The sequence below is a fragment of the Cyprinodon tularosa genome, unplaced genomic scaffold (genome assembly GCF_016077235.1).
Source record: "Cyprinodon tularosa strain WSP-4 unplaced genomic scaffold, ASM1607723v1 ctg203, whole genome shotgun sequence".
Taxonomy (NCBI): Eukaryota; Metazoa; Chordata; class Actinopteri; order Cyprinodontiformes; family Cyprinodontidae; genus Cyprinodon; species Cyprinodon tularosa.
In genome coordinates, this window is record NW_024038748.1 from 560,691 (window position 1) to 632,779 (window position 72,089).

General features: G+C 39.3%; 2 protein-coding genes and 1 long non-coding RNA gene across 4 annotated transcripts; 2 read left to right on the forward strand and 1 right to left on the reverse strand.

Annotated features, from left to right (window-relative positions):
- Positions 1–2,421: 2,421 nt before the first annotated feature.
- LOC119783346 lies at positions 2,422–3,019 on the reverse strand. The gene is made up of 2 exons (XR_005280780.1): positions 2,899–3,019; positions 2,422–2,541 (listed from the first exon to the last, which is right to left on the reverse strand). It is a non-coding gene; the product is annotated as an uncharacterized LOC119783346 (long non-coding RNA).
- Positions 3,020–13,221: 10,202 nt separating this feature from the next.
- On the forward strand, positions 13,222–38,704 carry LOC119783381 (flotillin-2-like). Its single transcript, XM_038284878.1, has 11 exons — positions 13,222–13,405; positions 16,264–16,345; positions 24,603–24,693; positions 26,522–26,645; positions 27,731–27,849; positions 30,463–30,576; positions 30,659–30,778; positions 32,702–32,916; positions 32,989–33,172; positions 33,247–33,396; positions 37,481–38,704. The coding sequence occupies exons 1-11, from the start codon at positions 13,357–13,359 to the stop codon at positions 37,517–37,519; spliced, it is 1,287 nt and encodes a 428-aa protein (XP_038140806.1). The 5' UTR covers positions 13,222–13,356; the 3' UTR covers positions 37,520–38,704.
- Positions 38,705–43,838: 5,134 nt separating this feature from the next.
- On the forward strand, positions 43,839–52,298 carry LOC119783378 (protein FAM222B-like). Of its 2 annotated transcripts, none has more exons than XM_038284873.1 (3): positions 43,839–43,993; positions 47,448–47,575; positions 50,309–52,298. In XM_038284873.1, the coding sequence occupies exons 2-3, from the start codon at positions 47,494–47,496 to the stop codon at positions 52,153–52,155; spliced, it is 1,929 nt and encodes a 642-aa protein (XP_038140801.1). In that variant the 5' UTR covers positions 43,839–43,993; positions 47,448–47,493; the 3' UTR covers positions 52,156–52,298. The 2 variants fall into 2 exon arrangements, with proteins under 2 accessions (XP_038140801.1, XP_038140802.1); XM_038284874.1 differs by having other exon boundaries at positions 43,839–43,982.
- The last annotated feature ends 19,791 nt before the right edge of the window (positions 52,299–72,089 follow it).

A 72,089-nucleotide genomic window follows, 5' to 3' on the forward strand; every position in this document is an offset into this window, starting at 1 on the left:
AGCATCAGAGATTGGATATCTTTCAGAAGGCTTGGAGAAAGGGGACACTTCAAATGAGACGGTCAGTCCCTCCAGCTGATGGACATCCTGATGAACTGTCTGCAATGGCAGTGTCTCATGTTGCCCTGCAATCTTAAGGTGTTTAATGACAGGTGAGAGAACAATTGTTCGTTCTGATCCATCGTCTAGGACTGCATAAGCCTCCATAGATCGGTCCCCATTATGAATCAGAATCTTCACCACCTTTAGCATAACCCGCTGTGAGCGGTTAGGGCGGTCGATGTAAACCTTAGTGGGTGCTGAGCTCACCATCAGGACTGTACTGGATGAGTCACTTATTGCATCGTGAAGAACTGTAAGGTGAAGCTCCCTGCAGGCTTTGCATGGACGTTTAAGGTTGCAGTCCTCCACTCTGTGGTTGCGACCACATTTCTGGCATCGGCCTCCCTCTTTTATCCAAGTGATGATCTGATGGGTGCTAAGCCTTTTGAAGCTTTCACAAGAGTTTAGAAAATGTTCTTTGTTATCACAATAGGGGCAATATGGCTTCGGTTTTGGGTTTCGCTTTGAGAACCAGGACTCAGCCTTCGACATTTCGCTTTTTACTGTGTGGAGAACAGGTACTGACCTTTCCGTTGAGTAAAGGGGTTTATGCTCCCTCCGGGTCGGTTTTGGCGGCTCAGTCTGGAATAGGGCAGCAGCACGACTAGAAATACGTTTCGCCTGCGACTTAACCTGTAACCAGACGGCCAAGTCAGGGAGCGTATAGGTTCTGTCTGTACCCGATTGTAGTATGCCCCGGCTGAGACAATACTCTACAAAGCTGTCTCTGTAGGAGGCTGGCATTTTGCTTAGCAGCCGGTCAACGTGGGACCCACACATAAGTTCGTAGCCATTTTGTCCCTCAAGAGTTTGTAGCATGCCAACTAAAGACTGAACTGAAAGAGCGAATGAGTCGAAGGCCTGAGCTTCACCCATCTTAAGTGATGGGGTATTGAGGATTGCACCTAGCTCTGATTGGACTAGCTGTCTGGGCTGACCGTATTTCTCCTGCAGTGCCTGCAGAGCTGCAGTGTACGGCTGTGAGTGATGCATGTAAGCCTTTGCTAGCTGGAGAGCACTAGGAAGTTTTAATTGACCAATCAGCACCTGAAATTTATATTGCTCACTTAGATGGATGTGGTTATTCAGCAAATTGTCTAGTGCCATTTTGAGTAGGGCAAAATCACTCTCACGACCACTGTCAAACACTGGCAGTGTGGGCCTTGGAATCCCATAAGCAGATGCAATGAGCAGGTCAGTTCCGGATTGTGGTGCTAAACCAGGGAGGGGAACTGCTGCTGGGATTGTCTGGCTGTTACTGGGAATGGCCGTTGCCGTCCTAGGGTCTGACTGTGTAGTTAGTGAAGGCAGTGAATGTGTGAAGTGAGTGAGCCGTGGTTCTGACTGTAGCCCTCTGGTCACTGAGTTGGGGACTGGATTTGATGGCATGAGGTTAGACTTCTGATCTTGATTCATAGTCTGAGTGACAGGACTAGCTGCTGACGCACAAGCACGAGACGGCAGAGGTTGGTCAGGGTTCTGAAACATGAGGGGAATGCTAGCAGGCTGAGTGCTGGGGCGTCTGACCATATGTGCTCCTGAAGGTGGTGAAACAGACTCCCCTGGATGCAGTGGTTGGTCAGCGGAGTTGGTTGCTACTAGCTGAGCTGATGGTTGATGGAAACTCGCTTGTGGAGAAGCAGATTCAGAGGGAACTATGTTTTCGTCGGATACAACCATGGACATAACCAATCTCGCCAGTTCTAGGTCAGACTCTGCCTGCTTCAGGCGTCGGTTCCTGTCTAGCCTTTTAATTAAAGCCTCTTTTGCTCGGAGGGCCTCCTCTTGGGCGTGCTGTGCTGCTCTCATCCTAGCCTGTATCTGTTGGTCTTCTACATCGGCCTGTAAATCCTCTTCAATTTCCTGACGGAGGCAATCAAGCTGGCGCCGCTTAATGTTTTCCTCCAGAAATGCAGCTTGAGCAGGTGAGAGATCGTGCTGTGGGTAAAACCCGGTGGAGAAGCTGCTGTGTCTTCCAGACCGAGAGGTAGAGCTGGTTATGGTGCTAATTGTTTTCCTTGTGCTGCTCCTGTGCTTGCTTCTTACAGTGTGAGAAGGTGTTGCAGGATGAGCATGAGGGGCATGGTAACCAACTACATAGTCCTCTAGGTGAGATGGGAGACGGCTTTCTCTATGGGGTCTGCCTTTGGACTGTCCTGCTTCTGAAGCTGCATCATCCATGGTGTTATATTGTTACTTCAATCCGGCTCGAAGGACCAATTTTAATGTAGAAAACCCTTCTACATTTAAGTTAAGGAAGGCTGATTGAAGTGGCACCATGGATGGGAGATTCCGGTTAGAGAATCAGGAGACTGGAGATAATGTTCGGCAGCTTTAATATGGCTCCAAAGACAGAACATGGTCCATAACAGGCTGAGATGCATAAGTACATGTGAAACACATGTTACATGCTGAGCTCATGGAGCATATGAGTATGGTCTGTAAAAAGGAACAAACATAAAAGTGCTTATGAGCCAAATTAGGATTTCACTAAACATTTCAGCAAACAGCTACAGAAATAAACAAACAATTAACCAAAATCCCAGCAATCCTCATACAAACACTGCTGGATCAGTAGCAATAACACAAGCCATGCAACTTCAAATACAGCAACTCTAGGCAGCAGCAGCATTAACTGAACTACTATTAGCAACAAATGCTAACCAGCGCTAGCAATCACAGTAGCTTACCAGAACAGCAAGAAACACAGAAATACGGTGCAAATTACTGATTCACACTACAATTAGATTGAAGCAGAACATGTAAAGAGTAAAGTTATATCTAAAAGGCACTTACTTTATTTATTACGCACACAAATATCCACCATGAAGAAATAAAGATTCGGCGCGCGTCACACTAATAGCGGTCCGGGCGGAAACAAGAAACTAAATTAGGTTCTCCCTCAGTCTTTCTAACAGTGCTTAATACTGCTTTTTAAACGCAAAAATGCAATACTCTCAAGTACATTCAGAACAAAAAGCCTCTGAGGCTTTAACACAATTCGTGGATTTATCAACAGTTCAACTGTTTACAAAAAATAAGTCAGAAATAAAATGAAATTCAGTCCAACTCTTTGTAACATTGGCCATTCAGACAGTTCAGTTCAACATAAAGTGACAGTGATTGACCTCCATTTTTTCCCATTTGAAACACAACTGGCCAACTGGCCTCAGGATACACACTTAACTTATTACTTCCTCTCTTTCAGCCAGTTGCTGAGACATACTAGCCTGTTCACATTTTCGGAGGTCAGGGCTGCCCTCTTCTTTTGAACTACAGGTGCTGGTCATAAAATTAGAATATCATGAAAAAGTAGATTGATTTCAGTAATTCCATTTAAAAAGTGAAACTTGTATATTATATTCATACATTACATACAAACTCATATATTTCAGATGTTTATTTTGTTTAATTTTGATGATTACAAATGACAACAAATGAAAATCTCAAATTCATCATATCAGAAAATTAGAATATTGTGAAAAGGTTCAAAATTGATGGCCCCTGGTGCCACACTCTAATCAGCTAATTAACTCAAACCACCTGCAAAAGCCTTTAAATGGTCTTTCAGTCTAGTTCTATAGGCTACACAATCATGGGGAAGACTGCTGACTTGACAGTTGTCCAAAAGACGACCATCGACACCTTGCACAAGGAGGGCAAGACACAAAAGGTCATCGCTAAAGAGGCTGGCTGTTCACAGAGCTCAGTGTCCAAGCACATTAATAGAGAGGCGAAGGGAAGGAAAAGATGTGGTCGAAAAAAGTGTACAAGCAAGAGAGATAACCGCACCCTGGAGAGGATTGTGAAACAAAACCCATTCAAAAATGTGGGGGAGATTCACAAAGAGTGGACTGGAGCTGGAGTGAGTGCTTCAAGAACCACCACACACAGACGTATGAAAGACATGGGTTTCTGCTGTCGCATTCCTTGTGTCAAGCCACTCTTGAACCACAGACAGCGTCAGAAGCGTCTTGCCTGGGCTAAAGAGAAACAGGACTGGACTGCTGGTGAGTGGTCCAAAGTCATGTTCTCTGATGAAAGTAAATTTTGCATTTCCTTTGGAAATCAAGGTCCCAGAGTCTGGAGGAAAAGAAGAGAGGCACTTCATCCACGTTGCTTGAAGTCCAGTGTAAAGTTTCCACAGTCAGTGATGGTTTGGGGTGCCATGTCATCTGCTGGTGTTGGTCCATTGTGTTTTCTGAGGTCCAGGGTCAACGCAGCCACATACCAGGAAGTTTTAGAGCACTTCATGCTTCCTGCAGCTGACCAACTTTTTGGAGATGCAGATTTCATTTTCCAACAGGACTTGGCACCTGCACACAGTGCCAAAGCTACCAGTACCTGGTTGAAGGACCATGGTATCCCTGTTCTTAATTGGCCAGCAAACTCTCCTGACCTTAACCCCATAGAAAATCTATGGGGTATTGTGAAGAAGAAGATGCAATACACCAGACCCAACAATTCAGAAGAGCTAAAAGCCACTATTAGAGCAACCTGGGCTATCATAACACCTGAGCAGTGCCACAGACTGATCGACTCCATGCCACGCCGCATTGCTGCAGTAATACAGGCCAAAGGAGGCCCAACTAAATACTGAGTGCTGTACATGCTCATACTTTTCATGTTCATACTTTTCAGTTGGCCAACATTTCTATAAATCCTTTGTTTTTATTGGTCTTCAGTAATATTCTAATTTTCTGATATGATGAATTTGAGATTTTCATTTGTTGTCATTTGTAATCATCAAAATTAAACAAAATAAACATCTGAAATATATGAGTTTGTATGTAATGTATGAATATAATATACAAGTTTCACTTTTTAAATGGAATTACTGAAATCAATCTACTTTTTCATGATATTCTAATTTTATGACCAGCACCTGTATATTACCTGCCAGGGAGAATAATCTTTCGCATGGTACCGAAGTGGCAGGGCTGCCTAGATACTTGCGGGCCAGGACAGAGAGCTGTGGATGGGCTCTCTCATGAGTGGACCACCACTGCAGTGGGCAGTCTCTCTCACTGATGGTAGGCTCTGCCTTGTAGCGGGCCACGGCTCCTTTGGGCCCATCTTCCTCCTCTGATTCAGAGTCGGAATTATACAGCAGGAGGCTCCTCTTCCTTGCTGGATCCTCTGTGCATTCCGGAGTGGCTCTGCCTGGTTGTTGTTGCACCAGTGCCTCAATGCTGGTCCACACCTCTCCTCGCTCTCCTCTTGGTAGACACTTTAGGTCCTTAAGATCAGAATAAGAATCAGAATCAGGTTTGTGGTCACATTAATCAGAGATTTACAGAGTACAAGCTGGATGAAATTCATTAGTATACATGGTTTCCATCATCCAGAATCTCCTCTACTGGTTGTGCCTATGGTCAAGTCTAAACTGTCCAAATTAGAACTGCCCCAACAGCATCTTGTTTTAAAAAGAAATTAAAAATAGCATTATTCTCATCTGCCTTTGGTAATAGTTGGTTAATTATCTTCAATCCATAAAACAACATGGATTATTTTTTTCTGTTTTCATTTTTTTTACTCTTTAGCACATTGAATGACAATTATGTATGATAATGTGCTATACAAGTCATGTTGATATTGTTATTCCATAAGAGAGGGGAGGGGGCCGAGGAAATAAAAGAGTCATAAGCAATAAAAGAGAAAAATAAAGAAGACCATTACACACCTTAAAGCGAGGGTCGAGTGCTGTAGCCACTTGTAGAAATCTGTGATTTAGGGCATCCTCACGCTGAGACAGGTCCTTTTCAAAAGCAGCCTTGAACTTCACCACATAGGCTGGGTCATCATCTGAGGCCTTCATGGTGCGGGTCAGGTGGCGGAGAGCAGGCAACACAATTGAGCATGACACATAATTCTCTACCCCAAGGAGCTCTGTCACTTCTCTGCAGAGGATAGTTAATCACGCAATCAATATCATTTATATAGCAAATTTTACACTACTGTCATTCAATGTGCTAAAGAGCAGAGAAAGACAAGAAAGAATGGTATTGCAATTGTCAACTCTACAGGTAAATAAAGCATGGATTAATTTCTGCAAACTCTGTTTACATACAGCATTTTTAATTTATGCAACGTTCCTAGGTGCCAAAACGTTGATTACAGTGACACATTATTTTGCCATTTAATATTGGATTAAAAACTGTATACTGTAGTCATAGTGATATTAATATTATTCAGTACAATACATTTTGGAAAGGCAATTTAAATTATACAGGACTCTCATAGTCAAGTCATAACGTTTTTAATCCAATTAATGAACGTTGATGAGTATTTACCTGCATGGGGAAAGTAGGGTTTCGAGCCTCTGCAGTCTGTCCCATTCTGCTGCATTCAACATGGTGAGCTTGTGCTTCTGTTTGGCGAGCGTAGCCTTAACAGCATCTTGGTTTTTCAGCAGACGAGAGACCATCAACAGGGTGGAATTCCACCTAGTGGGAACGTCCTGTATCAGTGGCTCGTTGTCTTGGCCCAGTTGTGTTTGTTCGTTGTGCAGTTCCTCTGTGTTTGAGGGGCTGTGTTTAAAATGCCCAACTATCTTACGACATCTCGCCAGTGTGGCTGTGAACCCGCTGTCACTAAGACAAACTGTGATCGTCCTCTGTACCATGTGAGCAATACACGGCATGTGCTGAAATGTGAGCTGTGTCATTGCAGCGATCATGGTACGGGCACTATCTGTTCCGATTGTTTTGACTTTCTGTGTGATTTCCCAGGCCTCCGTCACAGACTCAAAATTTTCTGCCACGTTTTCAGCAAAGTGCCTCGTGGTTATCTTCTTGATGGTTAAGGCAAACGAGTGAAGGCGCCACTTGTTGTCAATAAAGTGTGCGGTCACGCCGAGGTAATTTGCGTTGCTGACTGAGGTCCAGTGATCTCCAGTAATAGCGACGCATTCGGCTTTCTTCAACAAATTCTCCTTCTCCCCCTTTTCACTGTCGTAGAGCTGCTGCACCCTCTTTGTCACCGTTTTTCTACATGGCAGCTCATACGTGGGGTCAGACAGGGCAATCTAAAGAATCTTTTCCAGCCCCTTATCTTCTACCACAGCAATGGGTCTGCAGTCGAGAGCCGCCCAGTAAGCCAGCGCGTTGGTCATTTTATCGGCCTTGGTCTTGCTCACCCTGCCCTTGAAGCCAGTCAGCTGGTGTAGTGTGGGTTGTTTCGTCTTCCTCCCAGTTGGACTAGCTTCCACGCTAGTATCTGCCAAGCTAGCTGCTACATGCTTTGCGTTCAGGTGATATTTGAGGCTTGATACGCTGCAGTGATAGGCGAATTCCTTGTTGCATAATTTACATATGACCGCGCTCTTATCGACTCTTCCCTCCTGTATTTTAAAACAAAATTTCCCCTGCAAAGGACCAACTAAAATGTTTTCATCTGCTTCGTCTAATTCTTCCATGGTTGTCTCTCCTAGTTTAAAGCAACTTTCTTCTCTGTTCTTCTTCTTCAGTTTCCGTCCGACGGTATTCTGGCCATAGTTCTAATGCTGCCCCCACAGGTGAAATAATTACTTGGGTGAAATCCCAAACGACTTCCAGGAGACTGTGGTGTGCGATTAAAATGCGTTAATTTTTTTAACGCGTTAATATTTGTGTGATTAATTAATCGAAATTAACGCGTTAATGTCACAGCCTTAATATATATATAAACTGCCTGGCCAAAAAAAAAGTCGGCACCAAAAAAAAAAGGTCACTCACTCTAATACTTTGTTGGACCACCTTTAGCTTTGATTACGGCACGTGTTCGCTGTGGCATTGTTTCGATAAGCTTCTGCAATGTCAAAAGATTTATTTCCATCCAGTGTTGCATTAATTTTTCACCAAGATCCTGCATTGATAATGGTAGAGTCTGACCGCTGCGCAAAGCCCTCTCTAGCACATCCCAAAGATTCTCAATGGGGTTGAGATGTGGACTCTGTGGTGGCCAATCCATGTGTGAAAATGATGTGTAATGCTCCCTGAACCAGTCTTTCACAATTTGAGCCCGATGAATCCTGGCATTGTCATCTTGGAATATGCCTGTGCCATCAGGGAAGAAAAAGTTCATATATTGAATAATCTGGCCATTCAGTATATTCAGGTAGTCAGTTGACCAAATTCTTTGAGCACACCCAATTTTAGTAGTTTCTGCAATCTCTTTAGATGTTTTCTCTGCTTGATGCATGCCAATGATTTGACCCTTCTCAAACATACTAACATCTTTTCCACGACCACGGGATGTGTCTTTCAACATGGTTGTTTAGGAAATGAGAAGCAAGTCATTGCACCAGTTGGGGTTAAATAACTTGTTGCCAGCTGAAAGATAATCGCCCAATCCTGGTGTTTTCTCGCAAAAGCCTAGCGTCCTGTGAGATGTTGGGCTGTGACCACAACCCCCATTAGTGGATGTCAATCGCCCAGTAATTATCCAATAGGAGGCTCGTACCTATTTGCTTAGTTGAATCCAGGTGGCGACTTTTTTTTTGGCCAGGCAGTGTATATATATATATATATATATATAATATATTATTATATATATATATATTAGGGATGGGACGATTTATGAAAACCGTCAGAACCGTTCGGTTCGACTGTCTCGGTTCGGTTCGCGTGTGTTTCGTTCGGTTCATGCGCAGCTCCTTTTTCTCATAGGCGAAGCGATTACACTCCAGAGCAGAAGGTGGCGCTACTGCGACCAAAGCCAACCACCAGTAGTAAACAAAAAGAAGAAGAAGCGAAGCAGCTTAGCCGGGTGTAGCAGGGGAAAAAATCAGTTGTTGTGGAGAATTGTGTCGGAATGGCGAGTGGGAAAGAACAGGCGTTGGAAGACATGCCAGCAGCACTTTATAGGTCTGCTCAACCCAGTCTCATGGGAAAATGTACCTCCACTACGTTGGTCCACACTGCAAAACGTAGTGGAGGTACATTAATGGCCATTTTTTTGTGGCACTGTTACATTTCTTCTGCCTATACGCTTTCTGTTGTTTTACGTCCTAGTCACGTGACTTTCAAGATTCCAGCTGGGAGACGGAAAAAAAATATATATAGATGGCCGACATTCGCTCATTTTTTTGTGGAAAGATTAATAACTTGAGTTTGTTTTTGCATTAAAATGAGTTTTGATTACATTTCTAGTGAGAAATGTATAGTTTGTTGTCAGAATATTTACTCAGGGAATGTACATATTCACTTGCTTGTTCGTTTCTTGCAAAGATTTTTCAAGATAATGTGAAACTGTAACGTTTTGGTATAAACATGGCCGAGATTTCTCTAACTTTTAGTGGGAAAAGGACGTAAAACAATAGAAAGCGTATAGGCAGAAGAAATGTAACAGTGCCACAAAAAAATGGCCATTAATGTACCTCCACTACGTTTTGCAGTGTGGACCAACGTAGTGGGGGTACATTTTCCCATGAGACTGGGTTGGTCTGCTGTATGGGAGCACTTTGCATTTAGAGTGACCTACAATGACGCCGGAAAGAAGTTGTGGATAAAAGTGCAACAGTGTGCGAGCATTGTGCAACACGTTTTGTTTATGCTAACAGCAACATCACCAACATGTCATGCTAACCCCGAAATCCCTCATACTCCATCAGCAACCCCCGCTGCGCTCCAGACCGGCTGCTCAAAGCAAAGCCTACAGCCTCCACTGTGGCTCCCGTCCGCTCCCCTCTGAGTTCCTTGGAGATGGTAGAGAGCATGCGCGAGATGATTAAATTCAAAGCAGCAAAACATACGGAAATGATCCAGGGTTTCCGCGGATCATTTAAAATAATTACAATCCATTTTTTTGGGGGGGATTTTTTCATTTATTCCATAAATTTTTATTGGATTTCGGTGTAACAATCAACATGTATCGATCCGAACCAACCACACAAGATAATAAAGATAAAAAATATATACACATATAGCTCTTCTGTATGTATGTATATATATATATATATATATATATATATATATATATATATATATATATATATATATATATATATATATATATATATATATATATATATATAGATATAGATATATATATATATATCTATATCTATATATATATATATATATAGATATATATATATATAAAAAACTGTGAGTGGAGCGTGTAACAAAAGTAATTTCCCTCTGGGAATATTAAAGTATTTCTGTCTCTGATTCTGATATCTAAAATAACATTCTTCCTATCTAAAATAACATTCTTCCTATCTAAAATAAATATTCTTCCTATCTAAAAATGAATTCTGACTAGGATGAATTCTAATTTCAGATCTCACTCTTTCAGATCATAATATATTTGCTGCTAGTCATAATTACTATTTCTGATTTAAAAAATTAATATAACATTACAGATGTCCAGAAATAAAATTCTTGACATCGAAAATATATTTCTACTAGTAGAAATATAATGACAGATATCAACTATTGATATATGACTAGTTAAATTGGAATTTCAGACATCTAAATTTTAATTATGCTTATCTAAAATGCGGTTTTAGAAACTTAAAAACATTTTGACTAATGTTCAAAAAAGAAATGGGGCGCAGTTAAAGGAAAATTCCGGTTTTTAACACTTTTAGCCCATTTTCTGTAGTGTCCAGGATGAAATCGAATGATCGACACCAAAATTTTGACAATTGGTCCTGTCTCTGCTATTTGGCTCATGCAGAATCCCCCCCTGGCTGCTTCAGAATGGCTTCCATTGTGCATCTCCGATAATGTCCTTAAAACAACCTTAAACGTTCTTTTTTTTAAATATGCTACTCACCGGGTCGTCAGCGCTGTTCAATGACGTTCCAAAAAAAGTTTCGTAAAGAAAAAACGTTCCTGTAGTGTTTTATTTAGCATTTTGTAAATCCCATTGAGTTCTGTTGGAATAGTCAATATCCCTCCGCCACCGGAAACGGAAATGGGGCCTGTTTACACTTAGTTGTAGTCTTTTCGCAAGGCCCAAGTGTTTCTGCTTCACTCTGTGTACTCCGACGTCGAGGTGCTAACGTCTCTGTTAAACACTTGGAATACGAAAGGTGGATTCTTGAGGAGGACATATTGGACTTTGAGTTTGACGGTAGAGGATACCGTCGCCAACTAGTGGTCTGGAGTGTGCAACGCTTCAGATTCGAACGGGAAGCGGAAGTTTATAAGCGGTTGTGATGTATCGGAAAAAATAGTTCTGGAATTTACAAAATGCTAAATAAAACAAGACAGGAACGGTTTTTCTTCACGAAACTTTTTTTGGAACGTCATTGAACAGCGCTGACGACCCGGTGAGTAGCATATTTTAAAAAAAGAACGTTTAAGGTTGTTTTAAGGACATTATCGGACATGCACTATGGAAGCCATTCTGAAGCAGCCAGGGGGGGATTCTGCATGAGCCAAATAGCAGAGACAGGACCAATCATCAAAATTTTGGTGTCGATCATTCGATTTCATCCTGGACACTACAGAAAATGGGCTAAAAGTGTTAAAAACCGGAATTTTCCTTTAAAACATAAAATAGGCAGGCTGACTAGTCACATTTCTATGATAGATAGCACGAAAGAATTCTACCTAGACACAATTACAATACTCCTAGTCAAAATTGAATTTAAGAAAATACTAATTACATTTCTACCCGTAGAAATTTAATTTTAAGTACTCTAGAATCAAATTTGTAATAGTAAGAACTACATTTCAGATATCTGTACATTTTTAATTATTTTAGGTGGCTGTTTTAACATATATTTATTTTTATTTGAGAAATCTTTAACAGTATTCCTCCAATCTAAAATGAACATCTCAGAAAGCTGAAATGTTATTCCTAGTAGGACAAATGATATCACTCATCCCCATTCATGTGTATTGGGCCGTTACTTTCAGATATCCGAAATGACATCACTCCTATCTAAAATAAACATTCTGGATGTCTAAATATTAATTTCAGATATCCGTTATAAAGTTGCTACCGGTCATAATTTTCATTTCATATCAAGAATGAAGAAAACTGCAGATATCTAAAATATCATTTCTGACATTTAAAATATATTTAAGATATTCTTGATATCTTAAATAAAAATTATTATCAGTAATAATCGGATTATTACAAATTTGATTCGAGAGTACATAGAATTTACTGCAATTAGGGATATCTAAAATACAATTCTGACTAGGTGTATTGTAATTGTGACTAGGTAAAATGCTTTAGTGCAATCTATAATAGAAATCTGACTACCGGTAGTCAGCCTGCCTATTTTATGTTAAAACTGTGCCCCATTTCTTTTTTGAATGTTAGTCAAAATATGTTTTTAAGTATTTAAAACTGTATTTTGGATAGGCATTATTGATTCAACTAGTCATATATCAATAGTTGATATCTGTAATTATATTTCTACTAGTAGAAATATATTTTTAGATGTCAAGAATTGGATTTCTGGATACCTGTAATGTTACATTCTTGGACTTAGACTTTAGACTTGGACAGAATTTATTTGCCATTTTGCTTACACAAGTGTAAAACAAAAAGAAAATTAGTTTGGAACAGCTCTCATGACAATTTCATCTTTTTAAAAATACAGCCTTGAAAAATAGTAAAAAGAACAAAAAAAAATCTCTCTCTCTCTCTCTCTCTCTCTCTCTCTCTATATATATATATATATATATATATATATATATATATATATATATATATATAAACATAAACATACATTCATTTATATCTATCTATCTATCTATCTATCTATCTATCTATCTATCTATCTATCTATCTATCTATCTATCTATCTATCTATCTATCTATCTATCTATCTATCTATCTATCTATCTATCTATCTATCTATCTATCTATCTATCTATCTATCTATCTATCTATCTATCTATATATATATATACATTCCTACATGAATTTTTTGATATCTGAAATAGTAATTATGGCTAGTTGTAACTCTATTATAGAGATCTGAAATTACAATTTATCCTAGTCAGAATTCATTTTTAGATACGAAGAATATGTATTTTATATAGGAAAGATGTTATTTTATATTTCTGTAACAATAGAGAGGACCGCGCTTCTATTAAATGTCAACTCAGCCTGCCTTACATTCCCTGCCTCGCGGAAACGCCCCCCCACTACTCAACGCACAACTACTTCACTGCTCATCTCCTAACATCACTGGACACAACGCTGCCACTGCCACGTACTGAGCTTGCTGTCTCTCTAAAACTTATCATTTCATTTAAGGAGATTTATTTTATTCTATTTTTCTCCTCGCAACCTTCTTTCATAATGGGAAGCTGTCTGACGGTGGGGCCAAACAAAGCGTTGGTGATCTCAGGTAGCTTTCCTTCCTTTCTGTGGTGCTGAAGGAGTATGCTATCACACGGATGAAGAAGTATGCTGTCACACGGAAGAAATAAATAAATATTGACTATTATTTAGCTTCCTAAACAACGGCTTCAAGCTAGCAAAATGAGACCTTTGCGTAACTGTTAATCATGGTGACATTTCTGTTTTATTAACCAGAAGATTAGACTTGTTTTAAGGTATGTTAGCTTATTTATCAGGGATGCTAAGGCTAGCTTTGCAGCTACGCTAATATTGATGCGGGTCACGTGACTTAATAAGCTTACTGATCCATTTGCACCTGTGTTCTACTTCATCATGTACGACGGACGTAGCAGGGACAGGCTAGAGATTTTTCTTCTATTTCGAAAATCAATTCGTAATATTACAAGAATACAATATTAGGAGAACAGGGCTGCCAGCTTTTCACCAAACCTTGGAGTGAGATTTTGAAACAATTTGGACATGCATCCTTGTCATTGTTAGATGAGGATAGGTGCAGCTATAGGTTGGAAGTTTTGTTGTAAAATGTTGATATATTTTTTTTATAGCACAGTAAATATTACTGAATAAGAATCAGTGGTCTGTAGTTATGTTGAAAATTTTTCACACACTATCCATTGTTTTCTATATTCTGGGGATTTTCAGAGAACTGAAGTAAAGTATTGGCCCTACTGAAATATTTGCATCTTAAATATACCGTAAACAAAGAATTTCACAACTGTTTATATATAACCAATGGGAAACTAATAATTTATTATTGGATTGCTGATACTAATACTGGAACCAGTGAAATCGAATTCCGTTCAAACTATATTCAGACCTTCTAGGAGGCTGTAGATTAAATAAAAGTGTACCATGACAGGAGACGGTACTTCTGTGGATGTTTTAGATGTTTTTTTGGTAGATGTGATGGAAATGAAGTTTGACAAACAGCCAGATCTCATGCTGGTGCTAAAAGATTTCCTTATCTGTCAAACCAGAGCCAAAGAATAAGTTCACATGATGCACGATATTGTTCATTTTAGTGAAGAAAGTGCTTCTTGCAAAAGTTGTTAAACACAACTTGTTTCTAGTAATTTTACATCTTTATTCTCATAATTTTACGAGTTTATTCTCGTAACTTTGCAACTTTGTTCTTGCAATTTTACAACTTTTTTCTCGTAATTTTAGGACTTTATTTTTGTAATTTAGTAACTTTATTCTCGTAATTTTAAGACTTCTCCTAATTTTAGTAATTTATTCTCTTAATTTTAGTACTTTGTTCTGGTAATTTTTGTTCTGGTAATTTTACAACTTTGTTCTCGTAATTTTACAACTTTGTTCTCGTAATTATAAGACCTCCTAATTTTAGTACTTTATTCTCTTAATTTTAGTACTTTATTCTCGTAATTTTACAACTTTATTCTCTTAATTTTAGTACTTTGTTCTCGTAATTTTATGACTTTATTCTCCTAATTTTAGGACTTTGTTCTCTTAATTTTACGACTTCTCGTAATTTTAGTGTTTTATTCTCGTAATTTTAGTGTTTTATTCTCGTAATTTTACAACTTTGTTCTCGTAATTTTAGGACTTATCGTAATTTTACAACTTCTCGTAATTTTAAGACTTTATTCTCGTAATTTTAGGACTTTATTCTCGAAATAGAAGAAAAAAAATCTCTAACCTGTCCTTAATACTCCGTCGTAATAATTACTACCTACATGTTAATGAGATATTATATAGTTAATATAGAACATAACTGTAACATACAGTAATGTTTAAGCAGTTAGAATGTAATAAAACATTTTTTATTTATTCAGTAATTCCATTCAGTGAATTAAACTCTATCATGCCTGTGTTTTGATAAATTAGTTTTGTCTTTCCCCTTGAAGATTTTGTTTTCTCCTTTGTGTATTTCTATTTACCACAGCTTTATAGATCCCTCTTGACTAATATAGGACTTTAGAGAATGTTTTTCTGTTAAGGTTATTGTTAAGGAAAGAAAGAAAATAGAGTTTTGTTAAATCTGTAGAACTCATTAAATACTCATTTTAGGACTCCATGGAAAATAGTTACACTTTACTGCTTTCCTGCCTAAAACCCTCACAGCTTTTTAAAGTTTGTTGCAGAAAATAAACGTGAAATCGGCCACCTGTTTTTATACAAATATATCTAGATATAAATTGTTTTAGGACAGGGTCATTTTTATCCTTTGCTGTTGCATAAATTGAGTAGATAATGCATGGGTTATTTTATTTTCACATTATGTCTAAAATAGAAGCTTCAATGTTTGTGTTTATTTCAAGGTGTGCACCTGGGAATCATTTATATTTATTTATTTTGGAAATTCAGAATTTTAATTTTTCCCTAAAGATAACTAACAGACAAATCGAAATTTGTCCGTTTTTTTTTTTTTGTAAGATAAATATTTAAAAACATGTTCCACCAGACTCTGATATTTGAAATAAAATATGATTTTATCAGACAAACTTTAAAAAATTTCCATACCGACATTATTGACAGGTTGTTCAATAGAAATTAGTTTAAAAAGCAAATTTTTGTTAATTGTTGTTGTTGATTTCTGTTAAATGTGTGATGACTGTTCTGGTCCCTGTGCACTGCCCCTGCTTTTGTGTTTCCAATTAACATAATTTTTGGCTGTATATTCAGACTAATTTCTCTTCAGATTCTTAAACACATCTGTGGAATCAAATGGCTTAAATCGCTCCCTCTGTTCTTTAGAAACAGAAGTAGAAGCAGTGTAGATAATTAGTGAGTCAATGCTAAATCCCTGTGGTTATTAAATGTTTGTTCTGTTTTTTTTCCCTCATAACAGTTTGTCATCTTGACGCTGTCATTTGTGTTCAGGTGGCTGCTCCGGTTCTAATGAGAAGGTCTACATCGTTGGCGGCTGGGCCTGGGCTTGGTGGTGCATCACTCGTGCTCAAAAGTAAGAGTTGTTTGTTTTAAAAACTCCACAGCTGAGATGAGCTCTCATTGAGGTCACAGTTAACAGAGTGACTAGCCTGATAATCCATTATCTGCAGCCAGAAAACAGGAAGAATCGGTCAGTCCATCATATACAGTTTCATATTTCCATACAGTCGCACTGAAGAGACTGGAAATACCACTCTCTGCCTGTTATCAATATTGACACTTGGTTTGCATACTAAACAAATCTCACCTGTCTTTTGTTGACAGATAATCTTAAGTATGAAACAAGTGCTTGAAAAATATTTTTACTCCTTAAACTATTACCATATGTTGTCATGTTAAAATTGTTAGCCAGAGACGTTTTATTAGTATTTAAGATGTTACTTAAAGTGCATAAATCTAAATAAAGACTAAGGTTACTTGCTTTTTAACTGTTTACATGCATGTATAAACATGTGCGTTCACTTAATCGCCCGGGCGGGCGGCCCAGCTGTGTAAACAAGAGACTGGAGAACAACGCAGAGATGTTGTGTGACGTCTTAGTAGCTTTGGGCAAGTCATATATATCCTATTACAGGTTACCTTTGTTAAAAAAGGAATTGCATGCGAGTCAATGAGTCGATGCAATCAACTGGTTTTCATTAAATAGAAAACTTTGAAAACTTTGAATCAATCTGATGAATCTGAAATAAACTGAATTGAATTGAAATTAGAAAGGAACACTTTTATTTAGTGTTGCGCCGATGCTTTTTTTTCTGGCTCCGATACCCGATACTTGGCTGTGCAGTATTGGCTGATACCATCAGTTTGAAATTGATGTGTGTGTGTGTATATGAAGGACTGCGTGCTACTTGGATGCAGAGGTACTGCATAGGGGTCGTGAAATTTGTTCTTTTTTTACTGTATGTTCCCCCCTGCAATTTTCCCCACTAATTGAAATGATTGTAGATGCACATGAACATGAATTCAACACACTATAGTAAAGCAGTCAGCGACACACAGGAGCTCTTTCAAGGTGGGCAACATTTTCATTCACAACACCTGTCCCATCAACCAGGAATCAGAAATACTTCATGACTCCATATGTGACTATTAGGGGTCTAAATAATAATCGTTTTATATTGATGCGTCGATCCAACAGCCGACGATCCGATGCATCGACACGTCCGCAAAAGTATTGATTCATGTTTTTTTTTCCCCTCCGGTCTATTTTTTTATCCATTTTCTCCTGGGCGTAATTCTCCCTCCCGTGCTGCGGTGCCGCTAAATCTATTTTGCCCTCCTACCGTGCTTCCTGGTTATACTCTTACAGCAGTGTATTGCAGTAAGCTTGACACAGACAATTTTAATTATGCTCAATATTGAAGCGTGGTCTGAGCTACACACTGTGGGTCTAGATATGGCCGAGGCGATAAGGAAGTGGGGGCGAGTTTAGTCCGACGACAGAGGGACATGAGGGCCAAAAAGAGCGGAGATCCAGCTGGAAAAAGGGTCCCAGCGTTCTCACGCACCTCGATCTTCTAGCGGGTCAAACTTCACGAGTTGTTTTCCGCAATTTTGGTCATAAAAACAAAACAAGCCGGCCTCCTGTCTGCTGCGGAGCGTCTGTGGAGGGGGGGACGTCTGGAGACGTCTGAATTGCACTCGTTGCACTGATTTTGTGCAGTATTTTTAGAGTATTTTTTGATGCAACTTTTCTACTTCTGTTATTTGCTGTTGTTTCTCAAGAAAAAATGCATAACGATATTACAGCTTTCATTGATTTATTTATTTTATCTGAAACATTGTCTAGCAAATTAATTGAATCGAATCGTATCGTGGTGTATTCTTGAGTATTGAAAATAATCGAATCGTTGGGTCAGGAAATCGATACTGAATCGAATCGCCATGATGGCTGTGATTTACACCCCTAGTGACTATAGGACCGGTTTGATATAACACCATTTCATATAATATATATAATTAGGGGGTCTCCGCTCCATCTCGCCATCAGTTTGGGGGTCCTTGGCGTGGAAAACGTTTCAGACCCCTGCTGTTAAATGATAAGTTTCTTACTTTCACCAAAATAATCATTTAGGACAAGAGATTATGAAATGAAGGTGCACACAAATTTATGAAAAGCTAAATCAAAATATAAAATAAAAATATAATGATGTAGAATAATTACGCAGCAAAACATTTACACAAGCTCTCATCATGCATCATACAACTCTCTTTCTATGCTTCATTTATTAGCTGTTGAAGATTCAACAAAAAAAAGTCACATTTTTATATAGTGGAAATATTCTATTCCAATATTATTTTTCTAAACATGAATTAGCTCAAGTATGGCCACTTGGAAAATGTTGAACTGAATTTTAACGCCAATTTCCTGTCTTCTTTTTCTTTATTTAAAATGGTCTCCTGACATAAAACAAGGTTCCTCATCTTTATTGAAGCTGAAGGTCTTGTTTTTAGCGTGATTAAAATGTAAAAAGGCCCAAACTTTAAATCTTTGTTTCATCTGTTTGCCCACATCCGCTTGTTTAATGTGGTTTGAACAGTGAAAACAGAATTTTTTTTTTGTCATGTTGGTTAAAAAAAAAAAAGCACAAAATGTCGGTGTTTGTTTTTTAACAGCTTGTAAATCCCAACATCTTTGTTGCTGTATGGTAGATAAAATATAACTGTTATGTATTCTAAATAACTGTTCATTTCAGTACAGCATTGCCATTTGAATCATAAATACTGCACTAACTTCCAGCTATAAACATGTCACCCAGGGCCTGACGTTGTCAGTACCTTTGTTTCCATAAACGCTGTAGTAAACTGCAGGTCTGTGTAAAAGCAGTCATTGAAGCTTCATCCAGTTTTTTGATAGCGGTTTATGTAAAGCAGTAGAATTGCTTCCTCATTTTGGATGGAAGACGTTATCATGATATAAACTGCTTGGCCAAAAAAAAAAAAAAGTCGCCACCTGGATTCAACTAAGCAAATAGGTACGAGCCTCCTATTGGATAACTACTGTATGGGCTATTATCTTTCAGCTGGCAACAAGTTATTTAACCCCAACTGGTGCAATGACTTGCTTCTCATTTCCTAAACAACCATGTTGAAAGACACATCCCGTGGTCGTGGAAAAGATGTTAGACTGTTTGAGAAGGGTCAAATCATTGGCATGCATCAAGCAGAGAAAACATCTAAAGAGATTGCAGAAACTACTAAAATTGGGTTAAGAAATGTCCAACGCATTATTAAAAACTGGAAGGATAGTGGGGACCCATCATGTGGCCGGAAAAAAATCCTGAACGATCGTGATCGGCGATCACTTAAACGTGTGGTGAGATCAAATCGAAGAAAAACAACAGTAGAACTCAGGGCTATGTTTAATACTGAAAGTAAGAGCATTTCCACACGCACAATGCGAAGGGAACTCAAGGCATTGGGACTGAACAGCTGTGTAGCCGTAAGAAAACCACTAATCAGTGAGGCTAACCGAATAAAAAGGCTTAAATTTTCTAGGGAGCATAAAGATTGGACTGTGGAGCAATGGAAGAAGGTAAGGTGGTCTGATTATTCCAGATTTACCCTGTTCCAGAGTGATGGGCGAATCAGGGCAAGAATAGAGGCAGGTGAAGTGATGCACCCACCATGCCTAGTGCCTACTGTACAAGCCTGTGGGGGCGGTGTTATGATCTGGGGTTGCTGCAGTTGGTCAGGTCTAGGTCCAGCAACAGTATGTGCTCAAAGAATGAGGTCAACTGACTACCTGAATATACTGAATGGCCAGATTATTCCATCAATGGACATTTTCTTCCCTGATGGCACAGGCATATTCCAAGATGACAATGCCAGGATTCATCGGGCTCAAATTGTGAAAGACTGGTTCAGGGAGCATGACACATGATTTTCACACATGGATTGGCCACCACAGAGTCCAGACCTCAACCCCATTGAGAATCTTTGGGATGTGCTAGAGAGGGCTTTGCGCAGCGGTCAGACTCTACCATCATCAATGCAAGATCTTGGTGAAAAATTAATGCAACACTGGATGGAAATAAAACTTTTGACATTGCAGAAGCTTATCGAAACAATGCCACAGCGAATACGTGCCGTAATCAAAGCTACAGGCGGTCCAACAAAGTATTTGAGTGAGTGACTTTGGGTGGTGACTTTTGTTTGGCCAGGCAGTGTATTATCATGGTATGTTTCTCCTCTTGCACATGAACATCAATAGAAAAGCTACCCCCCCAAAAAAACTGCATAATTGGAGGTAAATAGATGCTGCACATCTGCAGCTGGTGCAAAATGCTGCTGTTCAGGTAAAAGGAAAAGAGACCACATCACCCTGGTTCTGGCTACCCAAAAATATCCCGCTTCAGGGAAGGATCATCATTTTGCCTAATAGATTTTTTTTATCGTGCATTTTGATTGAATGAAGACTCGTTCCTACAGTGCTTTTGACCCTACCTTGCAGCCACATCCAGTTCCTGTTTGGTTATCATGACACAAAAAGACACAAAAGTTGAGATGAAAATAGTAGCTGCTTTAAATGTTTAGGGGAGGATGTTCTTTTTCCAGATGGATCATCTAATAAGTGACCCTCCTAATTGCCAATCATTCTGGTGATATGTTTACTAGGGCTGCAACAACGAATCGATAAAATCGATAAAAATCAACTTTTAAAAGCATTGGCAATGAATTTCATCATCGATTAGTTGTGTCGCGCGATTAATGCGTCATCCGCCGCCGCCGTCATCACATCCACTTGACTGAAACTGAGGAAGAAAAAAAGGCCCAGGCCCTGCGCCGCAGGTGCAGGGTTGCCAACTCAGCGACTTTTCAGACCCCTCCAGCGACTATTTTTCAAAAAAGTGACTAGTGACAAATCTGGCGACTTTTTACGGTGTCACTGGCGGCTTTTGGAGACTCTTACGTGAAAGCATGTATCGTTCCTACTCTGCCGTGGGGCGCCTCCATCATCCCAACCCCGTTCTCCCGCTCCCGCAGGAGTCCCTCTCAGCGCTCCAGTCAGAGCCGCAGGATGTTACCCTCAGCATCCAGACTGCAAATGAAGCGCACATGCGCCGGGATTGACGGCGCAAATTGATCACAATAATTAAAATAGCCTGCGCTTTGTAAAGTGAAAAAAGTCATAACATGCAACTTTTGTCAAAACAAATGAACATGGCACGGAACCACCACGTTTGTTTCGTTTAAAGTGGGGAAACGTAACGTTAGTTTCTCAGGTAGCTCATGTGATGCTTTCCTTAACGTGTTGGTAGGTTACACACAGTGATAAGTTGGCTACTTATTTTACTTTTTATTTCATTTGAATTAGCTTAAGCAGCGTTTATATTTTCTTTATAAATAAAGTAACTTGCAAAATTATGAGGGCAAGGCTTTTAAAGTTTAAATCTTCTGGCAAAGATAAAGTAAAGAAGATCCTGCAATTTATGAAAGTAAAGCAGAATAAAATCCAGCAAGATCAGTAATATGTCAATTAATTATATGCCGCATTCCCATGTAAAAATCTGTCTTTGGAGGATGTGTTTTTTAGCACCCCTAGTTCTCTTATTTTTATTCCAAATACAATTTATAATTTGAATCACAGGGCTGTTTTTATCTCTATGGTTCAGTATTTTTTCAAGTAGCAACTTTAACTGCTATACTTTCCTGTCTTAAAAGGCAGAACTCTTCTAGTCTAAAAAAAAAAACCTCATTTGTTGAAATGGGGGGGCCTATTGTTTGTTCCCCTTAGGGGCTTTTAAAAACAAAAATGTCTTTTTTTGCACTTTATGAAACAAAGTACTCTATATTTTGTGGATGTACAGCTACATTTCTCATGTAAGTTTGCGTAGTTTTAACACAAACATTTATTTTTCATATTGCACCAGTACAGTTGATGAGCAACCTGTACTTGTGTGCTTGTTTGTTCTGTCTAAAATGTTTATTTTGGAATAAAGAGGTTAATATAAAAAATATTTTTTGTGCGATTCATCGATTCATCGAAAAAATAATCGGCCGATTCATCGATTTTTAAAATAATCGTTAGTTGCAGCCCTAATGTTTACATAAGGCCGGCCGTCTGACATAGTGGAAAAATTGCTAATCTTTTGGATCTAAACTTGTATGAGCGACGCAAATAGCAACTTTTAAACAGAGCACGAATAGAAATGGGCTCGTGAACGCTCTCGCACGGCTGCAATAGGCGTTCCCTCTCGGGAGCGGGTTAAGGTGTTGTGGATGAGCCTTTTTCTTTTAAAGTGGAGAGGGCGGGTCTTTTAAAAAATTTGCAAAAAATCCTTCACTATACGTTTAAACTACATCATCTGTGTGGGTTTGATATTAGTTTTGCATCAGTCGGTAACATAACAACTTGGGAAAAAAACAAAACTCATCTTTGAAGAAAAATGCTTTAAATTTGGACAAAAATGAGTGTGTCTAATCTTTGTAAGCTAAATATATTGGTTTGGCATTAATGTTGTGCTAATGGACCACAAAACATAAAGGTAATTAATTTGTGTTTATAAACCCCAAAATCCCACATCCTCCCTCTCTCCGCCCCGCTGTGCTCCAGATCTCCTGCACAAAGCAAAGCCTACAGCCTTCATTGTTCCTCCCATCCTGCTCCGCTCCAACTTCCTTGGAGCTCCAGGAGATCATGCGCAATATTATTATTGAATTCATAGGAGCAAAATATGCTGAAATTAACGCTTAATTTAATATGACTTATTTAAAAAAATCCCCATCAGCATCCAGCATATGTGCGACTTTCCAGTTGAGCGAAAAATTTTCGATCAGGCCCACTTTTAGCCTGATTGTGCGTCGTGTAATGCACAGTGGTTAACGAGCGGCTTTCAGCCTCTTATGACCACCTCCCGATCAGGAATCGTGAGGTCGGGAGAAAATCAAACATGTCTTCTTCTTCCTTCTCTGAGATGGAAATACAGAAGCATGGCGGGGTTGCGACTGAAATGGAGTTCTTTCTGTAAAACTGACAGACCGCAGTAGCCACATTTGCTCAGCCATGTATTTATCCAAATAAGCTGCCGCCTTTTCTTTTTAGGGCTTTCAGCACAAAATGCACAAATTGCCAAGGCAGCGCGTTTCACTCTGGTGAGTTTCATATTCCTCTTCTACTGGTTTGGCTTCCGGATAGACGAGTCCGAGTAGCGCCATCTCACTGCAGAGCCGAGTCTGACATGGTTTTTAGACGTACAGTGTGATCAGGTAGATCGCATCAGAGCGTCTGGCCACACAGTTTAAGAACATACATCGTGAGCTGTGAACTCACACTTTATGACGAGACCCTGCGGTTTCGTTGTAGAGTGTGAGCTGCGTGCAACGATTGAAAAAATTTCACAGTGCATGCCTTAACAGGAATAACTAGGAACACGCATGGTTTGTATGAGCTATGTTTGTTCTCTACCTCCAAAATCAGCATCTATTCATCCATTCCTGTAATAAGAAGTTTCTTTTGACCGGATTTGATTCAACTTTTAAGCCTCTCTCTATTAAATAAATATTTTGATGGAGATGAGAAATCTGCTTCCTGGTATGTTGAAGAACCAATAGTTTGCATCCAATCTTTTAAATAAACAGTTTTACCGACAGTTACTGATCTGTCTTTACTATATTTTAATTTGACAAACCGAATCTTCTCGTCATTCTTTTTCTTGTTTGGTGTGATTGCTATACTGACCTGGCCGGACTGAAGCGGAGTAAAAAATACCTAGGCTCAGTGTTTGGACGTTGACGGACGGAGAAGATGTACAAGGACGGTGACATGTGGAAGAGTAGCTGTGGATGTGGAACAGCTCTCATTGATTAACAATGACAGACAAATACTCCGCCTGACGTACGTGCGGAGCGCTGCCAGAGTGTGTGGAATCTGGTGGTAAGATATTTATTATCAGTGCGCGTGGTCCCAGAAATAACTTGAATCTGACAAAAGTACTAATAGATTTAAATTTATATGAATTCTAACATTTGGCACCAACATCATCTCTGGGATTGCTCTACTCACCATGGCTGTGTTGCTATCAGTGCCGATGTGCAGCTGTTTCAACTAATGGTTTACTGTTTTGAAAACTCTGGGCTTTCTAAAGTTTTCTCACATTGAAATTAGACGTTCATTTTAACAAACATGGGTCAAAAGAATCAGAACCTTCAGATGAATCAGTTCAGCAAATAAAGCCTTGGACACGATTCTGATGGAGCTTGATGATGATGATAGATTACGGTTTCTGAATGTGTAAAGCTTCTCCATCTTGTTCTCCTGCCTTGTTTAGGTTGAGTCTGGAGATCATGACTCTGCAGCCACGATGCGAGGATGTGGAGACGTCGGAGGGAGTCGCCATCACTGTGACAGGCGTGGCCCAGGTCAGCACATTATCCGGTTTTTACTTCCTGCATGAATTATGTGTTTAATCTGCATTCTTTGTCTGTCTTCTTTCATTATATTTATTCAGTTTATATCCCGTTGTTCTGTTGGAGAAATCAGTGTTTTTAAAAAGGCCACTTCCCAGCCTTTTCTAGCATACAGACCTTAGATCAAAATTGTAGGCCAACATATAAACCTTTGCAAACATAATCAAGTTTAAAAATTGAACTAAATTTCCTTAAAGAAGTCCATCCATGTTGCTTCAGACTTTGAACACGAGCTGATTTAAAAAGAAATAAGTGGGCTTCAACTCTCAGCTGGGTCAAGACCAAACCTCAGGGTCAGTATTAGAGATATTGGAAGAAATCAGATCTTATTTGTCATCAGATGGACAGAAAATCTTTGAAAGATGAGTTATAGTGTTTTACTAAAGTGTCTATAGGAAACGTGATTTAAAAAGTTTTCACACCATAAAATAAACTGTGGTAAAATCAACTGCAATAAATCACAAGTCTAAAACTTTTAAGGTGTGATTTTTTTTTTCAGTTTAACTGTCTATTTTATTGTGTATTTGAATTTAACATCAATAAATCTTTATTTTTTTATTAACTCTAAATAGGTCATTTATCCACTCCATTACTTTCTTGGAACCCTGTAATTACAGTAATCCCCCACACAAGATCTACATCCAGCCATTCAGCAAAGACACTGCTACATGGCTGCACAGTAGCACATATTATTTTAACATTTGTCCAACTAGATGAGCGCTTGAATGATACTTACTATAAATTAAGTTGAAAAAAATGTTAAAAAGTCAAGGAAAAAATGTAAAAAGCTAATTGAAAAGTTACAAAGTAAAGTTTAAAAGTTAACAAGTTAACAATTATATTTGGGTTTATAAACTAAAAAAATATAAGTGGCAGTATCAGCATTAATGCCTCTAAGGTTTTGTTGGACCAAAGAAATTTTTAAGTTGGAAAAAAAAAAAAAGTTATCAAGTTAGAAAAAAAAGGGGAAATGCTCTGTGGTGCAGTGGGTAGCACTGCTGCCTTGCAGCAAGAAGGTTCAGGTTTGATTCCCAGCCTGGGGTCTTTCTGCATGGAGTTTGCATGTTCTCCCTGAGCATGCGTGGGTTCTCTCCGGTTACTCCGGCTTCCTCCCACAGTCCAAAAACATGACTGTTAGGTTAAATTAAGTTGAAAATTAAGTTATCAACTTAAGAAAAAAAAGTGAAAAGTTAGAAAGTTAATAAGCCTTGTTTACAATTATATTTAGGTATATAAACTAAAAATCTATGTCTACTATTTTAAAGTAGCAGGCTTGTTGTCCAGAGACGTTCAGAAAACTTTAAGTGCTGCCGCTATTAATTATTTTAGTGATCGATTTAATCTTCGGATTGTATTTTTATTTAATTTAATATACTTTTACTATATCGTTTATAAAAAAAAAAAAAAAACCTTTAGGGAAAATAGAAACGCAAACCTTTTGTGAACTTTAAACATGTTGTAAATGGCCTAAACAGGTTGAAATATTAAATATACATAATACAAATAAAAACCAATTACTTTTAATCCTAAATGGAAAATGTTTACATTTTTCTAGATTCTGGGTTGTAAATAGCTGAGAATTATGTTGATATTTCATTGTTTTTGCTCTCGTTTACAGCAACGTTCAGGAATGTCCTCTAATTTGAAAATAGTTGCTAAAAGGCGTGATTGTTCCAAACAGTTTGCATAAATGAAGAAAAGGATGTTAGTCTGAGCTGTGAGATCAGCAGTGTTGGGTTTTCTCTGTTTCTAAATGGCTTCGTCTCCGTCTCTCCCTCAGGTGAAAGTCATAAAAGAGCAAGACCTGCTGGCTTTAGCATGTGAACAGTTCCTCGGTAAAAGCGTCACGGAAATCAAAGCTTTGCTGCTGCAGACGTTGGAGGGACACCTGCGCGCCATTTTAGGTCTGGATAACTGCCGTTATGATTAAATGTCAAATCATTCTTGCTTTAAAAAGTATATAAATGTGCTCTTTATCAGATGATATTGTCCCAAAATATAGAAGATTTCTATAAAAAAAAAAAACAAATCCTGTCTTAAAATCTGTGTTGTTTTTTTTTCTCTTTATTTTATGCAGGCCAGTTAGTTATACATCAGCCTGTACACCTAAATCATACATCAATGATCAAATCAATAACATTTTTTCTGTCATAGCATCTTGATACATATATAGCAGCTAATATACGCAACGACTGAAATAAGAAATAAGAATAATTTACTTTCCCATTGAGTTACGTCCCAGTATTCACAATAAGAAAAAAATGTATGATGGAAGAGACTCATCCACGACCTCTGACACAAAACTCTCCTCCTCTTGCATGTTTCCTCTGTCCATAGCGTTCCTTGACAGTGTCGTTTCTAAGTCACCAATTTAGTGCTACTTGGTCCCAATGGAATTTCCCATTGGGAACCTGCTAGCTCTAAGTTGCTAACTGGTTAGCAAGATGCTTCCCACAAATCGGCCACAATCAAACTAGTTTGCGAACCTTCCACCACAACAATCCCGCCCCCTTGATAAACGACCAATCACATTCATTTTAATAACCCGTGTAAAGTCGGGCACCACTTGGGAGAATTCGGGAGAAATGGTTGGAACAGCCACTTCCCTACGACTTTAAGCTGAGCGTCATCTACACTCAGTTAGGTTTGCAGCAGGGAGGTAGCAGCCAGATACCGTAGAAAGCTCTACTAAAATAATTTAAAGTAAAATATTGTATTGAATCTGTGTTGATTCCAACATACTTTTAACTACAATTCTCATCATTAAAGGTTACTTGAAACATTCAGCTCCCATCATTGAGTCTGGCCAAAATCTACTCTGTTTTTATACCTCGTTCATTTTTAACTTCTCTCTTTAGCTAAAAGATGTTAGGGATTTAGATCACTGATATGAGCTGCTGATCAACACAGAGGGAGAAAATGAGGCTCGGTTTGATCCAAAGAAAATCAAATATGAGTTTGACTGACGGTTGTTTTTTCTGTTTCTCAGGCACCTTGACTGTGGAGCAGATCTATCAGGACAGAGACCAGTTTGCCAAACTGGTGCGGGACGTTGCCTCTCCTGATGTGGGCAGGATGGGCATCGAGATCCTCAGCTTCACTATAAAGGTCGGTGGAAGATGGAGCACAGAGGAGCAACGCTGGACGACAGCTGATATCTCATTCAAAAAATCTGCTTGATTTATTTCAATATAAGATTTATCCAAGAAAGGCTTTTAGGAAATAGTCTTAAGAGCTGAAAGGAGGGGGTAAGGTTCTGTCCTGCAGAGGACTGTCTCTAAAACACCTGAATCAAACGGCTCAGTTCCCTACTTGTTTTCAGTCGATAAAGTAGAACCCAGGCAGAGATTTTTGTTTGATTTGGGTGCTGCAGGATTGTAAGGATAAATGTTTAAAATAGGGCTGCAACTAACAATTATTTTTGCAAATCGATCAATATGTCAATTATCTTTTCGATTAATTGATTAATAATCAAATAGCCAAAGATTCCTTAAGGAAGATATTTTACCAATTTAAACCAGATGAAAATAAAAGTTTTCCATTGGAATTCTGAATAGAGAATATTGACAGATGAAAGTTTTTTTTTTTTCTTAAATCCCAAATGTTTACATATTTTTTACAACATTGGTATAGGTACTGCTCTAAATGGGTTGCTCCGTCAGCTTCAGGCCTGTTTTACACTCTGTATTCCAGTTAATGATTAATCCATTAACCTAATTAGTTGACGATCATTTCAATAATCAATTAATCACGATTAATCCAATTAGTTGTTTTAGCCCTAGTTTAAAACCAGTCATAAATACCCTCCCTGACAATAAAACTACGGCCATTAAAAATCCATTTATTTTGTTTGTCAAAATAGTTATTTTACCCTAAATAATTATGATTTATGAATATTCAATTATGAATTTGTTTATAGCCGTCCTTAAAGGATGTCACTGTGTTGCCATAACAACGGATACTTTCCAGCTGTTTCTCAATTCACAAGAACGTGAGTATGGACTTGTGTCCTCGCCAAGTATGTTCTTGAGAAGATCACAGGAAAGTGTAAGTAGGAGTCAATGGGAACTGAAGCGTACTCGTGACGTCACCACATGCCCGGCTCTTCTAGAGCTGCATTTCCCCTCCTGTTATTAATAGCCTCTAGGTAATAATACATTTTCATTTATTGGGGGAATAATAATTAACACAGTCAGATAAACACAAATCAAATGAACATTTTGCCAAATAAAACAAAAATATCTCCATCAGAGCCAGCGGTCCTTCACACACGGCTATGCAGAGAGAGGGCTGCTGCAGACGGGCTGCCGTTACCCTCGGAAGTCTGCTGGTCGCCACGGTCCTCTCAACTTCGGAACATTTATTTATTTATTTTTATTATGCATTAAATTGGTAAATGAACCATAAAGTGACACTTAAAAGTATAATATTCTCGCCTCAATCTAAAAATGTACTTTTATTGAACAACAGCAAAGAGAACTTTTAACTTAATACTCTGAGCTCTGTGAGCGCTCCATTGAAAGCTGCTGCTGCCGCAGTGCATGCTGGGACAGCTGTCAATCTCAATAACGGACAAGTCTGCTGCGATGCATGCTGGGTAAATAGGGGGGGGCTAGAACAACATCCGAGGACTTTGTTCCTTCTCGATCTGCTGTTCTTGTGAATTGGAGCAATACTAGGACTGAGGCTGATGATGTTTCACGAGCACACGAGAGCGCACAAGTACACATATTGAGAATCAATGCGCCCTCCACAGAGCGACTCAATAATGGGGATTGGGCCAAAGATGGAGGAAGAAACTTCGGAAAGGGAAGGAGGGACGGCGCCCCCTGGGAGAAGCAGCAGAAAACCTACATCTGTTTAGCTTTAAAGCTTTTAAAATTGCAAAGTTTTATAAGGGCAGAAGGGAAAACGTGTGGAGCAAATACTTCTGCAGAATGCAAACAACCAACACCTTCATTATGTTGCTAAATATTACACAGATGGTGGGATTGATTTAACAAGAATTAATGGCTAATTCATTTTAATTCTAGAAGCCATTTTAACTCCTGATCTCAACAGGCTAAAACAGTAAAAAAGAATCACTGTGGTGTGTAAACAAAGAGGGCTGAGAGCCAATTGATGAGGAATCTATGCATTGATATCAGGTGAATGAAGGATGTTAAAAAAGCAGGCAGAGACAAGAGAGCGACGCCCCCTCAGCTGTTTTACTGTAATCTCGAACCAAGTTTTTTTTACTTTTGTTTTCTAGGATGTATATTAAGAGCTGATGAAACTTCTGATTTTGTTTTTTATTGTTTGCAATATCAAGGCTTGGGAGGAAAAAATTGTTTATTTTTAGGCCACGTTGCCCAATCCTACCAATGATCATTAGGGTATTGCTTAATCTCAGGGGTAACAGAAAGGACGCCTCTCTGAAGTGAATCCCAGAAATCTTTCTAAGCCCAATAAAAATAGTTTTTAATGAAACAAATACAATAAAATAAACCCCTCAAACTGCTAGCTAGCAGCTAACTTAGGCATCTTTACTCATAATCCTCATTATTCACAACATAAACCAAATGTTTATTTTTCATATTATCGAAAGTGCAGCATATTTATTTCTTTGCAGATTTGATTTACATTTGATAGATAAACAGTTCAGCAGCTGTGCAACAGCAAGATGAACGTGTCTTCGCTCAGTGGGACTGAGACGTTACCCCTGCTGCTGTGTTTTCCCAGGATGTCTACGATAAAGTGGACTACTTGAGCTCCTTGGGGAAGACTCAGAGCGCTGCGGTCCGGAGGGATGCAGACATCGGCGTGGCTGAAGCAGAGAGGGATGCTGGGATACGGGTAACCGGACACCTTCTGTTCCAGAGATGTTTGTTTTTATTCCACTGATTAAATCTGACCCCCGCCTTGTTCTGTCCTCCAGGAGGCCGAATGCAAGAGGGAGATGATGGATGTGAAGTTTTTGGCGGACACCAAGATGGCCGACTCCAAACGAGAGCTGGAGCTGCAGAAAGCTATGTTCAACCAAGAGATCAACACCAAGGTATATATATAGTTAAATAAAGGGAAAAACATGAAAGAATACATTTAAATTTGGCTTCTTCAGGACATCAGTTGCATAAAAAAGTTGATTTATATCGATAAACATTTTGCAGTAACCAAATTTAATCACATTCTTCAAATGTGTCAATCAATCAGTGGAAAAACAGAAGAAAGATAAATGTAAAACTAACAATGCTACTAATTTTTAATTATTTGTTGTTTAGGATAATTAAAATTACAAATCCTGATTAGAAACATCATGACAATGCTAAACAATGAATTCCCCCCATCCTCATCATAAATAACCATTATTTTGCTGCTCAATATTCTAGCTTTTTAAATTATAACTGAGGGCATGCATTATTGTAAAAAATAATTTTTTTTTACTAAGAAAATAGAAAATAACATTTTAGAATCATGACCTAAATTTTTCACTGTTCACTCCTCAGATATTCACTTTCTTTATTTTTAAGCATGTTAGCCATTTAACTGACATCGTTGGAAAGCTTAGATTCTCCACAATTCAACCACCAAGATCATTTAATGGACACAGCGAGCACCGAAGCACAATTAACAGAAATAGCAGCATGACAAAATGTGAACCTGACAAAGCAGCCACAACTACATACCTTTGAAGGTATCCAGAAGCTGTTTTATAATTCCTATCTTCAATTGTTTATACTCCATTCGTCCATAAGGGTCTACAGATTCAAAGTAATCCAGCATATTCCTAATAGAAATATTCCATGATGAGAAAATTGCCATATAACCTCCGGTTTTTGACATCAAAAAAGTTAGCTGGTCATAGCTAATTCTTAGCAACTTGCTAATATTTACCTTCTGATACTTATTTCCTCAGATGTTTGCTGGCGATGTTTGGTATGGTTCTTTACATCATCTTCTTACACAAAGAAAAAAGTTTCAGCATCTTTGTGTGACTCGATTTGAGTCAGAGATAGTCGCTGTAGTCTCACAAGCGCTCCTTGCCTGTCAGCCAATGACGAACCGAGTAGAGCGATATTACGCCTCATAGAGTCCTGCTGTTGTTGGTTAAGACCATGTGGGCTGTTTGGCTTTGAAGCCAATGAAATAAGGTTTCAAACTAGGCTAGACATGGCTGGGTTATATAAAGCAGAGCCGTGTTACCGGCTTGCGGCAGTTTGAAGATGAATTATAGCTTAATAATAATAACTCCGATATTTTTGAAGTTCAGACACTGATTTTGTTTTATTACAATGCTTACGGCTGAAAATAAAAATAAAAATGCATGTCAGAAAAGGCACTGGGGCTTATTTTATCATGAAAAGCAGCAGTTTCACTATTTTTTTTAATAGATTTTAATGTTATTGTAGGTTTATAAATGATACATTTTGTCATATTCACTGATTCTTGCCTCATAGTTGCCTCATAAAATTTTTGTGGCCATCAAAATGTTTCAGTGTTATTCTGTGGGTCAAAGAGTTGAGGAAAAGCATTTGGCATAATCTAGCACATTTAGAGAGCTTGGGCCTCACCCAGTTTTCATTTATATATTCTGAAACTAGAAGGTGTGAGCTTTCCAATAATGTACCACACATGTAATTTAGACTTGCAGTTCCTAAGTTATTTTCTTTTCCATTTGGGTGTCCAAAATAGGTGAGGATTACTTCAAAATGAGGGGGACGTTAAGAGGATATGTGGGAAAAAGTGCTGTGAACACATGAAGTCTCCTTCAGACTTTGTCATTTTTTTAATTTGCTGCACATTTTTGAACTTTTTTCTCTTGCTTATTTTTTTATTTTTTTTTGTTGTTGCATTTGTTGTGTTTTTTGTGTGTTATTGTGTTTTCCGGTTTGTATCATTCATGTTTTTGCAACTTGTGTTTACACCTGTCAGCCACTGTAGGCCTGTTAAAAGTAGATTTTTCTCCATGTCCTGTTTCCAGAAAGCCGAGGCCCAGCTGGCCTATGAGCTCCAGGCAGCCAAGGAGCAGCAGAAGATCCGGGCAGAGGAAATACAGATTCAGGTTGTGCAGAGGAAGAAGCAGATCACCATTGAGGAGAAGGAAATCGACCGAAAGGACAAAGAACTTGTTGCCACCGTGAAGAGACCCGCTGAGGCCGAGGCCTACAAGATGCAGCAGCTGGCTGAGGGGCAGAAGTCAGTGAAAACACCTTCGGTAGATCTTTCAACTGTCTTCGTGGGTTTTAATGATGTGCATATTTCCATCAGGATAAAGACGGTGCTGATCGCTCAGGCCGAGGCGGAGAAGATCAAGATGATCGGAGAGGCTGAGGCTTCCCGCATAGAAGCAGTGGGGAAAGCCGAGGCCGAGAAGATGAGACTGAAGGCTGAAGCCTTCCAGCAGTATGGAGAGGCAGCGAAGAAGGCTCTGGTTCTGGAAGCTCTGCCCAGGGTAACTCATCCGTACCAGCAGAACGGCAGCTTTCATTTAATGTGATAAAGCAACATGTTCAACTGTGTTTGCAGATTACTTCAAAGGTGGCGGAACCGCTAGCCAAAACAAACGAGATAGTTATCCTCAGCGGGGAGGGCAGCCGTGTGACTGGAGAAGTCAACCGCCTGCTGGCCGAACTTCCTGTGTCCGTCAACGCCCTCACCGGGGTGGATCTGTCAAAGGTTTGTTATGCATGTCATACGGAAGAGAGGCGGAACATGTCTGCCCTGTAATTAGGAATCACTCTCTTCTCAAACTGGTTGATTGAAGGGAACACACAGTGAACTTCCTGACCTGCCTGCAAACGACCCTCTGCAGAGGATCGCTAACTCTGAGCTAAACCGTAAACGCTCCACCCCCCATGTAAGGCATGGTGGGGACAGAATCATGCATAGCTGAATTAAAAACTATATCTGTTAACTACATTGCTGTTGTTAAAACATGGTTAATATGCAACAACTGTTAAACCTTTTTTTTATGAAAAACATCTATGAACTTATACAGTGCCTGAATCCACATCGCCTACATTTAATTTGACCAAAAAGACAGTAATCAGAGGAACAAGCATTAAGAGGTGAATTAGTGATTCATGCTAGGTAGTGATTAGGTAATCATTTTAGAGCAACAATTTCAGGTGGACTGGATTAAAAACTATATTCACATTGTGGAGAAAAAAATGTTGAGATATGTCTGTTCTTCACACAGCCTCCCTCATGGCATGAAGGGGAGGACTGTTGTTCTGAGGAAATCCATCTGGCCAGTGAAAGATATGTTAACCTAAAAGGGAATGGCCTTGATGAATAACAGTTGTTTTTCTTTCAAATGTCATGTGTAAGAAAGTTTTTTATGTAGGGGTGGGATAGTTCCAAGGGAGAGTGTGTGTGTGTGTGTATAGGGAGTCATTGTATAAATGTATGTCCTGAGCTGGCCCCAGTCAGAGCTCTATCTCTCCATCTGAGGACGTTAAATACATTTGAATATTCTCTTGCAATAGTGTCAGCTTCCTCCTAAACTCCACAACATCCTGCTTTATAATCCAGGGCCGAATCACTGGCAACTTTGTTTGAAGTGGTTTATGAAGATCCAGATTATATGGACAAAATCACAAAGTTAGCAACATTGGATTGTTATCTCTATTGTTTTCCTTCACTACTGAGAGCAGCGCAGCGCCTTGTAGCCACTGGTTAGCTTCATACATTAGCCAGCCTCACAGCAAGCATGCAAATAGAACGTAGGCTATAACATATGCTTTTCACTGTTTTATAATATTATTTATATTTTTGAGGTGCAGCGTCTTTTAAAACTCCACTTTTAATACTTTTATAGAGAAACTGCTTCTGCATTTAGTCCAGTCCCGCCTTTCTAACTGCCCAAGCTTATGTGACAGCAGGTGATCACAACAGCAGCCTCTGCTAACAGTAGCAGGTTCTACATCACTTGAGTTGGAGCAATGTCGGCTGAATTTAGGTTAAAATCTGAAAATGACATTGCAGCTGAGTTCGATAGTTTCCATCCATCCATTTTCTGTCAAGCAATCCCTGCTGGGGTCGCGAGGGTTGCTAGTGCCTATGTCCAGCTGTCAATAGGCAAGAGGCTTTGAAAGTTTCTAATTTATTAATAATAGTCTAATCTTATTATTTTACATTTTTTAAGTATCTGTAACCCATTAGTTAATTATAAATGTTGCTTTCTGTTGTCTATATTGGTTCACTGGCTTAAATCTATTCAAGCGTTTCACTCGTCATGTCTTTCCAACCACAAAACAATTAATAATGGTTTAGTTCATTACTTTTATGCAACATTAGTTTGTTGGGACACCTCTAGTTTTTTCCTTGAGGGAACAAGTAGGGCAGAGGTCACAGATTAGTGGACCGGGGTGCGGATCCAGACCCACCTGCTTGCTAATCCGGACCCAACCTGAATTAAAACATTTATAAATTACCGCATGTTGCCTGACAGCAGTGTCTAACTTCACTTGTTCTGCTTCTCCGGTTAATATGGTAAAGCCATTCATAGCGTACGGCACCAGGCTGCATGTGATACAAATTAGCCAATGAGCTGTTGTCATCTGGGTTGCTGCTGCTGCTACTTTTAGACACAGCAGGCAAACCTTTGGCAAGCGGGGGGATGGGAAAGAAGGAGAAGATGATGAGAAAAAGAGAGCAGAGAAAGTTTTGACTGCTGGAAAAAGCGCGGTGATCTGGTGACAGAAGCATTCTCCACCATGAATATATTAAAAAATAAATATGGATCCAGGGTCATGAATGAGCACCTTTATATGTGCTTGAGAATGGCTTTGTCGCCATTCAACCCCAGGTTTAAAAATCAACGTAAAGCCCACTTCTTTTATTAAGCCATAAAAAAAAAGGAAAGAAAGGGGAGGGGAAAAAAGGTAAATTCTTTGCATGTTTCCTCTGTCCATAGCGTTCCTTGACAGTGTCGTTTCTAAGTCACCAATTTAGTGCTAATTGCTCCCAATGGAATTTCCCATTGGGAACCTACTAGCACTAATTTGCTAACTGGTTAGCAAGATGCTTCCCACAAATCGGCCACAATCAAATAGTTTGCGAACCTTCCGCCACAACAATCCCGTAAATTCAGGTGTTTTATAAAAGATATGAAAGCCAGGAAATCGTCTATATACCGCACAATGATAGATTGTTTCAAAAAGCACTTTAGATTTTAAAATGGAAAAACCTTCTATTTTTTTGTTATTTTTTTTAATTGAATAATCAAAGTATAACATGAATGTATAAACACCTGCATTTTATTTCAGTGTTAAAGTGTTAGGGAAATAATGTTGATTAAATGTCAAATAAAGTCATCATTCTGGCTTAAACATGTATATAAATGTACTCTTAATCAGATATTATTGCCCCAAAATGTAGAAAATTCCTAAAAAAAAAGAAATCCTGTCTTAAAATCAGTGTTTTTATCAGTATCTAGTAAAGGCCAGTTAGTTATACATCAGCCTGTCCACCTAAATTCGGCCAATCATATATCAACGATCATCTGCCCAGACAGGGTGTCTAAGTCTTTGACTAAAGGAGCTGCTCAGCACCAGACTGTAGAGGAGCTGAGCAGCTCCTTTAGTCAAAGACTTAGACACCCTGTCTGTAAGAAGGAGCGCTACCGCAGGTCATTCATTCCTGCTGCCACCAGACTCTATAATAATGCACTATAACAACAATAACTCCTGTAAAAACCACTGTGCAGCTTCATTTTTATTTATTGACTGTGAACAATATCCTTTGCAATACGCTGAATGTGCAATATTTCTCCCCCTGTATATTAGCCATCCGGATTGTACATATTTTTTATTTCTTATTTTCTTATTTTTTTATTTTGTTTTCATTGTGTGCGATACAGGTACACTTGCACCTTAATCCTATTTATCTTGATATACTGTATATACCTGGATATACTGTATATATATTGCTTATTCTTAATGCACCTTTTCCTCCCTGTTTGCACCTTCTGTAACTTCTATGCCAATATGTGACGAGTGAATTTCTCCGCTCTGAGATCAATAAAGCTCATCTAATCTAATCTAAATCTAATCTAACAATCAAAATTTTTCGGTCATAGCATCTTGATTCATATGTTGAAGCTAATATATGCAACGGTTGAAATAAGAACTAAGAGGATGGACGTCTGTGTCTTCAGCAGGCGTAGAGCTAACAGAACTGGCAGCGTTGCGAGGCAAGGGCTCAAACATGTACGGCTGGAAGCCTTCTACACCAAACCAAGCTTCTGCCGCCCTGGGGTCCTCTTCCACAACATCTTCATCCCCGCTTTCCTCCTCTAAATAAAAAATGTATGATGGAGGAGACTCATCCACAACCTCTGACACAAAACTCTCCTCCTCTTGCATGTTTCCTCTGTCCATAGCGTTCCTTGACAGTGTCGTTTCTAAGTCACCAATTTAGTGTTAGTAGGTTCCCAATGGAATTTCCCAATGGGAAATTCCATTGGGAACCTACTAGCACTAAATTCTCCCACTCGGGAGAATTCAGAAATACAATGGTTGGAACAGCCGCTTCGCTACTACTTTAAATAATGTTTTAAAGTAACGTTTTTTTTTTTTTTTAAATGTCTCTGGACCTTTACTGGTTGTTGTTTTTCTTTTTTTGGACACCACTGATTTTTTATTAGTGACCCCTGAAGTAGAGGAAGAAAGTGTCAACTAAAGGATAGACCTTTTCAGAAATCTTAGCTTCTGAGAAGCTCAGGTCGCTAAACTAATTGCTTCCATTCCTTCCTCAGATCCCTTTGCTGCAGAAGATGACCGGCACCGAGGCCTGAACGTCCAGGACGCCACGCCGTCCAGTCTCCACCGTATGCACTCTCATAGACTGCCTTTGATACGTGTCGCTTTTTCTACCTATTCTCTGTAAAACCAAGAGGATTCTGGTTACCTCTGGTGCCTTATTTTACACAGGGCCAGAAAGATCTGCATGCACTGTTGCTCGCTCTAGCTACTAATTTATCAGGGTGAAAATCAAACCACGGGGGCTGTATGTTTCATCCTTAGGCTGACCCGATGGTACAATACCTGCTGAATCTGATCCAGGTTACAATTTTTATTGTGACTAATTTATTTAGCTATTTATTTCCTCATATTTTTCATATGAAGGAGCTGCTGTTGTTACTGTGGTACGATCTGCATGTTGCAGGGATTTTTCTTTATATACCTCTCATTTTAGACATTTTTGGGGATTTGTGTAAGAGTTCATTTAGTTTCAAATTTGGTCAGTTTTATGAACTTGGTGCTTTAAGTGTCATTAGTTGATTCTTTTTAACATAAAAAGGTGCTTGAATTCTTGAAAAGGCCATTCGAGTTGAGCTCTGAACTGTTTTTTTTCCTTCTGACTTCCTTCTAACTTTATTGATAACAAAGGTTTTTGCAGAAAATAAAACAGGTAGAAAAACTCTAAACACTGTCTGCTAGTGACGAGGTTCTTCAGTGTTTGGAGACGATCTTAACTTGAAAGTGTGGCTGCACTGAAGAGTGCATAACTTAAATCTAAGGGACGGAAAGATGGAAATAATTTAGGGGAATTCTGTCAAGGAAATGTCAACATAAACGCCGAAATGGCTCTGCCAAATTGGGAAGGTTTGCATTTCATGCCGCAGTTTCCCACAGATCCAAAGCCATTTTTAGCTGTTTATAGAGAAATGCATTTGCTGATTTCTTTAACTTTTTCTGTAAGTTTCCTTTGAAGTTTCGAGGTCCAATTGAGTCCTGCTGTACTGAACCCGTACTTTTATAGCCAATGAAAAGATGGTCGATAAGGACGGAGGTTAGATCCAGACGTCTTCTCTCAGGCAGATCAATAAAAACCATTCGAGGTTGGTGTAGAAAATGAAGACTGTTATTGTTATTTAAGCATTATTTATATAAGTTACATGCCACTGTGTTTAAGAAGAAGCAATGAAAACCAAAATGTTTCATTTATTTTTTGCATGTCATTAAAATGTTTGAATTTACATTATCTTGCTTTTCATGACTCATATTGAAACAACCTTGATGGTGTAAATCTGTCAGGGCTCACTGCTTATTTCATATTTGAAAATCGTGGGGAAAAGAAAGGACACCCTATGATTCAGCCGCTTGTGGAACCACCAGCAGGAACAGCTTGCCTTTCAAAATGTAGACATTTGATTTTTGCAGCTTTTTTCAGGGTGTCGGCGCAGCATTTCAAGCATGTTACATGTCACATTAGTTTACCGTGTTTGGAGATGTTCAAAGAGGGGGAAAAAGTTTGCTGATGTACACCAGAAGGAAGCAAAGGTTGCCTTGAACAATCATCCTGACAGATAAGACCAAAAATATTTCCTTATTATACAATGGATGATGTGTGGAAAAATCTGAACTCAGAATATCAGCACAGACAACCCAGTCCAGCTTTCAAGCACGGTGATGGAGGGCTGATGATATGGGCTGGTCATGGAGCTCCGGAACCTGGACACCTTTCAGTCTTTGCTCCAACTGCTCTGCATAGGCAAGTTAAGTTTATTTGAATAGAACAATTCAGTACGCGGACAATTCAAAGTGCTTGACATGAATTAGATAAGTTAGAAGAAAAAAATCATTAAGTCATTAAATTATTATTTTTCAAACGAAGGCCTTAATTGGCATTAAAATTAATTAAGTGACAGATTGTGGCATTTAAAATGCTTTATTTAAAAACATACACTACCGTTCAAAAGTTTGGGGTCAGCCAAACAATTTTGTGTTTTCCTGAAAAGTCACACTTATTCACCACCATACGTTGTGAAATGAATAGAAAATATAGTCAAGACGTTGACAAGGTTAGAAATAATGATTTGCATTTGAAACAAGATTTTTTTTTTTTTTACATCAAACTTTGCTATCGTCAAATAATCCTCCATTTGCAGCAATTACAGCATTGCAGGCCTTTGGCATTCTAGCTGTTAATTTGTTGAGATAATCTGGAGAAACTGCACCCCACGCTTCCAGAAGCAGCTCCCACAAGTTGGATTGGTTGGATGGGCACTTCTTGCGTACCATACGGTCAAGCTGCTCCCACAACAGCTCAATGGGGGTGCAGATCTGGTGACTGCACTGGCAACAAAATTACCGATAGAATACCAGCTGCCTGCTTCTGCTCTAAATATTCTTGCACAAATCGGAGGTGTGTTTAGGGTCATTGTCCAGTTGTAGGATGAAATTGGCTCCAATCAAGCGCTGTCCACTGGGTATGGCATGGCGTTGCAAAATGGAGTGATAGCCTCCCTTATTCAGAATCCCTTTTACCCTGTACAAATCTGCCACCTTACCAGCACCAAAGCAACCCCAGACCATCACATATCTCCACCATGCTTAACAGATGACGTCAGGCATTCTTCCAGCATCTTTTCATTTGTTCTGCATCTCACAAACGTTCTTTGTGATCCAAACACCTCAAACTTGGATTAATCCGTCCACAACACTTTTTTCCAGGCTTCCTCTGTCCAATGTCTGTGTTCTTTTGCCCATCTTAATCTTGTTCTTTTATTGGCCAGTCTCAGATATGGCTTTTTCTTTGCCACTCTGCCCTGAAGCCCAGAATTCCGCAGACGCCTATTCAATGTAGATGTTGACACTGGTGTTTTGCCGGTACTATTTAATGAAGATGCCAGTTGGGGACCTGTGAGGCGTCCTTTTCTTAAACTAGAGACTCTAATGTACTTATCTTCTTGCTCAGTTGTGCAACGCGGCCTCCCTCTTCTTTTTCTACTCTGGTTACACCGCAAAAACAATCCAGAAATAAGTAAAAAATGGCTTAAATTAAGTATATTTAGCCTTAATTTGAGCAGGTAAATAAGATGATTTGCCAATGGAATGAGTATTTTCACTCTTAAAATAAGATAGTTAGATAATATTTACTTGAAATAAGACGATAAAATAGTTTTTTCTTATTTTAGAAGGAAATTGTCTTGTTCCATTGGCAAAGTGTCTTACTTATCTCCTCAAATCAAGGAAAAACACACTTATTTTAAGAAAAAATAACTTATTGAGATTTATATTTTTTGCAGTGTAGAGCCTGTTTGTGCTGTTCTCTGAAGGGAATAGTACACACCATTGTGGGATATCTTCAATTTCTTAGCAATTTCTCACATGGAATAGCCTTCATTTCTAAGAACAAGAATAAACTGTCGAGTTTCAGATGAAAGTTCTCTTTTTCTGGCCATTTTGAGCGTTTAATTGACCCCACAAATGTGATGCTCCAGAAACTCAATCTGCTCAAAGGAAGGTTGGTTTTGTAGCTTCTGTAACGAGCTAAACTGTTTTCAGATGTGTGAACATGATTGCACAAGGGTTTTCTAATAATCAATTAGCCTTCTGAGCCAATGAGCAAACACATTGTACCATTAGAACACTGGAGTGATAGTTGCTGGAAATGGGCCTCTATACACCTATGTAGATATTGCACCAAAAACCAGACATTTGCAGCTAGAATAGTCATTTACCACATTAGCAATGTATAGAGTGTATTTCTTTAAAGTTGAGACTAGTTTAAAGTTACCTTCATTGAAAAGTACAGTGCTTTTCCTTCAAAAATAAGGACATTTCAATGTGAACCCAAACTTTTTAACGGTAGTGTACATTTAGAAAAACAATTTCATCAGATATAACTGGTTCTGGTTGATCGTAAAGCCGTATGTTTGGAAAAGTAGCTCAAGGTGGAGAGAAAGCTAGGGAATGGGACATGGCTGCAGCCTGTCGGCGGTAAAGATTTTGCTGTGTTTTTTATATATATATTAATAAGTGTCATGTACTTGTTGATGGCATTAAAACATTTTTAAGAGCATTAAAAGGGCAGTAAAAACATTAAATTAGAGTTACTCATTCCTGTATGAACCCTGATAAAAGCAAATCAAGATTAAAAAAAACATTTGTAAAATAATTGACCGTAACTTAAACTAATAATTCCTCGGTTAACAGTTTAACTTCAACAGACAAAGGCAGCTCTGAACAAATGGAAGAACTCAGGCTCTCAGCACTTTTACAGTCTTTTTTGAAAATTTGTTCCAGATCAGTGGAGAATAGGAACCAAATGCTGCTTTTTCATGTTTGGTTTTATTTCTGGGTTTACAAAGTAGGCTTGAACAAGAAGACCTACAACTCCTCTGCATAGAGGACTATTCTGGAGTTAAATGAGTCGAAGACAAGAAGCTGAACATGACTGCAGACTCTGATACATTGCTGTAAATTAACCCATTAACCTCTTTTCAGCCCAGTTTACTCTGCACCTTCCACATACTTTACTCTCTATTGAATTACTGCTCTACTGTTTTAATCTGCTGATTCTGCTTATAATATGCATACAGTAGCAGCCGTTCAAAATTTCCCCACTTTCCTTGATGGGCCCTTGGCTGGTCCCCTACAATTCCTTTTTAAGCATCAATATTTGTACTGAAATGTTATTTCTGTAATGATTTGTGGACATTAAGATCTAAAGAAAAGCATAATCTTCCTGTAATTCAGTGAGAGGTTGGTGTCAGAGTAAAAAAAAATATGCACGCCCAGGAGAGGGAGTGGGTCACTGCAGTGGTTGGAAGTTGGAGGGGGCTCTGCTGGGAGTTGCAGGGAAGTGGGCTGTCATTGGGCTGGCGTTTGACTGGGAAGGGCCATTTTGAATGGCTGCTACTGTATATGTGCACTTTAATCTGTAACTGCCTGGTTTTTTTATTTTATGCTTATGTTTTTTGTTTGATTAATATTTAAAATTAAAAACAGCGGGAGAAATGTAAAGTCCTCATGGATTAGTGCATAACTAGCAAATAAACTGATTCTGATTCTAAATACAAGTAATTCAACAGAGGATTTAACCATTTAAAGCCTGGAACATGAAATATATTGACAGATAATTCTATTTTTTATTACAGTAAAGTTGTCATTGGGCTTTCTGACAAATGAATAAACACATTAAATGCTGTATATGTTAAATAAGACCATTTCTTTACATCAGTTTTGTTTCATTAGTCATTTCTGTATAATCTTTTATAAGATCTCTGTTCACTAAATGTCTGATTGTGTAAATCAGTATTTTCAAGTAGAAAAATATCACACTGATGATGCAGAGGTCTCAAAAACTCAAGTATCATCAAATATGATACACCTGGCTTTAAAGGATTAAAATGGGAAAATTAATATAAAAATTTTGAACTAAAAAGACTGCTATAAAGAGGAGTTTTTGCAGTGTCACCTGATCTAAAAACAGTAAATCATTCCCACATATTTTGCTTCCCTAATGTTTTTCCATCCTAGCATTGGCCTGATCAGCAAAGTCTCTTCCATTAAAAGGCATCCTCTGTTTTCCTCTTGCCATCATAGATTTTGTTGAGTAAAACTAGCAATGTTGCTCTTTGTTTTCCATTATTTCTCACAAAATAATATGCATTTTAGAGCATTTCAGTTAGAGCAGGGGTCTTCAATGTTTTTTTTTGGTGAAGGACCCCCAAACTGATGGCGAGGTGGAGCGGGGACCCCCTAATTATGTATATTGTATAAAATTGTGTTATATCAAACTGGTCCTATAATCTATTACAGATGGAGTAATGTAAGGACAGTAATTTCTCCCTGGGATTATTAAAGTATATCTAATTCTAATTCCTGGTTGATGGGACAGGTGTTGTGAATAAAACGGTGCCCAGCTTGAAAGAGCTCCTGTGTGTCGCTGAATGTGTGCATTGATGACTGAAAGACATCTTCTGCCTCCATTTATTTGTTTACTACAGTGTGTTGAATTCATGTTAATGTGGATTTAAAGACATTTCAATTAATGGAAAAAAGTGGAGGGGGACGAATATAACAAAAAAAGTTTAATCAACCAAAACTTTTGCGACCGCCATGCAGTACCTCCGAGGATAGGAATTTTGGGTTTTCATGAGCTGTATGTCAAAATCATCTGTATTAAGACAATAAAAGACCTTAAATATTTTAGTTACTGATCAATGAATCTACTATATATGAATGTTCAAGTTTTATCATTACATTATAGAAAATAATGGACTTTATAACAATATGCTAATATTTTGAGAAGGACCTGTAGTGTAGACTTTACACTCCCGTCCTGTAGGTGGCGGTGAAGCGCCGTTAAGGTAGAAATGTGAGGCCAACAAAAGGAGAAGAGGAACAGATGTTGCTGTCGTAGCCAGACAGCGGCTCGGAGACGCAGCCAGCCGGGGGATGGTTTCTTCATTTTTACATTATTATCGATAAATCTCAACAAAATGAAGCTTCCTTACTCATGACCCGGTGAGGAGTGGGTATGTTCGTCTTTAACGCGTCTTCTGCGGCTCCCTGTGTTACAGTGCTTCAGTTTTCAGAGCAGCTGGCCTGGTCACAACAAGCACAAAGAAGCCCCTTATTTATTGTCTTCCACTCGAGCGAACTTTTCAATCGACGACATTTGATAGATTCCTGATCCGAGTAGAGGAGCAACGAGGCCCTGCTGACCCTGCCGTCCGTTTTTAGGAGTCCAATCTCAGGGTGTTAACGGTGGAGCGATGCTAATGTTAGCGGGGAGAGGATAAACACTGCTGGGCCAACGTTTGTGTGATCAGGCCCTGCTCTAAAAGCTGTTAAAGCTCCATTTAGAGAACATTTGATCTGCTATTTACTGTTAATGAAGCCTCAGGTTTATACCTATGATGTAAAATCCCATTTATGTCTGAATTAGTTTAGCTTTAGCTTCGATCTTATGATGTGAAGCTTTTGATGACATAAAACAATCAGGAAAGCTAATCTGTTTAACATGTTTCTACTCCTGCTGTAAATGGTCAAACTGAAACCTTCAGTCCTTCTGTTGGAAAGCTGGAAGTGATTTAATGATGAATCACAGTCTGAGAATGGATGATGAATTACTGCTGTAGATCATTCTCCTCATCTATTGATCTGATTCCTGTGAACTTGGCTTTAGATGATTCCATTGTGAGAATAATTGGTGTTATTTGATGAATCCAATACAGACAGAGGTTATCAAACTGTCATGTCTGCAACATGACTCATGGACTTTATGAGCAAACACGCCTCTCTTATGGTCAATTTAAATGAATAAATTCTGTGCATCAGGGTATAATAAAGATCGAGTTTAATCATGAATTGAATTTAATTAGGTTGATTATCATAATCTGGGATTTAAAATTATGGCAGATGTTCAAAGTCTCATATAAGGCTGTTAGAATAGAATAGAATCTGTTAATGGAGCTTTTTTTATGTCTATTCAGGATTGCAGTAATGTGCTTTAGTTTTGGGTTATTGGTAGAGCTGTCATGATAGTAAAACCTAGGAAAATATTCTATACCATTTTTCAATAGCATGGGAATGAAAAGTGCCAGACAATCTGCATGAAAACATGTATTAAGATGAAAGATGAACCCTTTTTAACACACATTACCTGCTTTTTCAACAGAATTAGAGATTCTATTAAGTATACAGATAAATGTAAAACTAGTAACCCAAATATAACACACACACATATATATATATATATATATATATATATATATATCGATAAAATAACCAATAAAACATATTAGATAGATAAAATATTTAATATATAACGCATATAAATATATTTATATTTTATATATAACATATATATATATATATATATATATATATATATTATATAACACATATATATATATATATATATGTTTTATATGTAACATGTATATATTTATATGTAATTTTACATAGTTTATTCATGTGAAAATTTAACAATAGGAAAATAATGCAAACAATGCTTGTTTTGATGCCATTCTAGATTAGTATTTGAAGGTGATGTCAATCATTTTTAGATTATTGCTAATTTAACAGCCTTATCTAGAGGTGCATCTATTAGGGACCTGCAGTTGCAAATTTAAACTGGAAGGAAGGTTTTGGGCACATCGAAACCAAGGCTGCCCTCAGTGCAAGGAGCGATCTATTATATTTTGGTGATGATCAACATCATAATCCAGATGCAGGAATTTTTCAAAGGATCCTTTAAAATGTTTCGGTGGAACAAGCAGTTCCCTCCTAAACCAGAGGGTGGCGGCACTGACGATTGACAGCTTCAGCATTTGATAAAAAAAAAGTCCAGAAGGTTAGAGCAGAACAAACACCAGAGGCTGCAGACACACGTTGGGCCTTATTTACTTATGAACAGATTTGAAGGAAATTGATACCAAAGGTGCACCTCATGCCAATGAACAATTCATTATAATTTGGTAATGATCAAGATCATGCGTGATTTTATTTATTTTTTTAGCTATAGCTATAAGTCATAATATGGGGAAAAATGTGCTGCTTGGTGGAGGTCTGTGCACTCGGAGTCCTTTTCTAGTTTTCTTAATTTAAATCTCTTAATGGCCTGGCCTCTTATTAACTCTTTGAACCAGACAGCAGCTCTTTAATGAGCATAAAAGCAAGCTGCTCCTTCCTCCTAACAGTTTGACTCCATTTTTAAACTTTTTATTGTCTTCTTTTATATCAACTGTATAAGTACAGTGCTCTGTGGACCAAGTGGTACCATTTCACAACAGATCTCATTTTAAATTAATTACGCAACGGTGGAATGGAAAACTTGCTTGACTAAAGAATTGGAATATAAAACAGAAGCGTGTGTAATACATGCTGAAATTCACCATTCTGCAGATTTCAAGAGGGAATTAATGAGGCAGAAACTTCCCCGGGGAACAGCCAAGCAAATTCACTCGAGGCCCAATGCTGGAATTCAGAGATATGAAAACGAAACGAGAGCGCCGCCTCTGACTCTACAGGCTGAAGTCGGCATGCAAAATGTTAATGTCCATGACAGGAACATTCAACTATATGACTATACGTTCAAAATCAGCACGGGTGGCTCATACCAGCTGTTTAGCATGGAGGTGGAGGGCTGATGATTTGGGCTGGTTTTAGAGCGTTTGAAACCCGGGTACCTTTGGATCAACCATGAGCTCTTCACTGGAAAAATGATCTAGAAATAAGTTCAAATTTCTTAAATTAAGTGTATTTACCCTGAATTTCAGTTGGTAAATGACACATTTTGCCAATGGAATGAGTATGTTTACTCTTAAAAGGAGATAATTGGATAATATGCACTTAAAATAAGACAATGAGATTGTGTATTCTTGTTTTAAGTGTAAATTGTCTGGTTCCATTAGCAAAGGGTCTCTTTTACCTCCTCAATCCAAAAACAAATGCACTCATTTTAAGAAAAAGTGACTTATCTAGATTTCTTATCTAGAGTAGGAAAAATATAGTTTCTGAATATTGTTTTGTGAAACTGTGGTTAGAGGTTTTTAACTTCACAACCGGATCAGGTTTATTAGGTTCTAGCAGGTTAAATCTGGGTAGTGAATGAGGGCGTGCCCTTTCCCTCATTTTATCTGATCAATCATATAATCGGCGAAAATAAACATACTGATCTGTCAAAGCAAATGGTCCAAAACCTCACTGACTGTTTAAGATGAATCATCCTCTGTATGTGTTCAGGCATCTTATTGATCTCATGGTTCAGGGTGGAAGGAATAAAGGGTTTGATTTCAGGAATTTTGATCTGAATCAAGAAGCTGGTGGATTTGCAGATGTTTGCAGGCTGCTACTTTAAAAGGCTGTTTTATCTCCCCATGGACTGCAGGCTAAACAACTTTTGCAGAACCCTGATGTCTCTTAATAAGCAGCTGTTCCTGTAAAGGTCAGCGGCTGACCTGCTCCGCCTCTGTTTGTCTGCAGGGCGATGAGAGGGACGTGTCCGATGCTGCAGTAGAGGAGCAGTGACATGCTGGCTTGTTTGCCAGCGCCAGGTGACCCCGCCATCAGACTTCTTCCCCGCACGCAGATGAACACTGGACCACAGAAATGTAAGCAAGATCTTTCCAGATGACACTTCATTAAAACTTGGTAAAACAGCGAAGCAGCTGGTATTTATTTTGATGTAGGAACATTTTCTAAAACTATTATCATCATCATCCCTGGTACCCCTAAATAAAATCCAGTGTGTAACTTGTGAGCTCAGATGTTGAAATACATAAACATCCAACCAGAGATTGGATCTGTTTGAATTCATGGGCTGCGTCTTCCAAAGAAGCGTTCTACCTGGACTGGATCCTTGGAAGTCCTTGAAAATAAGGAGACCAGAAGAGTTTGGGTTGTGAATTAAAACAGGTCCAGCCTTCGGTGGCTTTCTCCGCCGTATGCTCTGTCGCTTAGCAACGGTGACAGTTGAGACACGAAGCAGGAAAAGAAAGAAAACTGAACTATCCAAACAGTTGATTTAAAAAAAATAATAATCTTTTTTTTTATTGTAAAGTGAACAAACACTACACTCTACTCTGAACAAATAAAAGCAAACATAATGATATAAACCTTAGTCAGTTATATAACATGCTGCTGTCATTTTGCACATTTCTGATGTTGCTGCTTTTTTGCATTACTGTAAAAATGTCCATAGCTGGATATTAGTTATTTATTCTCCAGGTGCACAGTTTTATATTTTAAAAACATTTTACAGTACAGTATTTTATTGTTTATATTTTAACTCTTCACTGTTATGTTATTCTTAGACATTTTGCTAAGATCCAAATTAGTTTGACCATTTTTTTCAATAATGTTTTTGCTGCTATAAACACCAGAATTTCACCCATTGTGGGAAAACAAAGGGATTTTCTATTCTATTCTACTCTATTCTATAAAAAGGGGTAGAAAGGTATAAGTGAATCTAAACAATGAAGGTATAAAAAAAGCACAAAAAATACGGTAGTTAAGCAAATTGTGCAAAACAGCAATACAAAGATAAAAGTCCTATCAGATTTACCGTCCCCACCCTGCAGATACATTAGAATCTGTCTTTAAATTACAGCCAAACTCATTTACACAGTAACAGATAAAAACCTTTAGATAAATAAAACATATCCGCCACATATCTGACTCAATAACCATTAAAACAACTATTTTCATTAATTTCAGATGGAACTATTCACAGACTTGTATTAAATTAAACTGATTTTCCAATATTCCCCACTGTTTGGCGCCATTTTCCTCTGATCAAGGAGCAGCCAGCTTGCTTAGTCTCGCAATGAAACCTGGGATATCCAAGGATAGATAGGATACATCGCACCCATCCTTCAAATCAGGCAAAAAGAAGGAGGCATTTAAAAGCCGCATAATGATGGAGGCTTGGAATCCGACCAGACCTCGGCGCCGCGCTATGATGCGGAGGACGCAGTCCATGAATTCGAACAGAGCCTATGAAGCATCTTCCTGTTAGAATGGCTTCATATGGAGGGAATTTTGTTCCATTGTTGTTGCAAATAAAGAACATGTTTCGTAAATGGAAATTTGATAGAAATACAGTCAGGAATTTAAACTTAGAAAAACATTTTTATTCCAAAAAACTAACCTGGCTCTGATATTATTCCAATTTTCTTTTCAAATTTTTTTTCAATGGATAATATGTTTTATATTCATATTTAAGAATTGCTTTCTTTTCAAATTTCGTTTTACGGAGTACGTTCTCTTCAAGCCCAACAAAATGTTGCTAACGTCAGACACGCTGACCAACAGGGAAGCATCTCCTCTTCTCAGTCCAGAGGAAAGCCGACCCACCGAAGTGCCGAAATGTGATCTGTAAAGTTGCCTGATAAACCAGACTAAATGTGAGATTAAATGTGTAATTTAATCTGGCCCTGATAAATGAGACATCGGAAGACTGTTGATGAGAACAACCCGTTGTCTTTCAAACTATGTCTGTGCCTTTTGGCCAACGCTCTGACCAATGAGAGCAACTGACTGTGACGTAGGAAGCGCGACAGAAAGCTGGTGGGGGAAGGTAAACAAACAGCCTGTCGGTATAACGGCGAATACGTCCTTCTTAAAAATGAATGAGCGTAGAACCTCTTCCTGCTCACGTTTCAACAAAAATCCCAAGTCTAATCCTTCCAAAGCTCAGTCGAACGAGAACTGTTCAATAGTTGTTGCCATCTTTCTTGTTGTGCTTCCTCCAGCGTCGTGCAGCTTTGTTGTCCCGCCCTTCAAACTCGGCCCACTTTGCATCCAGAAATTCAAAACACATCTCTGCGTTGTGATTGGCCCGCCAGTTCTTGGGCCTGGGGCATTGATGGAGGCCAGAACACAGGTAGTCAAAAATTATTTTGGCTGCTGAGGCTAGTGTAAAAGGCAATTTGAAAAGAAAGCGATTTGTAAAATTCTATCTGAAAAACAGACGGAAGAAAAACAAAAAATACAGTATGTAAAGTATGATTTAAAAAAACATTTTCCAAAATTTTAGTTCCGGTTTGCATTATTTAATTTCTGAATTAAAAAAAAAGGTGTTCAATGCTTGAAACAATAATGGAAAAAGATCTCCATAGATGGCATAATCTAGTCTAAAATGTGTTTTATATAAAATATATGCATGTTTATAGATGTACTTTGCCTTTTATTATTTTGAGCTTTTATGAAAGAAAAATTTGTATAATTTAAGTCTAAATTTGGAAAGTTGGAAACAAATAACAAATTTATGCTTAACTACTAGAGTGATGAAGGAATTCAGTCAGTTGGATTTGTATTGATTGTTCTATTACTGAATGTTGCAGGGGAAACCACACAGAAGATGAGATCTGCCTCCCATCCGACGCCTGCAGAGTTGGACGCCTATGCTAAGAAAGTCGCCAACAAACCTCTGACCATCCAGATCTTCCCAAACAGCATCAAAGTTCCTCAGAAGAAGCACGTTCGCCGCACTGTCAACGGGCTAGATACGTCCTCGTCCGGCCAGCGCCACAGTCCCTACCCTCCTCAGGCGGTCTCCAGCGGGGGCCTCCTGGCCGTCCTGCGCGCGCCCCTCAAAGGCCTCATCAAGCACCCGGACGGCTGCCGGACCCGGCAGCAGCTGAAAGCAGTCATGAACCCTCAGACCGGGCCGTATGCCGCTCAAAGCACTTTAAATCTTCCTCATCCTCCTCCTCCTCACCTTGGAGGCCTCCCTCAGAAGCAGGGAGCGGTTCATCCGCAGGCGCTACAGCAGAATATGACTCACCCGATGGCGCTGCAGCACCATCACCCGCAGGCTTTACAGCAAAGGAGCATGGCTCATTCTCAAGCTCTGCAGCAGCAGCATAGCATGTCCCGGCTTCAGGGAGCACAAACGCAAAGGTTGGCTCATCCGCAGGGCGTGCAGCGGCAGCCTCATCCCCAGGAGGGCCAGTCATGCTCCTTAGTCATACCACAGCAGCATCTCCCTCATGTGCAGACTCTAAAGCATCAGGCGGCTCCTCCACAAGCTTTACTGGCACAGCAGGGAGTGACTCAGGACCTGCGCCACGCCTCCGATGGAGGTCAGCTTCAGGGTCTGCAGGAGCTGGTCGGCCCCCAGGCGGTGCCTAACAGCCTCCAGCAGCCCCCGCCGGGACAGTACGCTCCACGGAAGCTCCCGGACGCAGACGCTCCACCAAATGTAACTGTATCTACCTCTACCATCCCGCTGTCTATGGCCGCCAGCCTGCACCAGAACCGGCCCGGAGACCTTAGCAGCATCGTGAACCAGATCAACCAGCTGTGCCAGGCCCGCGCCGGCACGGGCGCCACCTCCGTCTGCGAGGGTCAGATAGCCAACCCCAGCCCCATCAGCCGCAACCAGCTGATCAGCGCCAGCTCCAGGGTGTCCTCCCAGCATGCAGCTGTGGGCGGCGTCTCCAGCTGCCTCATGATGGGCCACCCTGACAAAGCCGCCGCTCAGACTCCCGGCACTGTGCTCCACGCGCAGCCCAGTGCAAACGCTAATAATATGGCTTCTTTCCACTCGGATGGAGAGAAGGCGCAGCAGCTTCAGCAGCACCTGCTGCAGCAACAGAAGCAGCAGCAGCATTTGCAGCAGCTGCAGCAGCAGCAGCGCTCCTGGGCCCAGCATCAGCTGGCTCACATGCAGCAGCCTCCAGAAGGGGCGCACCCCTGCAAAAACCCCAGGATGGAGCCGCCAGCTGAGTGCGCGTTCCCCTCCCAAAATCTGAGCTACGCCCACAAGCTGCCCAGCTCCGCACAGGGCTTTCCTCTAAAACATCCTACTGATAAACCACTCCCCCCCTCCCCTGCCAGCTGCTCGGTGGGGCCCGTGTCGTACATCAATGGCCATTACATGCAGCCTTCATGGAGCAGTGTCCCCACCACAGCAGGGAACAACGGGAATATTCCTCAGGACCTCCCGGTGGGTTTCCAGGGAGACCGCATCCCGGGAGCCAAATACCGGCCGGGGAAAGACGGCTTGGCCGGCCAGTCCAAGCTGATGCAGCAGAGCATGGATTTCTTAGGCGAGGGCTTCCAGCTGCCCGCCTTGCAGGAGCAGAACCTCGATATGATGCATAAGATGCACAGGTCCGCCTTGGGCCACGTTAAGGAGCCTGGCAACAGCGGGGGTGTCCACAGCCATCACCCAGGCTACCATTAAGCTCCGTTATGATTGCCCTCTGTTGTTGCTGTTGAGTTTTTTTTCTTAACGGCACTTTGAGCTTCTAAAATTAATCGCTGAAGATCTCAATCCTTTAGAGCTTCGTTTGATGGCCCGCCGCTCTGCGACCACGTCCAGCTCCAACAGCCTGATTTGGAGACCGCCGAGCTTGTGATGTTCCCTAGTATTCCTCAGGTCTTACGCCACGTCGTCGCTTTTGTTTCAAACCCAAAAGCCTCTCTGAGCTCGATCGCCGTCGGCTGCTCTTCGGATTCAGATTAAGGCGGGATTAAGCCTCACGACTGTCTCAGTGCTTCTTAGTTTCCCGACTTTTCTCAGCTATTGTGGCCTTCCGACTGCCCAGAGGTGAGCGTTTGGAAGTCCTGCTGGTAAAGCTGTTACCTGCAGCTCTTCATGCGGAAGGGGGAGGATCCTGTCAGCTTCACGTCTCAGACAGGCGTTCTTAACTATGTCTGGGATCTCTGCAGGTTGGGTTCTGTGGGTGGACATTCTCTGTTCTGTCAGTTTCATATAGCTATTCTCAAATGTTTTTTTTTGTTGTTGTCGTCATTATAAATCTGTAGATCACCCTACTTGAACTGTAGAGATAACTTTGTAAGAGTTTAGCATTTGGCACAAGGAAGTAGGAACTCCCATCAGCCCATATTTATCTAAAGTTAATGTGAACCAGAAGGCATCCTGTTGTTGGTGGAATGATGTGTGTCTGCGTGTGAAAAACAAAGCAAAACTGATGACTCCAAGTAATGCAACCAGGAAAAAAAGCTTCTCTTCCCTTCAGCTCCTCTCCTCACTACTTTCTGCTGTAATGCAGCCAGGTTGACGCTGCTCTGAGTCACTGGCATCCATATATTGTTTGTTTGGGGGGGGTTGGCATAGGGGAGCCTCAACTAAGGCTTTCTAACCAGTTTTCCGATGTTCGTATTTGGCTAACTTCAACTGCTGATATGAAAGAATTTTTAAAACATGTTCTATTAGTTTAAAATGAGAGGAGATGTCTGCAGTGTGGAGCAGCAGATGGACGTAAAATAGTCCAACTGATATTTTAAAACAAAATGACAGATTACATTTTTTTTAACCCCATGTTGTCCATTAGCAAAGCAAGCAGGAATAAAGCGGCTGCTTCCAGATGTGCATTTAAAGATGTTATGGAGGGTATTCTTTTGCCATTATTGATGCTATTAGGAAACGCATTGAAATTTGGCCACAACAAAACAACGGCCGTTCAGAAAAAAAGCTTTGAAAAAACGTTAAACTTTGCTGTTTTCTCAGATTTTTTTTTCCTTTTCACTTTTTTTATAAAAACAACAGTTTTAACATATTTTAAATATTTATTTAGTTTTATATATAATTTTTTATATTTAATTTGCATTCTTTTTCAAATTACGATTTTCTAGATAACATTTTTTTGACTTCAAGCCCAATAATAAAAATGTTAATGCCCAGGCAGAAATGTGTCCATCCTCACCAGATGAATGTTATCTCTGAAATGCAGTTTGAAAAAAGGACCATTTGTGAGACTCGATCTAAAAAACAACAAATGCCAAAATAATAAAATTAAGTATTTCAAACAAAAAAAAAATCTAAAAAAAAAATCTAAAAAAACTGCAAAGTTACTCCTAACAACTTTGCACCTTTCATTGCACTTTTTGCAAATTCAATTTAATAAGCTTTTTTATTTTTTAGCTTTATTTCCACGATTACAAAACATTTTCTTTGCTTTTAACGATAATGGCAGAGAATTCGCTCTATATTCTTTGCGTTTCCAGATCTAGCATTTTTTAAATTGCAGACATGTTGAAACCTTTGAACGATGAGCGGCTTTGCTGTTCTTTGTTCTGCCTTCCTGTTTTCCTCTCCGACTCTGACTCTCGCTCTCTGACGGTCCCTTGTTTCCTGAATCGTCTGCAGAGATCAGTCACCTGACTCCACAAGCAGTTGATTTTTCGCCTCAACATCATACTTTAAATTGGAGCTCAATAGTCTCTAAGATAAGCAGTTCATTGTGTTGAGGATTATGTATTTTTGCCATCCTTCTCATAATATAACTGGATTAAAACAAGTTAGCGATAGTTTAGGTAGTCAGACCGTCTCCTTTGCTGCCGGTCTGCAGTTGGCTGATAAACAGACGTGTCGGCATGATCTCGCTGTTTTGGTTTTAAAGGGCTTCACCTAAATCAGACTGCTGCTTTCTCAGCCAGAACTTTCTCCAAACATCGAGTTCTGCTTTCATGTCCGTTAAAACTCATTTATGCCTCTTTAGGGTCAACCACAGCGCTCCTTCCAGATGTAGACGGCTTTCTTTACTGCCTTGCTGGAAGAAGCTGAATTGTCACCGTAATAATAATGGATCCTTGTTGCTCCTAAGATACAAAAATGATCCGGGAACAGAGCAGCCTTGCGGTTTTTCTGCGCCTTTATGGAAGCAGTTTTTTTTTTAGTGAATCCGCTCGAATTCACTAAAAAATCTTGGTTTTCACGCTTATGTCCAAAACAGTTAACTTTCTGGGAAAAGTGAAGTAGCTTTCTTTAAGCAAGCTGACTGGCAGTACCAAGCAACAGGTGGGGGAGGGGCGATTCTTCACTCCATTCAGTGAGAGAGACCTGCACTTGTGCAACTAACGGACGAGTTGGATGCAGGGATATTTCATCCTAAAAGCCTTAATTAGAACAGCTTCGTTCCAGTCAGACTGTTTTAGCTGAGCTCCGCTTTCTGGGTCGCAGTTTATTCGCCTTTATTCTGACCGACTTGTACGACTCATTACTGGCCTGGACTCTCTGGTCTGACTAGATCATGTCGCCTTCGGTGAAATCATCCCAGTTAGGAAGCTCAAGCAGACTGATAGATCAGCCAACCCAGATGTTGTGTTTTTGTTTCAGCTTTTAGTAAAAACCAGATAGGTGTACAGAGCTCAGCTGTAGCAGAAGTTTTAAAAAAATATATTTTATTTCAGTTAAGATCCTGAATTGATTTTATTTTTATTTTTGCTGAACAGTTTTGTCCTAAAGCCATACTTGTTTTATCCTCCAGGGGGAGGCACTTGAGACGCGTAAAACTAGAAGGAAATCAGACTGTTAAACTCTGAGGGCTCATAGGAGGTCTCCACCTCAGCTTTGACCGGAGGTCTTTCAGATCTGAAAAGTCAAAGGCATCATTTTATTTATTTTTTTTTGTATCGCTCCTTCACCTGTTTAACTCCTGCAAGCACACTAGTTAAAAACAGTTATTCACTAGAATTATTGGAGGTTTTTTCATGACTTTGATTTATGGTGGTTCTGAGCCCCATGTGGACCACTGAGGGAGTAACTTCCTGCTTTATAAGAGCCATATGATCACATTTCCTGATCAAGAAGACATCAAGCAGGTCATAGAAATTCTCTGCAAATCAAATCAGGAGGAAATCCCCAGATGGGGGGTGGGGGTGAGGCGGTGAAGGAGCCAAACAGCCTGCAGCCGAGGTCGCTTTTGGGTCTTCAAATTTGACGGTACTTAATTTCTGTTCCCCTGGGCTTCATATGTGATGTGCCTGTCCCTGAAAGCTGCTATTGAATTTAATCATCACACTAATCTGATATGTGTGTCTGTAAATAGTAACAGTACATGGGGCGCATCAGAGGAAAAACACTTCCAGCTGAGGGAAACGTTTCCACCAGGCTGTTTATTAAACCAGTTTATTCAACATTATTCTAAAAATAGTTGATCAGAATTAAAAATTTTAGACCCTTTCAAGCCGTTTTTGGATTTTTGAACAGGCAATCAAATGAGTAGAAAACACTAAACTGTCGGACAGAGCCACCTCTGGTTCTGGTACAACCCATTGAAGTCAGGTTCTACAGTTTCATATGAAGTGCCTCCACTGGGCTTATGGTGGACAAGTGTGAGTGGGTGGATGTGTGTGTGTGTGTGTAGAGCGTGCTAACCTGCGCACAGGTGTGCACAAAGTGAATCTCTAATGTGTGTATGTGGGGGAGCGGGAGCTACTAATTCTAACTACTGATACTGTGTGATGGACCGAAGTCCTGAAGCGTGCGACGACACTGTGGGGGACGCTGCGTCTACCGTTTGCTGCTGACTCACTGACCAAAGTGACCAGGTGTCCCTCTGAGCCGGCCGGCCACGCCTAGCGGCTAGCGCCTGCTAACAACAATAAGAAACAATCTGGTGACGTTAGGGAGAGCTGCTGCCTTTGTTCTGTTGCTTTAGGAGAATCTTGTGAAGAAAAAAAAAAAGATGTGAAGAGAGCAAACGAGAATCTAGAGAGAACGTTTGGTTTTGGTGGTTTTTAACCAGAGCAGTGGTGGTTCTTGGTGAATACCCAGGGCTATATTTTAAGGGGTTGTGCACAAGTGTCACATTGTTGAGGTGTTTTATTCTGCTCGAATGAATTCTGGATGATTTCCTTCATTAATTGGTTGAGGTGGAAACATTTATGGGGGACTTGCCCAGGGGGATATCCATGCAAGAACCGCCACTGGACCACAGCTTTGTGAATCATGGTTCCACTTCAAATCCAGAAGAAGCTCAGTATACGTCTGTTTGCACTGTAAGAATCATCTACTGAAGCACATTAAAGTGAACTGGGCTGAAGCAGCGCAGCAGTCACTCTAGATTTCCCATTGCTTTTATCCAGTTTAGATTAGAAGAAGCAACCGTGCTCTGGCCGCAGCTGGAGGGAGCTTTCTTTCTGTGTGAAAATGTGATATTCCAGTTTTGCCTAACCTTCAGGAATTCAGACGTCTTGCACAAACATTCCCCCTAACCAAAATAAAGTTTGCAAACACACAGCTGTTTTTGTCTTGTCTTTATTGAGAGGATTTGCACATTTTTATTTCAGTAAGCATAATAAAAAGTGTCCCCTAAATAAGGTGATTTACATTCTTTGTCAAATAGTTTGAAAAGTTAGCAGATGGCATCAGGATACAGTGGAAAGGAAAACTCCCATTTAAACGTAAGCAACTGCAGATTGAACCATGCTCGTCGAGAACGACCAACCTGATGTTTGAAGCGCTGATACAGGAATACTTTGAGTGGAAAGTCAAATGTTAGTTGTAGCAGTAGGTCCTGTTGAGGCTCAGATAGTTGAAAACAGCTAAAAATGTGACGTCTGAGCCAAAACTCAATCTAGATAGAGGGCTTACAGTCAGATGTTTCTGGTGTAAATAGTAACAACATAAAGATAAAACCTGGAAACTTATTTCTAAACCAACTTTCAAAGAAAGCTTTAATGAGATATATCAAAACAAGCTCTCAAACATATCACAGAACCAATTACAATACAACTCTGTAGATCTGCCGTCACGCAAATCATGAAGATATCCTATAGATGGATAAAGGCTAAAGGACATTAAATGCAAGCTAATCCTTGCTTTCTGCATCGGTTCTCATATAAGGACAGTGTAGAATTTTTTTTAACAGATCAAGACAGTTATGAAAATACAGGTGCTGGTCATAAAATTAGAATATCATGAAAAAGTAGATTGATTTCAGTAATTCCATTTAAAAAGGGAAACTTGTATATTATATTCATACATTACATACAAACTCATATATTTCAGATGTTTATTTTGTTTAATTTTGATGATTACAAATGACAACAAATGAAAATCTCAAATTCATCATATCGGAAAATTAGAATATTGTGAAAAGGTTCAAAATTGATGGCCCCTGGTGCCACACTCTAATCAGCTAATTAACTCAAACCACCTGCAAAAGCCTTTAAATGGTCTTTCAGTCTAGTTCTATAGGCTACACAATCATGGGGAAGACTGCTGACTTGACAGTTGTCCAAAAGACGACCATCGACACCTTGCACAAGGAGGGCAAGACACAAAAGGTCATCGCTAAAGAGGCTGGCTGTTCACAGAGCTCAGTGTCCAAGCACATTAATAGAGAGGCGAAGGGAAGGAAAAGATGTGGTCGAAAAAAGTGTACAAGCAAGAGAGATAACCGCACCCTGGGGAGGATTGTGAAACAAAACCCATTCAAAAATGTGGGGGAGATTCACAAAGAGTGGACTGCAGCTGGAGTGAGTGCTTCAAGAACCACCACACACAGACGTATGAAAGACATGGGTTTCTGCTGTCGCATTCCTTGTGTCAAGCCACTCTTGAACCACAGACAGCGTCAGAAGCGTCTTGCCTGGGCTAAAGAGAAACAGGACTGGACTGCTGGTGAGTGGTCCAAAGTCATGTTCTCTGATGAAAGTAAATTTTGCATTTCCTTTGGAAATCAAGGTCCCAGAGTCTGGAGGAAAAGAAGAGAGGCACTTCATCCACGTTGCTTGAAGTCCAGTGTAAAGTTTCCACAGTCAGTGATGGTTTGGGGTGCCATGTCATCTGCTGGTGTTGGTCCATTGTGTTTTCTGAGGTCCAGGGTCAACGCAGCCACATACCAGGAAGTTTTAGAGCACTTCATGCTTCCTGCAGCTGACCAACTTTTTGGAGATGCAGATTTCATTTTCCAACAGGACTTGGCACCTGCACACAGTGCCAAAGCTACCAGTACCTGGTTGAAGGACCATGGTATCCCTGTTCTTAATTGGCCAGCAAACTCTCCTGACCTTAACCCCATAGAAAATCTATGGGGTATTGTGAAGAAGAAGATGCAATACACCAGACCCAACAATTCAGAAGAGCTAAAAGCCACTATTAGAGCAACCTGGGCTATCATAACACCTGAGCAGTGCCACAGACTGATCGACTCCATGCCACGCCGCATTGCTGCAGTAATACAGGCCAAAGGAGGCCCAACTAAATACTGAGTGCTGTACATGCTCATACTTTTCATGTTCATACTTTTCAGTTGGCCAACATTTCTATAAATCCTTTGTTTTTATTGGTCTTCAGTAATATTCTAATTTTCTGATATGATGAATTTGAGATTTTCATTTGTTGTCATTTGTAATCATCAAAATTAAACAAAATAAACATCTGAAATATATGAGTTTGTATGTAATGTATGAATATAATATACAAGTTTCACTTTTTAAATGGAATTACTGAAATCAATCTACTTTTTCATGATATTCTAATTTTATGACCAGCACCTGTATGCTCTGACTAGTAATGTATCCTTTCTGACCGATTCAGGATGCACACATCACTTACTTTCATAAGAATAAATCACTCAATTCGTTTAGGAATATTCCCTTGATGCCCTTTGTTGCAAATATGCAACAAATTCTCTGTATTTTGTACACAGTCAAGATAGCATGTGCTTTCTCTCAGTGCCAGCTATTAAACATTCAGTGCAGACCTAGGAACCGTTACAACTTGTTCCTAACAGGGACTGTTATCATTGTCGTACACCCACATTTCTAGCTATTTTAAAAATATAGAAAGATATTTCAATTTGGCAATAGAGACAAAAACTTTTCTATATTTATACATGTATATAAATTTGGGCTTCAAGGGGATATTATTAAGAATTTAGAATGCTTATTTGGAAGTAGAATGCTTCCAAATAAGTAGGAATCTATTATCAGGGGTTTTAGAAATGACATGGGCCAATTTGACCCAGATCTAATCTTTCAGATCTAACATTCTTGAGAAAACAGCTAATTGATAAATAAGTGTGTGACAACTTACGCCTAAATAAACTTTTTGAAGAGTTTCAATCAGGTTATAGTGCTCATTATATCACTGATAACTAATAATTCTCATGGCATCAAATAATGGGCTTTATGTGTACTTGTCCAGTTAGATCTCAGTGCTGCATTTTATAACAGTTGATCATAACATTCTTTTAGAAAGAATTGAATATTTTGTAGGAATTAAGGGAACAGCACTAGACTTAAATCTTATCTGACAGATTTCAGTTTCCTCATGCTCCAAGGTTACATGTGGAGTACCAGTCACTGTATATATATATATATATATATATATATATATATAAATACCTCCAATTAGTAGAAATATTAGACAGCATGGGATTAATCCCCACATTTATGCTGATGATACTCAGCTATATCTGTCTATAAATCCAGATGAAACTAATCGATAGATTACAGGCATGTCTTGAAGACAAAAAAACCTGGATTACTCTGATGGTGTATTCACAGCAGAGGTGGTGACAACAATGAACATAGAATTACTATACAAACCGCAAGGTGAAGGACGGTGAAGCGGCCAGCTGTGAACTCCATACAGTGAAAGTGTTCAGTGCTCTGCCCTCACCTTGTGCTACAAGAGCTGAGGTGTTGTGAAACAGCAGCACCATATGGAGAGAGAGAAGCGGTGATCACTGGAGTTGAAATGAGCTGCTTTTCTAAGAAATTGTGACAAGGCAGCCAATTAGCAACTAATTGGAAGCAAAACTTTTTTTCACTTAAAATGGAAAACAGCAAAATAAGTTAACAAAGGTGGAAATAAGGGATGCTCTCAAGAGACTTTTAGGTGGCTTATAAAAAAGCTATTTTGATTTAGTCCTAGCAGGACTGTTAATCATCCTCACTCACCTCCAGCACAGAGCCCAATCTGTCACTGCACACTGCCCAACATTGGTTCTTTCTGCACTGCAGTGCGGTCAATTGAGCCGAAAATGGCAGTCAAACAAGCCTTATTTGGTCTTGTAGGTCACGCAAACACTAAGAGTTATGACAGTAATGGTTGAGACTCCTTTTAAAATAAAAGCATAATCTTTGCGATATATCGACCTCGTTTTTTTTTACACACATTTACATCTGTTTTTTGAAACATTTTTTTTTCATGCTATATGTGACTTTTTTCTATTATGCTGGTCTACTGGTAAAAATGGAAATGTTTATTTTGTTCACACTCTTTTGCCTCAAAAACTACTAAAACATTTTTTTTTTATTGCAGGTGCCTAATTTAACTTACAAATTACATATGATGATCTCCAGATGTTACTCATTAAAGTCATTTGCATGATTTGGGATTTAAAGATTACAGGTCTTAAAAATCGCTACATTGAGTCAATTTGAGCTTTGCTGCTGTAAATGTTGCTATAAAACTGGACCTTTTCAGCGAATATTATGACATCAGCATGACAGTAGAAAACCTACTGATGCTGCTCAACAACGTTCACGCAATTCTGATGTTGAATTTCACAATAAAAGCCACTCAAAATCTCTCTATATAATCATTTTGAATTAATTTGCTGTCAATCTTCATGCTGTCACTTCAGCAGGATAGTAGAACACCTCCAGATGTGGCTAAGCAAGTTTCATCCAATTCTGATGTGAAATTTCAAAGTAAGAACAATGTTGCACCTAAAGTGTAGATATTCAATGGATGATGTCACTTCATTTCAAAATAAGAGCAATAAGAGGAAAACTTGAGCTTGAAAAACATCACCAACATTTTGGTTGTATGCGTTATATACGCTGAGATAAACTACGAGTTCAAAGGTCACTCTATGACATATTCGTTTTGTTTTGGACCATATGTTAAACTACCCCAATCATATTTATAATGTAGCAAAGCAATTTCCAGACAATGACATATAAATCTGACAAAGTATATGAACACAAAACGATCCTGCTGAAGTTAGATTTGGCCACCAAAGCAATGAGGATGCAACTCCACTGTTCTTCTGTATCCACACCATCAAACCTATTGTTGGGTAATTTACAGTAAAACGTAACTCTTCAAGGGCAACTTAAAAGCCTGTGTTTGTTACATATGCAAGTAATGTTAATTACAACATGTATAACAATATTTCAAGCTAATTTATTTTAAAAGAAAATTATGAACATTCTTTTAAACAGTCAAATGCGACAATGATGTGTATTTAAAAATAAATGCAGTTTATGTAAACAGTAAATGGTTTCATAATTATGAAGGTATCCTTTCAATCTCTCAGTAAATAGATTTTTACCTCTTCCATGCAGTTTTTGATATGGTTTAGCATTTTCTATATATTAGCCATACATGGCAATATTAGCCAATAAAAATCCCTGCCTGTTCCTACCTGATGCCATCAGTTTTTGTTCTCACATAGCAACTCTTTCCTTTTTAATGTTCTTGACTGATGTGGAAACGCTGATGGCTGAAATGTTGGGAAAAGCTTTCATGATTTCCCTTGCAATTTAGAAAATATACAATATTGGTTAGTTACAACATATCCCTGAATCAAATAAAAGATACAAGCACAGGGATCTGTGCTTTCTAAATGTTTAAAATTTTTAATTTAATAAGCTTTGATTTTTTTTTCTATCAAACCTTTCTGACATGGATGGGTCAACACATCTCCTTGCCATTTAACAACTACGCTGTCCTTTATATATACTCTTTAATTAATTACCTTCCCAGTGACTTCCTGTCAATGAACCTCTGTTAACATATTGACTAAATATACTGTAGTCCAACCCTTCCTACCAAATATGTAAATTATTCTGCAGCCAAAACGGATTCATCTTTTTTAGCCAGGTTGGCAGCTGGATCCACCAGACAAACTGTTTTGATATCATTTATATACTGATAGAAAAATGTTTTTTAGTGCATGACATTACAACTTATAAAAATTACACAATGCATTTCTTAGGTCCAACTTTTGCTTACTGACCAGAAGCTTCCAGTGACGGCGGTTGATATTAACAAATGTCAAAATGGCGCCGTATTTGTCAAAATTCACCTGTGAAAATAATGCCATTTACAATGCTACAATTTTAAAAATACTCATTTACAACATAAATTTAATTCTACAAATAATTACACTGGTGAAATGAAGAGAGATCAAAGATCTATTTAAACTTAACATATATTAAATCATGACATCAGCAGATAGCCAATATCCTTTTTAAATGCAGCTTATAATAATAAATTTATAATCACATTAGTCAATAAGATGTTTTAAGAATTCAAATACGTAGTTTAATTTTTCCTTTTTTTTATTTGCAAATAGATGCACATTTCTTTCTAGTCTACCACACAAGTGAATCAGCATAGAACAGTGAAATCTACCCATAAACACCAGAGGGTGGAGCTATTGAGGTTATTAAATATATAACTTTAGAGTGCTGAACACTCCTGCTTTCTTTCACCAACTACTACCTCTGTTACTTCTCTAGTGGAATGGTCAGTTAGACTTCTGATCAGTGTAAGGATGGAAAACCATTATTTGCTAATCAACTTCTTTGGCACATTTTTATTGAAAAAATAAATTCAGTCATTACAGCTATTTATGTGCTTATAATAGAGATTGAACATACAGTCATAGCTAAGATGTTAAAATTTACCCTCAGAAGTGAACTTATCTCCCCTCTGTGTGACGGATCAGCTTGGCAGTTCAAGTATTATTTTTTTTATTACATTCGAATTTCTTTGTTTACAGAAGAAAAATTATTTGAAAGGATAGCTTAATGCACCGAACTAATGAGTTTACCTAATCTTGTGTGAAACTGTGTGATTGTCACTTAGTAAGATTCCATATTTTATCATGAAAAAAGTTTCTATATGCACTGATGTCCAAATCCAAGTTGATATAGGGAATTGTTTCAAGAGCATTCATAAAAGAATTATAAATTATGTCATCCCTTATCTCAAATCTCTTATTCGGATGTGTAACTTCAGGCTTCGATTTAAACTTTATTTAACCCTTTGGGTAATAATACACGTGTCAGTTATTCTCATACCTGTTTTTGAGTTTGTTTGTTTTTTTCTGTTCGTCTTTTCACCTGGTCAAAAGTTTAATAACATTTTTAGCAATTTTCATAACATTTAAAAAAAACATGTATGTCATGTTGGGGTCTAAGCGTCTAACCCACATGCAGAAACACTCAGCAGACAGGGAAAAAGTTCAAAGTTTTTTTTACAAAGTTTACAATGAAATGTGAACGGGGTCTTGGCTCGTCAGGCTGGTCACGGGAGGGAACCGACTAGAGGAGGACAGATCAGTTAGAGTGGATCCAGGAAACTTGCAGTTTAACGGTGTCTAGGCTTATACCTGCTCAGAGGGTATTCAGATCAGCAGGGGGGGAACCTTGTGGGTCCAGAGGCTGGTCGGCAGGCTGAGGGCAGAGACAGAGGCTGAGGGCAGACAGGCAGGTTCCAGGCAGCAATTGATTTCTCCAGGATTTTACTGATATCCAGATAAGTCAGGACCTGTGAGGCAGAGGAACACAGGGTCAGACTAGTTCACAAAAATCAGAGGAATCAGATCAGAGAAGCTGGCTCGGTTTTGCTGGTACCATTACTGGACAACGCTCTGGCAGGGAAGTGTCAGCCTCCTCCTCCTTAAGAAGGCCTCCTGATCAGCAGATGGGAAACAGGTGTGTAGAAGTCAGCTCATGCCCTCAGAATGGAGATCTCAGGCGCCCTCTGGTGGAGAAAGTTAGACAAGCCTCCAGATCCCAACAATGTATGATTTGTGTATATATTTTATCATATCTATACCCACATCTGTCAAGACCCCAAGCTGCAATATAGATATTGTATCAAAAATGAAAAAAGTCATAATAGGACATCCTTAAAGTCGTAGGAAAATGATAAATTTCAAACCATTCTGGCTTAAACATGTATATAAATGTACTTTTTATCAGAGTTTGAAAATTACCATAAAAAAAAATCCTTTCTTAAAATCTTTTTTTTTTTTTTTGTTATCTTATGCAGGCCAGTTAGTTATACGTCAGCCTGAACACATAAATTCGGCCAATCATATATCAACGGTCATCTGTCAATCACATTTTTTCAGTCATAGAATCTTGATTGATATGTCTCAGCTAATATGTGCAACGTTTGAAATAAAAAATACTATTAATTTACTTTCCCATTGAGTTCCGTCCCAGTGTTCACAGGGATGGACGTATGTGTCTTCAGCAGGCGTAGAGCTAACAGAACTGGCAGCGTTGCGAGGCAAGGGCTCAAACATGTACGGCTGTAAGCCTTCTACACCAAACCAAGCTTCTGCCGCCCTGGCGTCCTCTTCCACAACAACTTCGTCCCCGCTTTCCTCCTCTAAATAAAAATATATGAAGAAAGAGACAGGCGCCAAAACAGGTGTCTGAAAGAGCTAGAAATCCTGCTGTTTGTAGGCGACCAAATACTTATTTTCCACCATAATTTCCAAATAAATTCTTTCATTTTTTTTTCTCATTTCGTCTGTCATAATTGAGGTGTTCCTATGATGAAAATTACAGACCTCTCTGATTTTTTTTAAGTAGGAGAACTTGCACAATCAGTATCTGACTAAATATTTTTTGGCCCCACTGTATTTTCCCTCTTCCTCCTCAACTTTCAGTCCTTCCATTTTTCTGTTCTCACTCTGGATAACTGCAATGACATTTTTTTAGTTGGACATACATTTTCAAATAGTTATTGGTTACAGAAATTAAGAAACAAATTCGCAATGTTTTAGTTATTAACATATTAATGTCGATTTTCAATTTCAATGTGATTTCTATTAACCTCACAGTCATGCTATTTACTGAAATGTTATAAACAATCTAAAAAAAGTAATGTATTGGTTCAACGACTTAACTTTCTTGTTGAATCTAGGTGACTTAGGGAAATAATCAGCATCTACATTGACATTAATTATATAAACTTCATAGATAAATACATTATAGATTAAACATACAACGTAAGTACCATTATTATATATTTGCTCCAATGTTTTTCCCAGGAACACAACATGTGATAGACAAACTGAATGGACTAAATGTTTTCTGATTAGGACAAAAACTTTGCAAATATATTCATATACGCCAAGCAGGGTCGCAAGGGGTGCAGATGCCTAACTGTTTACGGGCGAGAGGCGGGGTAAGACTTGGACAGGTCGCCAGTCTGTTCCATAGACAAACACAAAGACAAACAACCACACACTCACACCTAAGTAGAATTTAGAGAAACCATTAACCTAACAGTCATGTTTTTTGGACTGTGGGAGGAAGCCAGCGTAACCAGAGAAACCATGCATGCTCAGAAAGACCCAGACCCGGGAACCAAACCCTGAACCTTCTTGCTTTAAGGCAGGGGTGTCAAACTAATTTTCACTGAGGGCCACATCAGCGTAATGGCTGTCCTTAAAGGGCCAGATATAACTTATAAATGTAACTAAATGTAATTGAAGGTAATGTAAAATAAATGTAACTACTCCTTAATGTTAAATAACTCATTATTTATTATAACTTATTCAAGTGACAATTACAGTTGCATAGAAAACATATGCTTGCTTGTTGCTCTAACACACGTGTCACACAGCCGCTTCCTACCCAGTCCTCCTCATCGGTCTCTCCCTCTCCGCCCGAATCACTATCATCGATATTTTGAAGCATTTCTAAAGCCTGTTTTGCTGTTAGGTTTCTTCTGAGCGCCACTTTTTCCATATTAGCCAAAAAGTTCTAGGTAGAATGTTCGTTGCTAGGCAACGGTACGAACGTCAATCAACCACGGGAAGAATTTACAATGCAACTAATAGAGCTGTCAAAATGACAGTTGTGGGGGTTCGAGGAAGAATTTACCATATTTATTTTTTATGTTTTAATTTTATTTTAAAAACTAAGTGAAAATGAAGGAAATATAGAAACAGGAAAAGTCAGTTAACATGAGCAAAATCAATTTAATTTTAAATTTCCATTTAAAATCTCAGAACCATCAAAATGACGGCTGTGGGAGTTCTAGCGGGCCACATAAAATGATATGGCGGGCCACATCTGGCCCGCGGGCCTTGAGTTTGACACATGTGCTTTAAGGCAACAGTGCTTCCCACTGCGCCACTGAGCAGCCCGCAAATATATTAACACCTTGATATTTGTTTTTACGTAAAAAAAAATCATATCATTTTGGTTATAAGGCCTCTGTCATGGCCTCCAGGGGTGTATTGTTTGACAACATAAGTTTCACTCTTTTTTTGTCCCATTTCCATTACTTTTGTGATAGTCAGACACTTAGTCACACTGCTGTTCCCATGACATTCAAACTGTTATATTTATGTGGCTGCTTATATTTGCACAATATTTAACTCATTTCACAGTATCGGGTAAAGAATTGCAATACAACTTTTTCAAAGACAGCAACCAACATGTCAAATTAACTTTCTCTTTGAGTGTTTTCTTGGAGTCCTGGCACTATTTTAGGAGTACTGTGTGTGTTTTTATTTTATTTTTTATTTTTTTTTATAGGGAATCACGTCTCCTATTCTGTTTAGCTGCCCTGATGTGAAAAAACAACTATGTTGTTAGATACCATGATGCCCTGCGTCTTTTTGTCCAGCGTGATTTTCTGTAAGAACATTACACGTAACTGTCATGATGGGTTCTCTAATGTGACCCAATAATGCAGAACACCACTAGACGGAAACAGGTGTAAAAGTTTAACAGAGTTTATTTGTCACAAAGCACAATGAATCTGGTTCTGGTTCTGGTCCTGGGAAACGGGTATACCGGAGTCTGTGTGGAAGACAGTTTAGTTAGCGGAGCACTTAGGGATTTGTCTTTGGATTGTTTCTGGCTTGTACCTTGAGGGTCCTTGAATGAGGCTTGGAGAGGAAGGTTGTTGGAACTGGAGAGAGTTTGGTTTGCAGAGTCCGCAAGCTGTTTCAGCGTCTTACTTCTTAAGAGGGAGCAGACCTTGGGTTTGAGTTTTCCAGCTCTTGGTCCAGAGCTGCATGGGAAACCAGAGAGAGTCTTCAGGTTTGGCTCAGAGGGCAGGCTCGGCAGGTTAAGCTCTTCCAGAGCTTCACAGGAGAAAAACTGGTTTCCTGGAAAGACAGAGACAAAGTTAGAATCCAGCTTGGATTCAAAGTCAACAAAGGTTCTCGGAGGTTCTAGGCTTAGGTGCTAACCAACTGGATCAACACTGCGGCGTTGAGGCAAGGTCTGAACACAGCTTAAGTAGTGGATCCTCTGATGATGGTAATGAGCAGCAGCTGTGCAGGAGGCTCTGCTCAGGAGGATCCACGGCGGACTCTGCTGGAGAAAGATGGAACTTCTCCAGCTTCCAACAGTAACTTATAAACACCCCAAAGTTTTGGCCATTAAAATAAGTAAAATAATGAAAATTCAGAAATGTTTACATACTTGTCTTTTCAGGGTCTTCCTGACATAGTGTAGGGTAGTCCTGATATTAAAAAAAAAAAATACATTAAAAGACCACCTTTAATAGTAAGACACATACCGAAAGGCAAAGTGAAAAACTTCACAACATTTAGCAAAAAAGGCTACACTAAGTATTTTATCTCTTCATCTTTTTTGAGTCAGCAGTGTATAGGATTTCCTAATAGCGCCCCCATGCGCGCTCACGATTCTACGGAAGCCGGCAGACCAAACCGGAAGAAAGTGCGCATTCAGCGTCTGCTCTGCCGATAATGCAAGCGTAGAAGAAGAAATGTGCTGTTTACCTGTGCGAAGAAAGAAACAACGAAAGAAAAATGTCTGAGGACTTCAGTGTTGAGGAAGAGCATGAGTTCTTTGCCGAGCTGAATGCGCTGGTTTGGTCTGCCGGCTTCCGTAGAATCGTGAGCGCGCATGGGGGCGCTATTAGGAAATCCTATACACTACTGTTTAGGCTCTAAAACGTTCTAAATGACTTCGTTTCGAGTAAATTCTGGATGCTACCCACTCAGGACACTTGGATTACATTGGACGAGCAGTATGGAGGAATATTGACACGTTTTTGTGGACTTTTGTGGACCTTTCTGTCTCGGTCACCATAGACCTCCATTATTTGAATGTCAGCAGACAGCAAGAAGCCTCCCAGATCTCCAGATGCATTTGAGATATCAAAAAAGTACTCCAGAGTTTTGTTCAGCATGGGGGTGAGTAGAAAATGAAGGCTAATCATGTTTTGGGTGTACTATTCCTTTAATACACTGAAATTGTTCTGCAGGTTTTAGAAGTTTCCCAGCTTAAACACATATATACACTGTCTCCATTTCTTTCTTGTATGGTTATAAATTAAATAAAAGGAGCTTGAGATCACTAGGCCACTGAATGCAGTTTCCCCTTTGTCGCTACCCGATCCGTACCGGTAGCACGATCCGTACGATCAGTTCACTTGCGCCTGCGCGAACAGAATAACTTCCGTGTCGCTAAAAAAGAATCTAATTACGGTACTGAAAAAACTTTATTTATATCCTTAAATAATTAAAGAATAGTAAACTACATCGTAAAGACAATATTGAAGACTTTTCTGGAAGAAATGGATGCTTTTTAAATTCAATCCATTGTGTTGCTTGACGTCATTTTTCTGGAATAAAAATCAAAATTTTCGGGAAATGTTCCCTTATCAATGAAAAACTGCAGGTCACGAAAGGTAGCAAATGAATCCATTGTGGGATCAGTACTGCTGGAGTGCATAGTTAAGTACAGAGTAAATCAAATATTTAAACAAATTTAAATATATACGCTGTGCGGCGTATATTTGCGCATGCTCAGAGCAGTAACTATCACAAGGCGATTGAACTTTTTTATGTATTTCTGTTTTTTTATTTTTAGAAAATGCAATATTGACGAAAATACAAAGATATACAAAAAGAAACCCATGCCTCTAAAAAATAAAAAAGAATAAAAAAGTACGAAAAAGGAAATATTGCAACCGGAAGTTATTCTGTTTGCGCACGCGCAAATGAGCTGATGGTACGGATCGTGCTTCCGGTACGATCGGGTAATGACACCCTTGATTGGCTGAAGTCTTCAGTTCCCATAGCAACCGTTTTTGCCTAGCAACCCCGGATTGGCGCCAATAGGAAGACCGTTATTTTTGACCTTGCAGCAAAGACAGTGTCTTTCGTACAACATACAGGTAAGAATATGGCTCTAAATATATTAAATACTGGTTTTCAGAAAGTAATTAGTAAAGAGGGCATGAACTAGCTAGTTTTGTGTCTGTTGCAGGCCCCGAAGTTCAAGTTTCAACAGTCAATCAACTATTACCCAACAAGATTAGTGTTAACTGTCTTTTCTTTTCGAGAATACCATGGGTTTCAGAGTAACAACAACAGCAACACAAAAAAAAGCCACAGCTTTAGGTGACCGTAACCACGAAGGGGGTCCTGAGGCGTGACAACATGAGAGCTACCGCCGTTAGCTCAGGAGTGGCTAATGCTAGCGCCTAAAGGCCAAACACGGAGGTAGTGTGCTCCCCGCGGCAACTCAGCGCCTCTTTCGGACTGTAAAATTCCCTCACTGCTAAATGTGTATCCCATGATCGTAGGTTTTCATAGGGACATGTCCCTAACAAAATTTTGGACGGACCTAATTGTCCCTACCAACAATTTGATGTGAATAACATTTTAATATTTATTGTAATTTGAAATGCTCGCAGCTCTGCTGTCTGGCGGCTGCTGCTGCCGCACAATGTGGCCCTTTCCGGTGTTTCCATGTTTCTTTATTTCCTACATTTTCGCGTAGTTAAAATAAAAACTAAAATAAAAACGTAAAACCCAGTTTAAAAAAAAAAAAGGTTTGTTACCTGAGTTAGTTCAAATTATACACCTGCTGAGTAAAATAAGCTAGCATTCAGTTGTTAGCTAGCTAACAGACTTCTAGGGTAGAAGTGGAGAAGGAAGGGAAAGACAAGGACAGTGCAAGTGATGAGAATGAAGAAAATGAGAGGTGCCTGGACAAAAAAGGTGATGTAAGAGATGTTGTAGGAGAAGATATTGAGAACTTATCCTCTCAGTCAGATGACCCAGGTTTGTGGCCAGCAAATATATCCGATCAGGACAGAGAGGCTACAGTGAGGACACTGAGAGATCGTGATTTTTCAGATGCCACATGATTCTAATGGAAAACCATTCCCAGGGTATTTGTTGTACTGTTAGGTAAATGGAAGGGAAAAGGTGAAGAGAGACTGATAGACTTGCAGCAAAACTACAAATTCAATTCAATTCAGTTTAATTATATAGCGCCAAATTCATCTCAAGGCACTTTACAGTTCAACCAGATCATACAGTCAAATTGATACAAAGTTTTCTAAGGAAAACCAGTTGATTGCATTGACTCATTGACTCAAATACAATCCCTCACACTAAGCATGCTTGTAGCGACAGTGGAGAGGAAAAACTCCCTTTAAACAGGAAGAAACCTCCAGCAGAACCAGGCTCAGTGTGAGCGGCCATCTGCCGAGGCCGACTGGGGTTCAAGGAGACAGAAGCAGAGAAACAAAAAGCAGCTGTAAAAGGCGGCCCCGTCCAGGAAACACACAGCCAGGCAGTCGAGCTCTGAGCCAGCTCCCATGCCAGAGGACGAAGAGAGCGCATCCACCCAGTCACGGTCAGAGAAACAGGACCACACTGGAAAACAAGCCGATCTCCAGCATCTATAAACAAGGGTGTTGATGGAAGCAGCACAGCTGATGTTTCTTTCCAGGATGGCTTCACAGCCAAACAGGAATAGACGAGGCAAAGCTACTCTGAGGAAAAGCAGAGAGAGCAGAACGTTAGAGATTGAACTAACAGATTCTGCAGAATAGGAGAATAGAGAGAGAATGAAGCAGAATGATGAAATGGGGGTCCCTATGTCCTCCAGCAGCCTAAGCCTATAGCAGCATAACTATAGAGATAGCTCAGGATAACCTGCGCCACTCTAACTATAAGCTTTATCAAAAAGGAAAGTTTTAAGCCTAGCCTTAAAAGTAGACAGGGTGTCTGCCTCACAGACTAAAACTGGCAGAGATGGCAAAAGTACTCACTTTCTGTACTTGAGTAAAAGTACAGATACTTGTGTTAAAAAATACTCTGGTAAAAGTGGAAGTACTGATTAAACTTCTTTACTCAAGTAAAAGTAACAAAGTACAGGCTTGTAAATTTACTTAAAGTATAAAAGTAAAAGTAGAAACCACTTTTTACATGCTGTTGCCTACATTTTAAATGGATGTCTGCCAATAGGACTAGATCTCCGTTGTGTTCATTTTCAATCATCTGGTCGTCCATACTACTATGCTAACACCACCGCCACCAAGCTGCAATGATTTGCCGCGAATGAAAACCGCCGAATCTGTCGATTCATCTTGTAGTG

Excerpts from the sequence above, each read along its gene's own strand:
- LOC119783381 (XM_038284878.1), top strand. The coding sequence starts at position 13,357 with ATGGGAAGCTGTCTGACGGTGGGGCCAAACAAAGCGTTGGTGATCTCA. Across the intron at positions 16,346-24,602 it reads TGCATCACTCGTGCTCAAAA|GTTGAGTCTGGAGATCATGA; the intron begins GTAAGAGTTGTT and ends TGCCTTGTTTAG. Across the intron at positions 30,779-32,701 it reads ACCAAGAGATCAACACCAAG|AAAGCCGAGGCCCAGCTGGC; the intron begins GTATATATATAG and ends TCCTGTTTCCAG.
- LOC119783378 (XM_038284873.1), top strand. The coding sequence starts at position 47,494 with ATGCTGGCTTGTTTGCCAGCGCCAGGTGACCCCGCCATCAGACTTCTT. Across the intron at positions 47,576-50,308 it reads GAACACTGGACCACAGAAAT|GGGAAACCACACAGAAGATG; the intron begins GTAAGCAAGATC and ends TGAATGTTGCAG.